The 68,304-nt window shown below is 37.4% G+C and overlaps 1 protein-coding gene across 1 annotated transcript; it reads right to left on the bottom strand.

Annotated features, from left to right (window-relative positions):
- Positions 1–29,462: 29,462 nt before the first annotated feature.
- On the bottom strand, positions 29,463–60,437 carry Ptar1 (protein prenyltransferase alpha subunit repeat containing 1). The gene is made up of 6 exons (XM_013018400.1): positions 60,251–60,437; positions 53,399–53,465; positions 44,950–45,054; positions 42,301–42,514; positions 32,367–32,671; positions 29,463–30,159 (listed from the first exon to the last, which is right to left on the bottom strand). The coding sequence occupies exons 1-6, from the start codon at positions 60,435–60,437 to the stop codon at positions 29,817–29,819; spliced, it is 1,221 nt and encodes a 406-aa protein (XP_012873854.1). The 3' UTR covers positions 29,463–29,816.
- Between the last annotated feature and the right edge of the window lie 7,867 nt (positions 60,438–68,304).

The raw sequence follows: 68,304 nt of genomic DNA, 5'->3' as shown, positions 1-68,304 counted from the left end.
CCGTGCGGGACGGTCCGCGGGAAGCACCGCGGCAGCCCGCGCCTGCGCTCGGGGCGTGGGGAACCACGGTGGCAATCGCCGACAGGTCTGACGGGGACCTCCACCCACCTCGGCGGCAGCCCGAGGGGTCCCCCCGCCCCACGTTTCTCACCCGTGGCCAAGCTCGGCGCGTCCCCCGGAACGACCACAGCTTTCCCGCTTAGGAAATCTCCCTGCGCTTCCCAAAGAAGATCCCCGGCTCGCCGACGCGCTGCAGTGCCGCGATTGCGCCGCCAGGGGGAGCGCGCGCGCGGGCTGAGGCCCCGGGGAACGCGGGCCCCGGGAGCGCCGGCCCGCGCGCAGCCCTCCAGGCCACTGCCCGCCGCGGCTCGCCGGGGACAGCGGGCACCTCTGCCCGGTGGAGCCCTGGAAGCGTCCAGCTGGCTGGGACGCCCTGCTTCTGGGCGCCGGTTGATCGGAGCTGCGGGTGTCTTTGACACCTGTTCTAGCTTGTGAGCTGGGGACCCTCGCGTGGCTTCGGGCCCCAGTCGGCTGTCATTGGCGACGCAGACCCTAAGCGAACAATGACAAGAAGGACAGTGTTTCCCTGGGAGCCTGATGATTTGCAAAGCCTCTCTGTCCCCACGTATTTTTGGTTATCCCAATCGCTCCGCCAGTGGATCCTTTGCCACCCTGTTTCCATATTATTTTAAGCATAAATCTGGGGGTGCAGCAGGTCTTGTTTAGTTAAGAAAAACAAACTCATATGAATTTTTGCATCTTACGCCAGCTGAATTTTCGTTGCTTTAATAAAGAAGTCGATAGCGTCTTCCTACCCAAAGCATCTTTTGGTAAAATAGCAATATTTCATACCAGAAAGACGTGCCATTCCTTTCCCTGTGACATTACTTATTCATTTTTTTCCTCCAGTAAATATTCATCACATAAAAGGAGACAGATAAGGTCCTTGTTCTACTCGACCTCAACAGCACGCGGGAGGAAATATCATTAAGCAATCAGACTAAGAGTCACACGTTCCAAATGTAATGTCCACGAGGAGATCTAATTGCACTCCAAGACGAAGCGTGGCTTCCTAAGGACATGAATTTCTGGTTGCTCAGAAGGCACTAGTGAGTGAGCCCAAGCAGCTGGGGGAGGGGGGGGAAGGGAGAGGAAGCCTCTAAGCAGGGTCCCGCTGGAACCCTTGTGTGTCATTTCAATATGGATTAAAAAAAAATCTCAAGAGGGTAAAGCACTGCAAGGATTGGAGAGTTGGAAGTGGCCTAGCAAGATCACTTTTATGTCCCTGCCAAGTGTGGTCAGAATTCAGGATGAGAAAACTCTGAGCCTTAATCCTCCTTGCATGTCTGTGGCCACTATCTTAGGTTTGGGAATATATATATATATATATTCCCAGTATATATATTCTCAGTATAGATTAAAAGAGGATATAGGTCCTGGGTGAGAAGCTCACGTCTCTACATAGACTTGTCCTGTTTTATTTGATATCTGCTTTCCCCACTTCCTGATTGCTGTGTTGTATTCGCCCAAAGCCAGGAACTCTGGCTTACTAGACTACATGGGTGGGAGATATATTATTGCTTTATTCTCAGATCTACTATCATAGAGATTTTTGGCTTTTTGCTGATTAAAAGAAGTGCAAATTCACTTTGCTAATAGTACTATATTGACAATTAGCTATCAAATATTTGTATTTCTATGAAAAATCTCCTCCCTCCCAACAAAAATGCAGATATCCTCATTCCTTCTGGTTAATATCTTAGGTGCACCTGTTTCTCTTTGTGTGTGACCAGCACAAAGCTTGAAACCCTATTTGCAGATGGTTGTAGGAAAGGAGAGGACCCATATGGTATTGGTACCTATGACTTTCCCTTCTTGTGGTCTTATTCGAACCCAGGGCTTCATGCATGCTCAGCAAGCACTCTACCATTAAGCTACATTCCTAGCACAACTTTTAATAAATGCACAGAACATATCAAAATGTTAATATAGTAGTAATTCACCAAAGTAGTAGGGTTATTTTCCTCTTTGTATATCTTAGTAATTTTAAAATGTCTTAACAGTGTGTGTGTGAGAGAGAGACTTTAAATTGAAAAAATTTATTTGAAAAGTGGCTGTAAAAATTAATGACATTATCACCAGAAGCCATAAAAATAAACTATTGGGACTCTGCAGTTCTAAAGCAGCTCCCCAAATTTGATTGGTCTCTCAAGGCTTATTTCAAAAGCCACATACTTCAAGAAAACATATCAGCATAACACTAGTGCGGAGACATGGCACACTTCATTGCCGAGTGCTAGTTCGTACCTTTAGTAGCCTCTCAGCCTCTGTGCGATATTATGCTACAAATAGAAAAATAAAACAAAAATGAATGAAATCAGTTGCTCACTCTGCTTAACAGTTGCTTAAATAGTCATTTGTTTCCAAACGTTTTTCATTAATAAAGTACCCAAATATTATTAACTTCTAGTTGGAACACAAAACTATTGGGATATTTAATTCGTCTTAGAAACCAGAACAACTTTACCTGGAGAAAATATGACTTTGTGTGTGTGTGTGTGTGTAATAACATTACAATCTGAAATGTACTTTCTTCAAAATACAAAGCTATGAAATTAAGTATATATAGTGTATTCTATATATAGTGTATCTATATATACTATATGTAAAACTATAATATATACTTTATTATATATATGCTATAATATGTAATAAAGTATTATATATTATCATTTTACTATAATATATAAGGTATTATATATTACAGTATATCTATATACTATAGTATAAATATAAAGTATTATCTATTATAGTATATAGATATACTATAGAGATACTATACAGATACACTATATATACTTAATTTCATAGCATAGTATATATATATATATATGTGTGTGTATCTTGTCAATAGTAAACAAAGAAGATGTCTAGGATAAAAAGACAAGTTGAGAAAATTCAGATAATCTTTATAATACATAATTTGTATATACTATATAATATAAAAATATATTTATAATGTATAAACTCAGATAATCTTTTTTCTTTTAATTAAAAATACACCAAAAAGGACACTATTGTTCATTTTTGGCTGAAGACCACTTTAGTTTCTTTGTAGAATAGCACAAGTATATGGAAGCAAGATTTAAAATCATGCTTTGATTCCTATTTTCTGCTAAGTGTTTGTTCCAGACATATTGATATCATTCTCCCAAGCAGTTCAAGAGCCCTGAGAGATAAATGACCCAAGGCCTAGTCTGTAGCCTAAGTGTTCATTCTACCAGATGTCCAGCATGTGAAGAAACATCCAGGAAGTTTCATCAGACATTGATTGATACATTTATAACCTTTCCAATTGTCGATTTAGGTCATTAGACTTACCAAAAGTGTTTGCCTTTAAAAATTATTTCATTTCATTTTATACTATTTTATTAGGAGTTAGTAGTACCTGCAACACATTGCAGATCTATCCCATTCATCCAAACACAAAGAGTTCTGAGGGGCTGGGAAGGTGGCTCAGTGGTAGAGTGCTTGCCTTGCATGCATGAGGCCCTGAGTTCGATTCCTCAGCACCATATAAGAAAAAAAAACAGAAAAAAAAAGAGTTCTGAGTGGTAGGTGTTGTTTAGCAATAGAGCAACTGCTTAGAAAGTTGAGGCCCTAAGTTCAAACCCTAGAACAACCAAAACAAGAAAAATAAGGAGCTCAGGTTAGGCTTTGATAGCTAACAAAAGTTAGTATTTTTCCCTTTACATGTTAAGATATATTATTATCTTTAGGTAGTTGTACAAAGGAGTTACCATTCAGCAAAACAGGTGCACCTTGATCAATGTCACCCCTTTCAAGATTCTCACCCACCCCACCCACCCCACCCCTTCCCTTACTATTCATTTTGTAGAATATATATTGAATTTGACCGCCTTCTCCCCGCTTCTCCTCTTCATTCATCTAACCCACCCACTCCCCTTGAAACTACCCTACCCTTTTTAAGTACCTGGTGTTTATTTTGTTGAACTTTGACTTACCCTTTCTAAGGAATTACACTGTTTTGAGTTTCTCCCCCCCCCCACTTCCTTTCTCTCTCCCTCCTTCCTCCCATTTCTCTCTCATTGAGATCCCATGAAATTTTATTTTGTAAGCTACTTCTTGGCAGTTCCTGTGATCCATTTGCATGGTGTCAATACTCCGGATATTCCATAACAATTGAATTAACAATCTGGACCATGCTGAATATTCCCAGTAGGTTATACTAGAAACAATCCACCAAAGGTTGAGATCTCCATTGCACAAAGGATGCTAGCTGCTGTGGGAGGCAGTTGAGAGCCAAATATCACAGATCCTACCCTCTAAGAAAGCCAGACAGATCTGTAAACAAATAACTGAAGCGATGTGTACTGGCTGCAATATAAGAGATATGCAAAGGAGAGACCAGCCACATGGTGTCTTCATTGTTGTCATTTGTTTGTTTTGCTCAATGCATGTGTTCTGGGAATTAAATTATCTTGTAGAAGTCAAGTGCATAGTTAAATGAGCAGGTGTGGGCCCCCCCCCACTTTAAAGGGAATTTTGTTTCCTAATTGTAAAAAAAAAATATTATGATCAGCTAGATTTGATATTTTCCATTTAACCAGAAGGCATGTGAATTTCTCCCAGGTGAGAAATGTATGTATTTTGAAAACACTAATGGGCAAATAAATGTGTCTGTTTTCAGAAAAGGAATAAAGATGGTTTTCCTAATGGATGAGCCTTCTAAAAGTTGAAAGAAAGGACTTAGGGACTTTTTAACTTTTTACTCTTATTTTATTCCTCAGAGGAATGTACCCTCCTTTCGCCTCCTACCTCAAAGTCGTATCTTTTATTATTATTATTAAATCTGATTGTGGAGATGCCCCTGCGTTAGGTCAGTTTGGGTATGGGTTGAATTTTGGAAGCACATTTTAATTCCAGCATTCATGCAGCTGAGTGCAGCTAAATTGAACAGGCTATGGTTATGGGAGCAGCAGGAACTGAGTTGGAACCAAGAAATCTGTTACTGGAGAAAGCTTTTGAGCACTGACAGAGTTTAAGCCACTCTTAATAAGGTCTGATAAGTCAAGGAATAACACGTTGTGGGATTTGAGAACGCAGTTTTCCACCTTCTTGTGCCATGTGGGAATTATTCTCATCCTCATCCTGCCATAAATGTATCAAGAAAATGGAATTGAAATGGGTCCGGCTGAGCTGTGCAGTCTCAATCTGAGGCTTGTGCAACAATGACATTTTCTTGCCAGGTAGATAGGTGGGGTTGTGTCGTTAGCAGGCTTCTCAAAGAACTTCAAGTATGCATTTTAATTCTATGTGCACAGAACCAAGAATAATCCCTTACACATCAGTATAATGAGCTTTAAGAAAAAGCTCTTAAGAGATTTCAGCTATGAAAGACTCTGAGAAGCTCCTGGTTGAGTCTTTGTGTGTGTGTGTGTGTGTGTGTGTGTGTGTGTGTGTGTGTGTGTGGTATGAGTTTGAACCCAAGGCCTCTCATTTGCTAGGCAGGTGTTCTACCACAAACCCATACCTCCAGCCCCTTTTCACACTTGTTATGTTTGAATTAGGGTCTCACTTTCAGCCCAGGTAAGGTGGCTAGATGCTTCTGCTGCTTCTTCTCATCACTGGGATGATAGTTGGGCATTATCATGCTGAGTGCTTTTTACTGAAGGAGAATCGCACAGGTTTTTTCTGCCCAGGGCTGACTGCAAATACTTCCAATACTCCAATACTCCCAATCTCAGTTCGCAAAGCTAGGGTGACAGGCATGGACCACCCTGCCCAGCTATGGATGGGGAAGGGGTTTTTAATCTGCCTGGGCTAACCTTGAACTGAATTCCTCCTATTCTCAGCTTCCCAGGGGGCTAATAGTATAGACACAAAGCACCAGCATCTGCCTTGATCTACCCAACTCCAGGCTTCTTTCGGCAACAAGCCTTTTGAGGGACAGACAAGGCTGTGTTAAGACTCTTGTGGACTCCTTCCTCTATGAACAAATATTAAAGATTATATTTTGTACTTGTGTTAGTGTCATACTGAATATATTAACGTCACATTATAAGGGACTGGCATAAATACCTTGATAATAAATGAAATCAAAGTTTGTCTTCTTTCTGTTTCTTTCTTTTTTTTTTGACAGTCCTGGTGTTTGAACTCAGGGCCTGGGTGCTGTCCCTGAGTATCTTTGTGCTCATAGCTAGTGCTCTACCAGGTGAGTACTACTTCCAGGTTTTTCTGAGTAGTTTACTGGAGATAAGAGTCTCTTAGACTCTTCTGCCTGGGCTGGCTTGGAATCATGATCCTCAGAGCTCAGCCTTCTGAGGAGCTAGGATTACAGGTGCGAACCATCAGCACTCAGCTTCTGCTTCAGATTTTAAAAGCAATCATTTTTTCCCCTGAATTCCTAAAAGTATTATGGATCCTCAGCTTTGAACTTAATTCTAATAGCTAAGTCAGTCCTGTGCCCAAAATGTGCAAAATCAGCCACTTACAGAAACCCATAAAAAGGAGTTAATAACTGGAGCACAATACAGGCACACCAGAGGTCCTGAGTCCTTCTTTTCCTTCATGTCAAAGCGACTAAAGAAAGTAGACTGTGCACAAGACTGTCTCTGTGGTGATTTTTCTATGAACTTAAGCCATTCAGAATTTTGCTTTAAATCACAAGACTGTTTTCAATGTAAATCTGTACAGGGTTAAGCATACTGGCTGGGACTAGATATTCAGAGTTGCTCCCTTCTAAGCATGAATCTGAGCATCTCTTCATATTCAGAGCATCTCCAAAAAGAAGAGTGTCATAGCTTACAACCATGTCACCAATCTGGGTTATATAAGAGGCTTTCTTTAGATCATTGTTCTCATATTCTGTTCAAGTGAACTCACTGGAGATTGAGACAGGAGCATGATTACCCCTATTGTTCATTTGCTTGGACAAATAAAGGTGGAGGAAAGAACTAGAAGTAATGCCCAGCCTGACTTGGACAAGGCCCTTTAGCTGTAAATGAGTGAAGGAATTTTCAGAGATGAATAATTGATCTCAGTAAACAAAGTCACAAAAAGGAAGTGTGTACATACTCCAGGGACATCGCACTCCAGAAGAGGAGTATTTTGCCTCTCTAATGAGAGTACGATTACTCAAAAAGAAACTCCTGCTCTCTGCTTCAGGAACAGAGGTAAATAAGTCCCAGAGACAGATCAGATAGGCACCAGAATTTAGTGCGTCATAAACATAGCGTTTCAACTTCGTTGGGAACTGATGGGTTGTTTGCCAAGTGGCGTTAAGCCCACTGACTAGCCATGTGTGAAAAGGCTAGCTGACTTTCCATATCACTCCTTCCACAAAAAGGAAGTTCCCTGGACTTTAAAACATAAACCCCTAAGCTGGCCCTGGCGGTGGATGCCGGTAGCCTCAGCACCTGAGAGGAAGAGGCAAGGGCTGAAGGCCAGCCTGTTATACAGGCAGTTTGAACCAGCCTGGACCTTGCCTCCCAAAGTAGAGAGAGAAAATAATGAAATCATAACTATGTTTGAAAAAAACATAATTAGTATTTACAGTCTTGGAGTAGAAAGAAGCCTTTCTTAGCATGACACAAATCCAGAGAAAGAAAATACAGGATAAACAAAATGATATTGAAATGGAAGAATTTTTCATGAAAAATACAAATGGTCAAAAGAAAAACCTTAGAAATTTATTCATACATGATGCAATAAACTCTGGAAAGCAGTATGGAGGTTCCTCAGAAGATCTCCCCTATGACCCAGCCATCCCACTCCTGGAAATTTACCCAAAAGATCACAAACAAGGCCACACTAAAGCTACCAGCTCAACCACGGTCATTGCAGCTAAGATATGGACTCACTCCAGATGTCCCTCAGTAGATGAATGGATCAAGAAAATGTGGTATATACATCTATCTATCTATCTATATTAGAATTCTATCCTTCCATTGGAAAGAATGACATCATCCTGTTCATAAGGAAATGGAAAGACTTGGAAAAAATCATATTACCTGAAGCAAGCCAGACCCAAAGAAACATAGACTCCATGTTTTCCCTCATTTGTATAGAACATACAAATTGTCCCCCATTTGTATAGAATATACAAATGAGTTCCCTCATTTGACTAGAATATGTATAGTATATTCTTAACAGGGGAGCCCAATAGCTCAATAGCTATGACCATATAAAATGATGCTTATCAAAATGAACTCCTAGAAATGAAAACAAGAGTTTTTTTTTCTTTCCTTTTTTTTGTGTACTATTTGCAGCGATTTCTTTTTTCTTGTTCCTTTGGTTTATTCCCTGTTGTTACTGTTTTTGATTTCTGTATTCTTTGTCTTGTATATAAGTTTATGTGATTTGGGGAAGGAAATGAACTTTACAACGTGTAGGGGAAAGAAGGGGGAGGATGGAAATAACACCATTCAAAAAGAAATGTGCTCATGACCTTACCTATGTAACCGCAATCCCTCTGTATATCACTTGACAATAAAATAGAAAACAATGAATAAATGTTTTCTGAAAGCACAAAAAGATACACTAAGAAGGATACTTTTTCTATATAAATTTTTTTGTTTTTGTTTTTAATCAACCAAGGAGTGGGAGGAGCATAAGGGAATACAGGCAGAGAGCAACAAAAACCAATTCTCTGAAAAGACAAAAAAAAGGAACAAATAAGAAACAGTCAACCAATGGAACAAAAGCTGTTCTACCTGTCCACTAAAGAAATACACACACCATGCCCATGTAAGTATAACCCCTCTGTACAGTATTTTCACAATTAAAAAAAAAGAAATACACACACCAAACAAATATTAAAAGGTATTTTGTTTACCTCTTAGATTGGTCCCAAACCAAACCAAATCTGATAACATAGCACACTGCTGAGATAGGCAGGAAATAGGAACTCTCATTTTAAGGTAGTTGTCAGAATCTGCTTAAACAATATGATAATTCCATTTCTAGGAACTGTCATACAAGGATAAGAAAGAGAGATGCAAGTTTGTTGCAAAAATATTGAAACATTTTAGCCCAGTACCAGTTGGCACTGGTGACTCATGCCTGTAATCCTAGCTACTCAGGAGGCTGAGATCTGAGGATCATGGTTCAAAGCCAGCCCAGGCAGGAAAGTTCGTGAGACTCTTCAATAAATCACTAGAAAACCCAGAAGTGGCGCTGTGGCTCAAGCGGTAGAGTGCTCGCCTTGAGCTAAAGAGCTGAGGGACAGCGCCCAGACCCAGAGTTCAGGCCCCATGAGCGACCAAACAAACAACAAAATATATAGAGAGAAACATTTTAGACATTTCTGTTGCACATGTACTCAAAGACATAAGCAAATATTCAATGTAGCCTTAGTTGACAATGAGCTGAACACCAAAATGACTATCAATAGTTAAACTATAGGATGCCAACAATAGAATATTATAACTCATAAAAGCAGATGCAGAGTCTCATGTACTCTGAAGGAAATTTACCAATAAAATACTGTTAATTGAAAACGCAAGTTCCAAAATAGACTATTGAGACTGATCCTATGATTTTTATAATAGTGTTATTTACACACAACTCCTAAACTGGGAGTAATAAATACCAAAGTACCCTTTTAAATACCTGTAACAACGGAAACTTTCATGACAAACATTTCTTCTTCTTGGATTCAAGAAAAGTCATTGAAATAGAAAACCCAAGAGTTACCATTAAACAATTTCAGTGGAATCCTATTTTTCCAAAAAGATGGCTTTTGTTCCTCAGGCCCAACCAAGTGTTGCATTTTTTTCCTGTGCTGAGCACCTGGTAAGAGAATCTGAGCTCCGGTCTCCTTCGTCTATGTAACCTTTCTCCCTGCAGGGAGACCAAGCACCCCTGCCTTAAAACATTCATATGGAGTTCCTTAACTGGAGTCAGAAACTGTGATGAGCAAATTCTATTAGATTTCTACATGCCGAATATCATTCGATTTTTCTGCTGCTCTGCACACAGTTGCAATTGCTAATGAGTCGTCTTCATATAGGAGACAGGCAGGGAGTCAGGAAACCTAATGGCTGAGAACTATGGCTTGGATGTTGATAAGAATTATACCCTGGGCCCGCAGACCTTAATGGAATGACTTGGGACATGGAGCAGGGTGGACAGGAGAGTCCTGGTCTGACCAGTGGACATGTGTAAGAAGGCGACGCTGCTGAACCCAGTCTCCGGAAGTTTTTGAGACATAAATCCAGTTTTCCAGGACCGAACACCTTCATGTTCATAACACCCACCCCCAAAAGCTTGAGGTTTTGGGGGCCCCTGGTGTTGGCCCTCTCTCTTTGCTTTTGCTTTATATCAATAAACCTGCTACTGCTCAGGGCCCCTCTGTCTTCATCTCCAATGAGAAAAGAATTACAATATATGGTGACTTCGTATAAAATTATGAAACATGTAGTCTAGTAGTAACTCTTCTTATAGAAAACTTGGTAAGCACAAAAGAGTGGAAAGGAGAAAATTACACTCGGTTCTGCCACTCAAACAATTAACATCTTGCTTTATTGGTTTAGCATATTTTCCCACATTATTGTATTAACTTCTCTGTAAACAACATTTTAATGTCTACTTTAATAACCTTCAGTAGAGCTCAGTATTTGTTTCAATATTGTCATTAATATAACAATGTTTAGTTAACATTTTGGCGCATAAAGCTTTTTTGTTTTGTGTTTAGTTTCCCCTTTGCGTGGTTCCTAAAAAGAAATTACTATTCAAAGATGACAAAACCCTTGATACAGATAGCCGATTTTCTTATTGTAATTTACACTATTATCAGTAAATAAGAAAGGCTCTCAGCCTTTTTTTTAACCTGGCAAATGTTCACTATGTTGCTAATTTGAGAGCTATAAACTGAAGTCTTGTTTTAATTCATACTCCCTTGCTCCAGCGATTTTCTTTATGCCTGTTAACCACTTTTCTTTCCTTTTCAAAATTTAAAATTTTGAAAAAAAAGTAAAAATTCCAGAAGAATCAGAAGTAGAATATAAAGCAAATGATCATTTTTCATCAGTGGCATTTCTTGGAAAGGTTGCTTGTGGTCATAATCTTTAAGTGTTAGAATTTACTTTTATATTTGCCAGCACAAAAAGAAAGAGAGAAGGAGAGCGAAGGAGAGAGGGAGAAAGGGAGGCAAGAAAGGAAGGAAGAAGGAAAGAAAGAAGGAAGGAAGCAACGAAGAAAGGAAGGGAGAGAGGGAGGGAAGGAGGGAAAGAAACAGAGACCACAACCAACTTTAAGCTCTGCATTGTATTCCTGGGAGGCTGTTCAAGGTAAAGCATTTGTCTAATGTTGTACAGCATTCAGTTAATTTTATGGTATCATTTAAAATGTTTATAAGTATCAAGAAAGTGTTTCATAATTCTTTTAAAAATATATTTTTATTGTAAAGATACCTACAGAGGGGTTACAGTTACATAAGTAAGGTAATGAGTACATTTCCCATCAAGCATTGTTATCTCTGTTTCGTAATTCTTAATTGGGCTGGAATAACTCATGGGTTGTTTCAATAATCAGGGAGCAGGATCAGTTGTTTTTAAAACCTTTAGGTTTTGAGACAACAAAATGATGGCATCTGTACATAAAAGAATGACTTTCAGCCGGGTTCCTTGGCTCATAACTCTAATCCTAGCTACTCTTGAAGCCTAAACTCTGAGGATCAAAGTTCAAAGCCAGCTGTTTGCTGGTCAGCCTCAGTCTGGAGTTTTTCTTTACCCAAAGTTTTTGTCCTTTATCAATCATTTTGTTCTGTTTTCTGATTTCACATTTTTGTTCTCATGGATATCCTTCTTTTCCAAGGGAAAGGGGCTCAGGGGAGAGAGTAAATTTCCCGCAGCAGGAGGAACTGAGGCCAGACAACAGGAGGAACTTCCTGCCAGTGAATACTAACTCTTATACCTTGAATTTTTGGCCAGGACGATCACAAAATGGCAACATGCCTGCTTAGCAAGCCTCAGACCAGGAGATTCAAACCCCAAGAACGCCACTAAAAAAAAAAAAAAGGTCTTAAAAAATTTCTCTTTTACATTCAGCTCATCCTTAGGTGGCAGACTCATTTCCAAGCCTGCTAAAAGCCGCCCTTTCTTAGTTGTTTAAGAAAAGCAGCAGTAGCAGCAGCTATCTGGTCAAGGGGCCATTTCTTCCACGTTTGGCTGTTTGGGTGGAGGCAAGCAGAAGGGAGGTTCCTCAGTGGAGACGGGCCGTGTGCAGGTTGTGGCCCAGAATGATTCCATCTGCACAATCATAACCCAGCGACAGAAATCAGCTTCACCGCCCAGTGACATCTCCTGAGAATTCTCCTTCTAGCAGTGAGCAGCGAAATGGAGATTCCTGGGACAATAGTCATCCCTGAGCTATCTGCCTCTTATGAAGACTATCAATCACTGCCCGAGAAAGCCAGATTTACAGTTTTGAAGGATATCCCCTGAAAGAAAGAAATATACCATTTTGATCTCTGCAACTGTCTGCCAGATTTAAAATATGTGCAAAGCTGGTTAGGTTTGATAAGTAAATTTAAACATCAACTCTAATGAAGTAAATGCATTCTCTCTGATTTTTCTGACCCATTATGTGACACTCTGCCAAGTGTATTAGCAAAGAAAAATTTTTTGAAAGGTCAGAAAACATCCTTATCTCACTTCCACATGAAAAATTCACTTAGTTAATCTGAAAGGAATTTAAAATTTTGAAAAAGAATTAAAAAACTTGATTTTGATTGGTTTTTCAGTATTCCACAGCCTGTCTTTGAAATCCAACATTGCTACTATTTATGAAGATTATAGTAGATGAACAATTCATGTAATGTAATAGTAATTGAGAGTATCCAAGATTTTGTTCTTATTTGTATTTTGTATATTTAGTCAATCTCTTTAAAAAAAAAAAAAAAACCCTAGCTCTTCACCTCTGAGACTGGGTGCTGTCCCTAAGCAACTTTTGCTCAAGGCTAGCTCTCTACTACCCGAGCTACAGCACCTCTTTAGGCTTTTTCTGTGATTTATTGCAGATAAGAGTCTCAGGGACTTTCCTGCCTGGGCTGGCTTCAAACTGTGATCCTCAGATCTCAGCCTTCTGAATAGCAAGGATTACAGGCATGAGCTACAGGCACCCAGCTATTTAGACAATCTTAAAAAGAATGCCAGTATTCAAAAATGACAATAGTTTTAGGATTATAGTAGCTCACCTGATTTTTATTTCTGTTTTTAAAAGTTCTAAATATTTAAAAAAGTTCTAAATATTGTATTATTTCTAGAATCAAACAAAATTAGATATCACACTTGATTTAATGTAAAACAATAAGCACTCCAGATAAAATAAGATGTCTGTATCTTTCTATACTACCTATATGTCCAGTCTAATTCAAATTAAGACAATGTGGTCAAATAAACCAAATAAAAAAGTCACATGAAAATACTTATGACTCATTTGTCAATGTTGCCAATTTCAACTTTATTCAGGAAAGATAAAATTTCACATTTGATATAAAAATTTCAGTCTACTACACAATCACATCTACCTACACCTATCAAATATTTATTAAAAGTAATACACCACATGTCAATATTTGTTCATTGGTCTTTCTATAATCTGTCATCAAGGAATTTATCACACACTTAGCCAGGGGTTAAGTTGCAAATTGGCAGCTGCAGGCTTTCTTTGTGAATTCAGAGAAGCAGTTGGTTGCTTTGTTACCAACCCATGTATTTCTTTAAAATAATTAATTAATTAGTTAACTAATTAAATAACTAATTTATTTTGATACCCATCCTAGAGCTTATGCTTGTGGCCTGTGTGCTGTCCTTGAGCTTCTTTGTACAAGGATAGAGCTCTACCATTTGAGCCACAGCTCCATATTCAGATTTTTTGGTGCTTAATTGGAGATAAGAGTCTCATGAACTTTCTTGCTCAAGCTGGCTTTGAACCACAATCCTCAGATCTCAGCCTTCTTAGTTGTTAGGATTACAGGTGTGAACCACCAACACTTGGCTGAAATTAATTTATTTTTAATTGAAAAAAAGTATATGTACTTACCATGTACAACTAACTGAGGCTTGAATCAGGGCCAGGATGCTGTCCCTACACTTTTTTGCTCTACCACTTGAACCACAGCTCCACCTCTGGCTATTTGATAATGAATTCAAACTAAAAGTTGCACAGACTTTCCTGTCCAGACTGGCTTCAAACCACAATTCTCAGAACTCAGTCTCTTGAGTAACTAGGATTGCAGGAATGGGCCATCCATGCCTGGCAATGATACTGTGAAATATATATCCATGAAAGACTAGTTCCAGGACTTCTTGCAGATGTCCAAATCCAAGGGTGCTCCTTTACCCAAAATGAACAGTATTTGCAAGTAACCTATGTGTACCCTCCTATGTAATTTAATTATGTATATAAGCATTTCCTCCTCCTCCTCCTCTTCTTCTTCTTCTCCTTCTCCTCCTCCTCCTCCTTCTTGTGCATGTATGTGTGTGTGTGTGTGTGTGTGTGTGTGTGTGTGTGTGAGCACGCACGCGTGTATGTGAGCATTTTTCCTTAAGGCTCTATCACTTTGAGCCATAGCTCCACTTTGTGCCAGTTTTCTGATGATTTATTGGAGATAATAGTCTCAGTCTCATGAACTTTTCAGCTCAGACTGGCTTTGAACTGTAATTCTCAGATCTCAGCCCCCAGAGTAGCTAGGATTACAGGTGTGGGCCATCAACACCCAGCTTTATCCTGACTTTTAATTCCCAGTCAATGTAAAGAATACATAGGGCTGCATTGCTAAGGACATAGTGGCAAGAAAATCTGTATCTGTTCTTTACAGGAGCAATTTTTTTCTAAATTTTCAATCCCCAGTGACCGAGTCCAACTCCTAGATATGGAGGGTTGTGCACATTATGAAATGGCTAAAGACAGCTGGTTAGAATATGCCTCACCAAACAGATTGAACTCTTTCTATAGAAAGAACTAAAAGCCACGTTCAGCAATCTTCAGCAACATAATACATTGCTCCAAATTATAGTCTTCATGTTGTAAAATCCATCTTTCTAACTTATTCCTCCTTAAAATATTTCCCAAATTCTGCCCCCATCCCTATTCCAGCTCTGATAACCACAGTTTGTTTCTTCAAGATTTTGGATTCCACATCTAGGGAAGGTCATGTGGCATTTGTCTTTTTGTGCCTGGCTTATTTCTCTTAAAGTCTTCCAGATTTATAGTTATTTCTAGTGAAGTATTTCCTCTGTGTGTGTGTGTGTGTGTGTGTGTGTGTGTGATGTGTGTGTTGAAATTGGGGCTTGAACTCCAGGCTTTGTGCTGCCACTTGGCTTTTGCATTCAACACGAATGCTCTACCACTTAAGCCACACCTCCACATCTGGCTTTTTGCTGATTAATTGGAGATATAATATCCTAAACTTTTCTATCTGGGCTGGCTTTGAACTGAGATCCTCAGATCTCAGACTTCTGAGTAGCTAGGAGCCACCAGCGCCCAACTCCTACTTTCTTCTAAAGGCTGAGTGACACACATGTATGTGTGCGCAGGTATGTGTATATAATCGTACTTTCATCCACTCAAGTAGATTGATTCAGTAGCTCTGCTATTAATAATAAATATTGGCATGCATAATGAGAGTGAAGATGATTCTCAAACATACCTAGTTCATTTCCTTGGACTACCTATCCAGAGTAAGTTTGATAGATCATATAATGTTTATTGGGGGGGGATGTTTTACTGTGTCCCCTTTTGTACATTCTTACCAACATGTTATTATTATTTCCTAGACTGGGACTCAGACTTGGTATCTGATGCTTTTGCGCATTGGCTGGTGCTCTATTACCTGACCAACACCTCCAATCCCCTCACCAACATTTATTTGTTTATAGCTAAAATAGCTATAAACAAAGTTTGAAAGTTTGTGGTTTTAATTTGTATTGACCTGGGTGATTATTGATATTAAACATTTTGGCTCTTTGTATGTCTTTGAGAACTATGTATTCAGGTTCTTTGCTCAATTTTGATTATTCGATTTCTTGCTCTTGACTTTTGGAATTCCTTACATATTTTGGCTACGAATCCCTTCTCAGACGCATGGTTTGCATATAGATTGTCTTAGTCCATTTCAACTGCTCCAAAACTACACAGGCTGGGAAATTCATACACGAGAAATGCACTGCTCACAACTTTTGAGGTACCAGCATATATCAGCATCTGGGGAGGGCTGTCTGCCTCAAAGCCGGCACCTCATTGCTGTGTCTTCACATGGAATGAGTGGCAAATGGGCTGCCCAAACCCCTGGACAAGGGCACTAATCCCATTTCTAATAGGACTTAAAACCCTCATGACCAATTACCTCTCAAAGGCATTATCTCTTCATATCATCACCTTGCTGACATCATTCAGACCATTATGGTCCATCACTCGTGATGGTTTCTGTTGCTTCTTCCCAGAAGCGGTTTCATTTTGTATAATCCCATTTGTCTACTTGCACTTGGATGGCCTTATGCCTTTAAGGTCAGGCCAAAAAAAAAGTCTTTGCTCAGATCAATGTCATGAGCAACGATGTTGCTCTATGTTTCCTTTAGTAGCTTTACAGTTTCAGGTGATTCATTTAAAACTTCATTTTTTTTGTTCAGATTTCTATTTCATGCAAGATACACACCTCATTTCATTCTTGCACAGGTAGATGTCCAATTTTCCAATGTCATTTATTGAACTATCCTTTCCCTAGTGTGTGTCCTTGGCACCTTTGTTGAAAATTAATTGTCCATAAATATATGCTTTTAGGACTATTTTCAGGACTAAATTAACTTCAATTAAATAAATACACAATGCTTTTGCTCTATGTCCCATGGTGTGTGTGTGTGTGTGTGTGTGTGTGTGTGTGTGTGTCTGTCTGTCTGTCTGTGCCAGCACTGCTGCTTTAATTCATCATCTCACACTCTGTCTTCTTCCTTATTCATAGCGAGCATCCTACCACTTGAGCCATACCCCCGGTTTGTCATTTTGCTGGTTAACTGGAGATGGAGTGTCAAGGACTTTTTTGTCCACATTGATTTGGAATCTTGATCCTCAGGTCTCAGCCTGTTGAGAATCTAGGTTTACAGGAATAGAATCACGGACATCTGGCCCATCTCCTATTTTTGCTGATACAATTTCATCTTTTTATATTGTGACTCCCCTAACAAACTACTTCAGCCTTAATACTGAAAGTAGGTAATTTACATATAACCATTCAGTGTTAGAGCATTTTGACTTTTACAATTTACTTCTGCTGTGATTTTTATACGTGTGTGTGCGTGCACACGCGCTATAAATTAGTGTCCTTCCTTTAAGCACAAAGAACTGTCTTCAGCATTTCAGGCCACGTGTTGGGGACCTTCCTTAATTTTGGTGTTTCCTCTTTCATTTCAGGACACCATGGTGGGTACACTGTTTTGGTTGTTTGAGTTTTTTTTTTTATGTTGACTGTTTCAACTCATTCTTTCAAGGTTTGTAAGATTTCTGCTGAGAAATGCAATGCTAGCCTTATTGACATTACCTTCTATGTGATCTGCTTTCTTTTGATGCTTTCAGGATCTTCTCTGTCAATGATGTTTGAAAGTTTGGATCTATCTATCTATCTATCTATCTATCCATCCATCTGTCTATCTATGTATATCTATATCTATCTATAAATATAATTTTTGTTTTTGGTGGTTGTGGGCCTTGAACTCGCCCTGGGTGCTGTCCCTGAGCTTTTATTGCTCAAGGCTAGCACTCTACTACCTGGAGCCACAGCATTACTTCTGGTTTTCTGGTGGTTAATTAGAGATAAGAGTCTCACAGACTTTTATGCCTGGGCTGGCTTTGAACCATAATCCTCAGATCTCAGCTTCAAGTGTGAGCCATCACACCTGATTATATTAATATAATCGATTATATTAATAGTCATGTTTGATTTGAATCCGAATGGAGACTTTCTGACCTTTCAGAACCTAAACATCAATTTTTCCTTGTCTTAGACTTTTTCTCTGTGGTCTTTCACTTGTTTTGACACATTTATTTATACTTCATAAAAGTATACTTGGTACTTTGGTACAAACAACTCAATAAAAGACCACAGTGTAGTTATTCCTAGTTGTCAACTTGTAATATTATTCTTCAGTCTGGTCAAAATGATTTTTCTTCATGATCTAATTCGGATATATGAAGACCATTTACAACCTTATTTGGTGATATAATCCTATGTGCTTAAATGACACACTACAGGATTTTTCAATTCATTAGTGGGAATAAACTGCTTTGGTGTGAGCTTTTCTTTTTATCTTTAAATATGGGAATGTAGTAAAATTTACTTAGCTGAGCACAGTGCCACATACCTGTAATGCCAGCACTCAGGAGGCCGAGGCAGAAAGATTTCAAGGTAATTTTGGGATAGGTAGTGATAACTTTAGTCTTCCTGGGTCTTTTTTTTTTGTACATCTTCATAGCCTTATATATGAATGGCATGATCTTCTAGATTTGAATTTTCTTCTAATCATGTCCTTATTAGTTTTCTGTCCAACCAAGCCTTGACCTATCTTGTTATAGATCTACTTTTCTGTTTTCTACTGGCTTTATGCTCCACACTATGGCTCATTTATTTTTAATGTGAGATAGAAGCAGATGCTCATTTTTTTCCATATGGACATTGATTCATACTATTTATTAGTTGGTTCCCCCACTGAAATGTTTCACTTTGGTCAAGAATCAATTAATGGTATGGGTATAGGTCTACTGCTAGCCTCTTGTATTATGTCTTTATAGTGAGCCATCTTTTCCAAGATAGTTTCAGTTATGTTGAGTCCTTTTCATCTGCACTTAATTTTAAGCAGCTCATCAGTCTTTTCTAAAACCCTATTGGAATTCTTGATGCAGTGTGGAGTCTATAGATCAACTTTGGAAGAACGATGTATGTGTTGTCCGCTACCATGTTGTTTTCATTCTTCTATTGGGGTGACAATTATATAAAATGCTTTATGTAGTTATTGCAAAAACACGCACACATGGCAGTCTAGAAAGAGAACTCCACCAACCCCCATACTTGTTCCCACCCTTTTTCAGGGCTCCACTACCCTGAGTGTTGTTTGCTTTCCTTGTAAGATGTTCTCACCCATTTCCCCAAGTTTTATATGAATGAAACCATCTAGTATTTCTTTTACCTTCCTCAAAGTTTTTCTGTATTTGTAATTGTACATTGGCAGTTACATTATTGCAGTATGCTAAATTCATCAAGCTACTGGAATTACAATACTGCGGTCAAAAACTGAGTCATCGGTTCAATCTTTTATCTTAAGACTTAGGATTTCATAGTTTGGGTATGGTGTGGATTTTGTTTATTCTCTTTTGGGGAGAAAATTTTTTCTAGTATTATTAGTCATGTTTAATAAAAAGGCTAGGTTTGAAAGAACTTCGGGGAAGGGAGGGAGGGAGGGGATGGTAGGGGGAAAACAATGGAGGGGCTAACAATGTTCAAGAGGAAGTGTACTCATTACCTCACTCATGTATCTGTAACCCTCTATATAGTATCTTTACAATAAAAAATTTTTATCTTTTAGTAGTTGTTCGGTTTGTTTTTGGTTTGTCTGAGCTTTTTATGATTTGTTTTCCTCTCATCCGGGTCTTGTTTTCCATGGTATCTTTTTTTTGTTTTTTTTGAACTATTTTGACTGTTTGTTTGATTTTTTTACTGGGGTTTGACCTTCTTTTGTTGTTTTTTCCTTCCCTGGTTCCTTGTTCAGTTTGCTTTCTGTCAAAGGTCCTGGTTGGCCTTGCCTTTTCTTGTTTTTTTGTTGATGTTGTCTGTTTGCCTTTTTTTCGTGGGCAGTGTTTCCTTTTTGTTTCTTGTTGTCCCCGAGTCGTGAGTATGTCTGCTTACTGTACTTGCAGTTGCCTAGTTGGGTTTGGTTTTTTAGTGTTTTTCTTGTTTATGTTCTTTTGGTCCTCTTTCGCTTTGATGATCTTTCCTTTTTGCGTCCTGGAGTTTGACTTTTTTTTTGTTTGTTGTGATTTCATGTGTGATAGCATCTTTCTTTAGCTTTCCTTCTTTTCTCTTGTTTTTGGTCCCGTGATTGAATGTTTCTTTATGAGGTGGTTTCGTACTTTTTTTGTATGTGGAGTTCTTCTTATATTGGTGTTTACTATTCCCTTGTGGCTGTTCTTTATGAGGATTTTAATTGTGATTGCCTTGTTTTTGTTTATCCTCTTTCTGTGACGCCTAGACATAGTATTGTTTTTTCTAGTGGAGTTAGTATGCCAGGAATCTGGTATTGGATCTTGTCTTTTTTGTTTTCCTCTTACGCTCGTATTATCGTTATTGGCTTTCCTCTTCAGCTAGTGGTTGAATCTTGTGTTGTTTTGCGTACGTTGTCCTTGCAACATTATTCTGTTGTGTGTTCTCTTCTTGTTATTTTTCTTGTTTTTTTGGTTTTCGTGGTTGGTTCTGGTTATGTTTTTTTTTCTCTCCCTGATTTCTTTTTGTTTTGGACTTGCAGTCTATGTCTTTTTGTGAGTTTTTTGCTTTGAGTTTTCTGGTGGTTCTTGGTGTTTGTAGTCTCATTGCTTTTTCTTTTCTTTGCTGGTTTTGAGGGCTGGTGTTTCGAGCTGCGTGTTTTGATTAGTTTTTCTTTCCGTCTGTTCTTGGTTAGGTCAATTTTCTTGTTACGTTCTTTGCTTACTTTTCTTTTTTTGTGGTTTATATGGTTTGCTGGTTCAAATTTTTCCTTTTTGTATATTGTTTTTTTCTTTTTTTCATATATTTGTGCTCTCTGTGTCTGCCGTTTTTGGTGTTTGTGTATTTTTATTTTTTCTTTTTTATTTTGATGCTATTTTTCATTTCTATGTCTGGTACTTAGTACTTTTCCTTTTGCGCGTTGTTCCCTTCTTTTTTTTTTTTCCCTCCCCAGTTCTTTGGATCCTGCCTGTGCTTCCCTAGTTTTTGCTTTGTTTTTGCTCTTCGTCTTTGTCTATCTGGTTGTTCTTTTTTGTGAAGGTGTCTTGTTGTTTTGCCTTTTTTTTTTTTTTCTATTTGGTGCTCCTGCGTTTTTATGTTTTTGTTTGTGTTTTTTTTTATTTCTTTTTTTTGTTCTTTGGTTTTTTTTTTTTTGTTTTTTGTGTTTTTGCCTTGTGGTTTCCCGGTTGTTTTTCTTGTATCTGTGTGTTTTTTTTTGTCGTTTTGTTTTTTTTTTTTTTTTTTTATTCATTGGGCGTTAACTCTGGTCTTGTGTTCTTTTTCTCAGCTCTTTAGTTCTTGTTTATGCCTTTTCCGGTTGATTCTGTGATTTTCCTTCCGTTGTTTGATATTTCTTTTGTGCCCTACACATAGTGATATTTTTAACTTTTTCTACAAATATAAGTATAAAATTATTGGTTTCATTTAGACAATATTTCACACCATCACCCTCAGCAATTCAACTGAACAGTTGAGTAGATCAGAGCTAAGTTGAAAGCGCTACCGCAGGTGAAAATAAAATCACACTCAGCACTCTTTTAGGAGATGAAAAGTTTACTTAGAAATTGGAGACATTTCGCAAAGACAAATACTATTTCCTGTTTTCTGTATTCTTCAGAAGTACAGTAATTTATAGCTGGCTTGGAACATAGTCACACATTGAATTGAAAACTAATCTAATGAGAAAAGGAATGCTTCATTCTACTTCTCTGTCATTCTTTATAACTTAGTAAGTGTACCAGTAGGTACTGAAATATGGCTGCATAGAAAGATCAGAATCCTAGGGGTTAATATACATTATTAATTAATAAGAATAATACATAACAAAATGAGTACAGATCTACAATTAACATGCATTTAGGCCATCATTTTGAAGGAGCAGGTCACAATAGTGAAAACACCTGAAAAAGGAACTGTTGATGTGTTATGATCAAATATCATGGTATTTTACGTGGCACATAATTTGTTTAAAAAATAGTTGGCAAGTCAAATTGGAACAGGTTGACTTCTAGAGCAAATTTAACATGAAGATGAAGGAAAGTGGCTAATTCTACTAGACATTTTTCTAAATATCTCAAATAACTTAAAGTACCATAATTTCACATTTAACACCTCCATATTTAAAATAAGTACCCTATGAATCTGCACTGTCCAATATAGCAGCCCTTAGTCCTAGTACTTGTAATGTGGCCAGTCAGAATTGAGACATGTTGGAAATGTAAACTACACAGTATACTTTTAAGACTTTGTTTATGGAAAGAAGGTAGTTATTACATCTCAATAATTTTTATATTTATTACTTATTCAAATGTTATTTTCAACATACTGGATTCAATGAAACATTATTAAAGTTAATTTCACCTCTTTTTAAACATGGCTACAAGAAATTGAGAAAGTACTTTGTGTCTCACATTATATTTCTATTGAATAGTGCAGCTATAGATCATACAAAATCATTGTAATACTAGCCTAAGAATTTAGCTAATAATTTAAGCACTCTAGAGTACTAATTCCCAGAACACCAAAAGTGCACTCTGCACATACCTTATTGAACATTTTATTCTTATCCCTTTCCAAGGTATACCTTCTAAATGTAAAAAAATTCACAAATATTTAATCCTTAATAATTAACCCTTAAATAATTAATCCTTTTATAAGAGGGATAATTACTTTAGGAAAGAGCTAAAGGAGAAAGGTTCAATGCAGCCTGTTATGTTGGAGAAGGCAGATTAGGAAACACAGGACTGCTATTAGTGAAGACATTATCCACAGTGAAACAAGGTAGCCAGACTAACCTTTTAATGCCTAGGATCTGACCCTTCACCAAAAGACTTATATGTAACTTGTCCATTTGAATACAAAGTACAAGAAAATCTTAAAATACCCACTGCAATTTACTAAAATGTTCTTTACCTGGCTGATTAGGGCAAATGGACACATGTGTTAGATTTCCAACTTTGCTGGAGGTGGCCAGTTAAAATCTACAAACAATGTAAAATTGAAATGCATAGTGGATGCTAATGGTATCAAGACCTTTCCCTTCAAGTCTTCAGTGTTAAACTAAGCAACTGAATAATGTCTAAAGATTAGACATTAAAATGTGTTAAAAACTCATTACTTAAAAAAAATCTTTTTCTCCCTCACATTTATTTGTAGGTTTTGTAAATGCACGGCATACTTATAGTACCCAATCTTTCCTTTTTTTTTTTCAAATAAAAGACAGTAAGTTAGTTTAGCACACATTCCGTTATTCTCAGCACAGATACAACAAACACAATACCGAGAGTGCTCACTTTAGTCAGAAGCCAGCATCATAATCATGCATCAAAACGTCACCAAAAGGCAATGCCTAATTACACCTGTACTACACACTTGGTTCCTTACAGCTCAAGTAGGAATGTTTGTTTCAGACTGTTTAACTTTTGTATTGAGTAAACTGACAAAAAATTCTGACAGCTGAAAGTGAACAGATACCAAAACTACTGTATCACTTATGAAAACTTTCTAAAGATATTTAAAAAAAACAAGCAGAAGTTACTTCATGTAATATAACATTACCACTCTTAAGACACTAGAAAATTAACTATAATTTAGGGAGAAATACAGCCTAAATTAGATAGTACTAGACACAGTGGTACGAGAATGGATTGCAGAACACTACAGTAGTTTTCCTCGAGAATTCAATCACCATTTTTAACGACATTTCAATCACATTTATTATTGTGTCCTGCACAGGAAAATACTAAACTTTTCACATCTCCTATATTCAGACAATGTTCTGTATAAACAATATTTTTACTACATGTTACTAACTCCAGCCTACATATGCTTAATAATTCATGTCAAATGATAAAAATGTTCACTTTCACACATATATTACTCTATGAATATATTCCTCAGTGAAACAGTAACAAGTCTCCTTGTGGAAAACTCATTGTCTAGTGTTACAACAACAACTGACTGTTTGCTAACACCTCATGTGACTGCACTCAGTCTACCTGCTCCAAATGTGTGACACTTGATTAGGGGAGGAAAGGAGCAACTATTTCTGACAGAATACGATTGGAGTCAGTATTTGCGTATATGAAATTATACATCCCTATGGCATAAAACTTCATCCCCTTGTAAACGAATAATTTAATCATGTATGCTGCATAGTACTCTGAGGAAAGTGATTGCCAGACAAAGAATTAAGGTTGATGTCCTAGAGGCCTGGGAGAAAGGTGAGGAGGTTATGGTTTATTAAACCCCAACAACCCAAAACGAACAGTTTAGTCAAATAATTTGGTGATGGAGAACAAACTGGCCGTTGTTCTAGATTTCTAATTTCACTGGAGAAAACTGCCTTAAACTGGAGTGTTTTAGGCAAATATGAAAAAAACTTATCTCTTATATATATATTCATATGTGTATATACACATTGTTTAGGATCTGCCCATAAATATTCTGAAGGAAACACAAGTCTTAGAAAGCAAAATAGTTGTCCATTTGAAAAATAATAGGAATCATTTTCCTCAATGGGATTTCTAAAAGTTGAGAATGATATTCACTAAAATAAAATATAACTTTTCCCACCTTCCCCAAACATGGAAAAATAAACTCAGCGGTTATTTCCACAGAAGACGTGTGTAAGATTAATGTTCAGAACACAACCATGAGGGCTCAGCCACAAGAAGAACGAGGCAGGCAGGGTATCTCTACTAGCTACTGCACTGGTAGTGGTTTATAAAAAATACTATATATACTAAAATTTTAAGAGCTAGTAATATATTTAGCATATTTCTGCCTTTTCTTTTTACCACTGAATATAAAATTTTGTCCTAGATTGACTAAATCTACACCCTGAGGAATAACAACGAATAAAGAAATGTCAGGGTTTGCTTTATGGATCACATTACTGTCCAGAAAGCACGAACTATATATAGCTAATATTCTTGGAAGCACAATGTTTCACCAACAGACCAACTACTTCCCTATGTATTTTTTAAGCAAAGAATTTGGTTTTACAGTGCTGACATGGCTGGCCTGGGGAGAGAAGAGAAGTCTAAAGCTGGGAACCTGAGGTTTCCCCTCCAGTCCCGATCCACTATGAACACAGCAGAATGCTGCCCGTTAGGGACATATTACTCAAGAATTCTCTATAAAGCACTTTGGAATCTTAACTATATATGCTTTTATGAAATTACAATGGACAGTTATTTGCTATTCTGAAATATGAAATTCCTATCCCTTTCCATACACAAATACATAAAATGATATACTTTGCATCTCAAATAGTTAATATTGTCGTTATTAAAAAAGAAGTCCTATTTTTCTGCCTTTTAACTATTTTACATCAAGCCTTTAAGTGGGAGGAAAGGAAGGTCTTTAAAAGTAAGGCAAAGGATTCATTTAGAACAACCATTCAAGAAGCTGGTTATAGCTCAGGGCTAAGAGTGCTTTTCTAGCATGGGTAAGGTCCTGGGTTTGATCCCCAGCACCACAAAACCAAACCAAACAACAACAAAAAAGGTCAACCATCTCTTTTTTTTATCTTAGGGTAGGGTGCCTGTTTCCCTTTGAACACAGTTTGTCTTTTGTTCTAGTTTGTCTTTAACTGTAGAGCCACTAAATGTGATGCCTACAATTCAAAATGAAACTTGTCAGAGAGAAAGAATTCTTGTAGGTGCCTAACAGGATAACTGATGACACAATCAGCTATTTCCTTCTGACAACAGTATCTCACTGAAGGACAAACAGCCCAGGGACCATGCCTAGCAGTGAGAATGAGTCATCATAAGCTGTTTAATAAAACTTCTGTCCCTCAGTTTGACTTAAAACACTAGACTTCAATATAAGCTTGTTCTCCTCAAAAATAAGAAAGGCACTCAAATGAACACAAGATACATAGCTATTTTGCTTTTTAAAGGGTCAGTGTGTAGCAGTAAAAAAGAGTTCTTCGAGTATATGTTTTTTTGCTACTGCTTTGTGACACTGTTTGCCTCTACATACTTCTTTAATAAAAAGGTGCTTACAATGTGTATATTTGTGTGTGTGTGTGTGTTGTGTATATAAGCACAGTCAGTTGTATTTGAGATAGTCAAGACAAGATTCAGTTTTTATAATGTTGAAATTATTAGTATACTTTAAACATAACCTAGTAACAGAATAAAGCTTAGCTGAAAATAGCTTTAAAAAATTGTGTTACTTCTTTTTACAGCTAAATCTTTAGCATCTTCTATAATTCAAGGAGCTAAGGTAGAGATTGTTGTACAGCGAGTGGTCGTTCCACTCCCAAATTGCATTCAGCCCGTTTCAGATACCATCTTGTGCTATAAAAAGGAAAACTTCAAGATTGACAATTTGTTTGCAGCAATTTTACAAGTCCTCTCTTTTCTCTCTACACACACATACATGCACACAGTCACTCACCAAGCATAAACTGAGATGACCCGAAACGTATTTAAATGACACAATATCTATCATATGTTTTCTAGACTACTGCATAAAAATTGCAAGGCGTTTTATTTCCGCATCTTATGTCACAGAAGCCCTTATTTGACGATTTAGCTGGCTTTTAGTGACAATCTATATACTACACTGAATTCTATGAATAGTTAATGAAGTGGAGTTTGATCTCTAGCACTGCCACAGAAAGAAAGAAAGACAGAAAGAAAGAAGGAAAGAAAGGAAGAAAGATAAGAAAGAAGGAAGGAAGGAAAGAAAGAAAGACATTAACGAAGTGTTTAAATTAGAACCATACTAAAGGACTAAGAAATAGGACTGAAAGTCTGGGCCCAGAGGTCATAGGGGATATTAACAGGTTATAAAATCCTAAAGCTTAAAAAATGACTTACAAGTTTAGGAAATTCCAGGACCACAGTTCAAGTTTGGGAAAAAAGAGAAGCATAAAATGTCTATGCAAGTACAGAGATATCAACAGGTCACTAAAGTCAAAGAACTGCTTTAGCTGTCCGGTAGTGGCTCTGTTGGCAAGATCTGTTCTTAAACATCATCAAAGAACAGAGAACAGTATTCTTAATGCAAGTGGGTTTCATTAATTGGGAATTCTGAATGTCAAGTACAGCTAACTAATAATTGGAGCGCTGCATTTCTTGTCTGGGACTTAGTAAGTTTAAACAAGGTAATGAAATTAAGAGAACACATCTAATTAAGTTGTTTTAAATGTGATAACTCTCCCTAAGAATTATGAAGCTAGTCTATAGTGTTTACTTACAATCTATTAATTTTTCCAACTATCACTATCACTCATGACCAAGCATTCTCTTTTTCAGTTGGTCATTAACAGTGAATCCCCAGAATGTGCAAGGCACACAGAATCGGGAAATAGTGTATTACCCAAACAGGTTAAAGTTAAAAAAAAAAAAAAAAAGGCTAGGTTCATGGCAAGTCCCTTTCAGATTTTGTAGCTGTTTGCTTGTCAGTAGTTTTTTTGATCCACAGGATGGTATTATGTTAACTGATAGTCTTCCAGTGAGAGCTGGGTAAAATATGTCAATTTAACTTATCGTTTTATTTGAACAACTACATATTTGTAGAAAAGTAAGACTAACAAGTCCCTGAATTAGACATTTTCTTTCTACTTCATGAGTGCATTTCATCAGACATTATTATGCTAGTGAGTTTAAATGTAAACCACTTAAAAAATCACAACCATATATGACAATTCTAAGTTTTCATATAAATGAACACTTGAAAAATATCAGTATTAAAAATAAAGTAGCCCACAAAAGTCACATACTAACAATATCTTTTGGATATTTGTATTTTTACTACTTAGTTATAACTTCATTAGGAAGACAAGAGACTAAGAGATATTAAAAGGCTGCAGGGCTTCAGAAAGGTTGAGCCTTAGGATGCATGAAGGCAGTTACACCAATGATGGGCAAGATATTGAGTGGAAGGTATAAAAGGCATGGAGCACTATAAAAATGTAGCTAATCTTCATAGAGTAAGGTCTATACCCATTTCCTGACACAGGCCCAAATCAAAGAGTAATATAAGCCCTATTGATTGAGATACTAAAACTGATGCTTGATAAAAGTTAATACCAAGTGTGGCCAGAACTGGACAAAATGTATCAGTGGAATGGATGAAAATTCTAGTATCTTCTCTGCTGTTTCTACCTAATCTCCACATGAGTGGAAACCTCATAAGTCTAATGGTTTTAATCCATGGTAGTCTATTAAAACTTGAGGTATTTGATTCAAAAGATGCTTTGTATACAAGGGGCTAAAGGGTTACATTTATAATGGCAATTATTTTCTCACCTAAACTGTATAAAAACTACAAAAAGGTTAAGTTTTGCCCCCAAAGAGAGGAGCACTGTCTATCGACTGGGGCCAAGCTGGGTAGTTTTTACCGGTGTTCTTCAAAGTCTCAGTTCAGCAGCCCATAACTCAACAAAACCATGATGCCCAAGAAAAAGATCTATTTTGTTTCCCTTAAGACAAGTCCAGGCTTTCTAGTATCATAAGACAAAAGAAGCCTGTTTTATCCTATAACCTGCTCCCCACCCTACACATCACTAATCATGAAAAAAGAGAATAGGTAAAGTAATCATACTTTGTATTTTCGAGATATGGTATAAAATTCAGAGAAATAGGATAATTAATTTCAGTAGGCATCTGTAAAGAAAGACAGATGAGAGAAAACACACGAAAGTGAAAGTGATAAAAGATGGAACAGACTAGTAAAAAGGAGAAAGGTGTGTGCAAAGAAGAAACAGACTATTTACAAAGGGGGAAATAAGATAATGAACTGGACATTATGTGACCCATTCCATACCTTCCCTTCATCAACCTAAAAAACGCAGCCCTTGTTATTAAAAAGATAAGATACAGCTATAATGTGGATACTTTGGTACCTCATCCCTGATAAGTTCAGTATCAAAGTGTTTTTGTTTCATTTTTAGAATACAAATTGAAGAACTAATCTTCAAAACTACTCTTTCTCCTTGGCTTCCACAAAATTTTTGTTGATTATCTAGTATAACCTCAATAAGTTAAATGTTTAAAAAGGAAGTTTATATGAATACATTTCTATGTATGTTTCCCATTTTTCCTAAGTGATTTTAGGAGGAAAAAAAGTAGTTAACTAAAAATGGCATTCTGAAGTCTTTTTCAAAAAGAAAAACATTTATTTTATAAGGGCTGACTTGATTGTTTTGGCATATACGAAATATAAGATAAAAACAATCTACCAAAACTAGTAATAAAAATGCTTTTCAGCACTATAATTACACAAACCCTTAGTTTTTTTTTTAAATAACCATTTAGAATGGATTACACTGGAAGCACATTTTCATGTAAATTCTAATACTTCTGACTTTGGTTATCTTTGTCTAGGACTTGAGAATATGCTAGAGAAAGAGGTGTAGTTTATATCTTCAGATATCCATCTATTTAGTCATTTGATTCTCAGAACAATAGTTAGAACAAGTCATATTGCATTTGTATTAATGTTCTTAAGCTGAACTACAATGTAAAATTTTAATTAAAAAAATTTGGCTATGCACCAACTGAACTGAAGTAGGTAAAGGTATACATATAAACTCATTAGAAGGTCCAAATGAGAAGCCCAACATAGAAATAGAGTGTAAGAAATTGAAAAAAAAATAAGACTTACTGTTTAGCAGGATGGAACTAGACAATTATTACTTTATCCCCAAAGGAATGTATTTTTAAAATAAATAGTTACTATGGACTTTTAACTTACAGATGAGGAGCACACAGTTACCTAGGAAGAGCAAAAAGTTGGTGCAACTATGTCAGTAAGAAAGCAGTATTGCACTAAAAGGGGAACTCTATGGATCACCCCAATTCTTTCATTGACTCAATGTGACCAGCCATTTCCTGTATGCATTGGCATACCTGGCTTGCTCGACGTTCCGACAGGTGGATAACACTTGATCAATGAACCTGTGCTCCATTTCTAGGCCTAGGGAGTCTGGAGCTGGGGTTCGCTTCAGGCGCTTGGTTTCCTGGGAATAGCCTTGCTTGCTAGAGTCATTCAGTCCATCTACTTCCATTGCCTGAGATAGCTGGGGACCTGCTGGGATGAGGTGCAAATCATACAAAGCTCTTCCGGGGCTATCTGCAGGTGACAGCTGGGTCATGCTGCCAGGAAGCCTACCATTTAAATGATGTTGAAGGTAGAAAGCATGCCGCCTGTGGTGGGGATGGGTAGAGAAAAAACAACATCATGTCAAACATCGAGCTTTTGAGGGAGAGAACTGCTGTAATTTGAAAGCACACAGCATTCAGTCCACTGCCCATTTCAAAGCCTAGAGCTAAAAAGGGAAAGGAGGGAAAACAGTTGTAATGGAATCTCTATGCTTTGGATAAAGGTTTCAACACTAGCTTACTGGTTTGCAAGAAACAACACTACTTCTAAGAGTTTTTCAGTTAGTATTTGCTGAGATAACAATGGCTTAGAGGTGTTACTCTTTGGTAACTGTGTTGTAACATTAGAAATAGGTCTTAGCTCAGTGTTTGCCATAAAGTACCATATAAAAAAAATAAAAAACTAAGGCTATGGATACCTTAGAAGATGAGTAATTAAGAAATAAGGGGTAAACAGTTCCGGGAGGTTTAATTCATGGCCTCTATAATTACCATTTTTAAAGCAGAATGCATTTACAGCCATTATTCTTATTACCTAGACATACTGAACTTCTTTCTAAATCTACCACTGTACTCGTAAATATCCATATGCAGTGGGTGTGTGCAGGGCTCTGAGCAAAACAGAAGATATAATTCCTATTTTCTTTTCTTTTTTTTTTGCCTGTCCTGGGGCTTGAACTGTGTGCCTGGGTGCTGTCCTTGAGCTTCTTTTGCTCAAGGCTAACACTCTATCACTTGCACCACAGTGCCACTTCTGGCATTTTCTGTGTAGATGGTACTAAGGAATCAAACCCAGGGCTTCATGAATGCGAGGCAAACACTCTACCATTAAGCCACATTTCCAGCCCTCCTATTTCCTTGTAAAAGAAAGTTTCTCTATCTTTATCACTCTGAATTGCTTAAAATTAAAAATGAACGTCCTTATGCCCCATTGGCATAACTGCTGTGTGTAATAAGATAGATTACACAGGTTCTGTTGTTTTATTTCATCACCCATACTAGCAACTCTAAAGCCCTTAAACTCTAACTCTATTCATTTTCCCTGTATATTCCAGAGTTGGTGAGAAACATTTAATGGATAGTAAAATTAAACAACATGCATTGCCTAATAGTAATGAATCTGTAGCAGAAAACTAGCCTATGTAATACATAATCTAACTCCAAAGGTAACTTTCTACAAAGAAAAGTTATCTGCTAATCTAGCTGGCATTCAAATGCACCTATCATTTTTTTAAATATCCAAAGTGTAATGCACCTAAATACAAAAGAGCTATAAAAACCTTGAATATAAAAACAACCTCAAGTTAAGATTTTCTCACTTGAAATTGTGGGATAAGTGTTTTAAGATAATTCTCTGTTCATGAAGGTGACAAAAACGGAGGTAGGGGGAAGGTGGCTTCTATCTTCTGAGTATGTTAACCAGCTCTCAAGTAGAGACTAATCTGGATAAAGGGTATAAACCCAGTAACTTAAGAAATAAACACACATTAAAAAAAATCTACTTCCTGCTTGCACTGACAAGCCTTTTGCTTACAAACTGACAAGCTGAATCCACTGGCTGGAAGTAGAATTTGGATTTAATGAAAACAAAGATGCTTCCAAATAGAGGAAGTTCCAAAATGAATGAAGCAAGGAGTTCACTTACATAGACTTCATCAAGGCATGAAATTTGCCTTGTTAAATGTACTCAAAACTCAGGGTAAGGACCGGTAAACTTTTTGTTTTAAAGAAACAAAGTTGGCTTAAATAAAAAGTATAAAGAGACTGTTCTTAAAGTAAGTTAATCTGAAGACCATTTAGGGCAAGAAAACAATATTAAAAATTACCTTTTTCCTCAGGATCTAATTAATAGTCTCAATCCTGATTGCATCGTAATTATCTATTAAGAGCTTTTTAAAATTAAAAACAGATGACAGCATTCCATCCAAGATATGCTAGATATTAGGATCTGTAAAGATGAGTAGAGAAATTCATGTGTGCTTTGTTTGCATTTTGAAAGTAACACAGGGATTTTGCTGCATATTTATGGATGAATGCCACTATCCTCAACAGGTAGAGGTTTGTGTGAGGAACCTATTAATGATGATGATGATGATGATGGTATGGTAAACACAAACCCTTTCTCACTCAGGCAAAGCTGCAATCAGATGGTCATATTTACCCAACAAACAGAAGTCAATATAATACCATCTGCAGGTCCCAAAACGACATGTCCAGTTTCACACAAGAAGTAAATTTTCTCCTTTTCTTACCTATGACACCAAAGAGTTTCATGCCCTGGGTAGGAGTCAATAAGATCTGTGGTGAATTCAACTTCTTCTTCTAGAAGCTGGGGTAGATTGATCCTTGATTCTTCTGCTGAAGCTGTCGCTTCTTCATCTTTTGGAAGAACTAGAGTAGCTTCACTTCTCAAAGAGTTTTGCTCTAATACAGAAGTATCTGTCACAGTTTGGCTAATCAAAGACTTGAGTAAAAACTGGCGGTAGTGAAATCCACTGTGGTCTGAAACATGTACGGATGCCCAATGTTTAGTAGAAGACAGTTCATCAAGAAGGATCTTGTGGGAAGAAGAAAGGGAGGTGAGAAGAGAAATTTCCAAAGGCTTTCCTTTCTTAGTTAACACCTCTGACTTTTCTTTGAAACGTTCTTTATTTGACTACCATCTCACCAACATTTTGAAAACAGTATCTACCACACTGCTGTCACTTAGCAGAAGCTTAATACATGCTAGTTTCCCCATTCTTTTATAAAGTGGGAGAGGTTTTCTTTTTGTAAGTCACAAAATTCATGAACTTGTGATACTTTTTTCTCTTGGCTTTGATAAATAGCTTACTGACTGGCATGGAGAAAAGTCTAATTCCAAAATGATGAACATTAGGGCATTCATTTAGAAGTAATGGTAGCACAGAAGGTTAAAACATTAAAGATAAATTCTGGTTACTGGGTTGTGTGTGTATATGACAGTCCTAGGGCTTGACTTCAGGGCCTGGGCACTGCCCCTGTGCTTTTTTTTTTTTTTTTTTCCTCAAGGCAAGCTTCTGCCACTTGCTTTTGTGGTGATTAGTTGGAGATGAGAGTCTCACAGACTTTCCTACCTGGGCTTGCTTGCAGTCAGCATCCTTAGATCTCAGCTTCCTGAGTTGCTAGGATTACAGGTGTAAGCTACCAGCACCTGCCTTGCCTTGATTATTGTTGAGGGAGGTTTGTTTCATATCTGGGCTGACCTGGACTGCGGTCTTTTTACTTGTGCTTCTCTGTGTCACCTGGGAGGGAGATGCGTGCAGCCCACGCCCAGCCACTGTGCACTGTACACTACTTCCTCTGACTAACTGCGTGTCAAGGGTCCTTGGTTCTTCCTGTACAAACTTCTCACACAGCTCTTTTCTTCCTCAGAGGAAATCTTCTTTCCCTCTTCTGAACCTCCACAGCACGTGTGTGTCCCATTATACAGAGAGAATATTGTGCGCGTGTCTTTGTCCCACCTATTGCTCAGGTATTATATGTATGTGTGTATTTACGTATGCATTGTGCCAGTCCTGTGGCTCAGCTCAGGGCCTGGGCACAGTCCTTGAGCTGCTGTGCCCAAGGCAAGTGCTCTACCACTTGAGCCACAGCTCCATTTCTGGGTTTTTGGTGGTTAGTTTGTATAAGAGTCTCACTGGCTTCCTGCCTGGGCTGGCTCTGAACTGAGATCCTCAGATCTCAGGCTCCTAAGTAGTTAGGATTACACGTGTGAGTGACTGGTGCCTGGAAGACATTTATTCATCCCTAACAGATAGTTTTATCCCTCTATGTGTACTGCCATCTAATAAATGAATGAACAATTTAACAAAGGAGATAACAAGAACAAAGGACTGAGGTTACTTCCAGAAAAATTTTATCAGTAAAATTTCACATATCTTCTTTAAGTTCTCTCCTTAAAAAAAAAATTTTTTTTTTTTTTGGTCATTCCTGGGCTTGAACCCAGGGCTTGGATGCTGGTCCTGAGCTCTTTTGCTCAAGGCTAGCTCTCTACCATTTTGGGCCATAGCTCCACTTCTAGTTTTTGAGTGGTTTTCTGAAGATAAAGAGTCTCACAGGGACTTTTCTGCCCAGGCTGGTTTTGAACCGCAGTCCTCAGATCTGAGCCTCCTGAGTAGCTTGGATTACAAGCTTCAAATACCTGTGCCCAACTCCTTTAAACTTTTTAAAAATTGGTTTTTAGATAAAATCTTGCAGTATCATCTCAGCAGCACCATCTTCTCCTGTCCCAGACTCTGGAGTGGTCCAAGCTTTACAGAGTTTATTCACAGCTACTAACATTTAAATTCGGAAGCTACGGTCTGGAAAGTGGCTGAGAAATGGAAAACTAGGTAATTTATTTGCTTATAAAAGGTGAGCAGAGATAGTACCAGATAAAAATCTATCTAAAGAGACTAATTTAAGGTTAGCATATATTTAAAGAATTAGGCCACAGGATATTTAGTAGCTTTTTATTTTGATATAGTTTCTTAAGCATAGACTGAATAGCTACATATTTAAAAATAAACTTATTTAACATGAATAAGCTTCAGATTATCTCTCACTGGACAGTTCTCTGAAAAAAAAAACCACCTCAGAAACAAAGGAGGAGGCAACAATGCTTGATAAGATGTTCTCATTACCTTGCTCATGTAATTGTAACCGCTCTGTATGGTATTTTCACAATAATAATAATAAAAAAAACCCTCAGAATAACACAAATAAAATTTAATTTCTTACAACTCAAATCTGTATGTTTTTCTAAGACATAGAAGGATGCAAGAATTTCATGGCATTTTGTTATGGGACCAGGTATTTGTGTATAGATGCTGATGAGATATTAAGAAGCTACAGGAAGTGGTGCTGTGGCTCAAGTGATAGAGCATTATCCTTGAGCACAAAAGAGGCTCAGGGACAGCACCCAGGCCCTGAGTTCAAGCTCCATAACTGACCAAAAACAAAACAAACAAAAACAAAAAAAACCCAAAAACCAAAAACTACAGAAGCAATGCAATAAAGATACCAGGCTTAAATTACACATGCTATCAGTCTCCATAAAGTATTTGTTTTTCCTTGATTATAAAGAGGATGAAAATGATTATAGAAAATTTCAACAGTCTGGACAAATACAAAAAACAACCTAAACTCACTCATTACCCTTCTGGCTACTCTCAAAAGTCTGGCAGAGCTGGGCACTGGTGCCTGACACCTATAATCCTAGCTACTCAGGAGGCTGAGATCTGAGGATCATGGCTCAAAGCCAGCCCAGGCAGGAAAGTCCTTGCGTCTCTTATCTCTAATAAACCAATAGAAAACGGGAAGTGGTGCTATGGCTCAAGCCGTAGAGTGTGCTTGCCTTGAGCTGAAGAGCGCAGGGACAGTGCCCAAGCCCAGAGTTCAAGCCCTACCACCAACCAAAAAAAAAAAAGTCTGGCAGATAATCTTTCAGGTTTTCTTCTTAGTATGGCATGCACACAAATTTTATTTTTAACACAAATTTTGTACTGATTTTATTCCACTGAAATTATATATCATCTTACATCTTTACTATTTTATTACATAATTTTAATGGTTGCAAAATACTTTTTCTTAAGAAAAATCACAATTTATAAATTCTTCTATTTCTACTCTGGCATAAGAAAAATTCTTACAACTAAAACTACATGGTATCTATCAATTTAGGAGAAAGTTCTAGAAGTTTTCCTAAATCTATTAATTTTATTCATTTTATTTATTAAGTAGTTTTCATGATAAGTAGATACAAAAATTAAACAATACATTTTGCATATTTTGTGAAGATTAAAACATTCATGAGATATTTATCAAAGATGTTTATGTTATGAAAGGCATTTTTATGAGCTAATTTTTTGTTTCCTCTTATATTAACTACCTATTTTGCCTAATTCTCTTCATTTATGAATTGACTAATTTACTATTTGTACCAGTCATTATTTTTCTTCTAGGTTTTATAAGAGATATTTATGTATTAATACTATTAGATCTCCATTTATCATATACACTTTAAATATTTTTATCAATATACTATAGCAATCAACTTTCTATTTGCATTTTTCCAGGTTTACTTGCATAGTTGACAAGTTTTAAATACTTTTGATATACAAGAAATGTTCTTATGTGTACACTGTGAAGTAAATAACATAAGCTAATTAACATCCATCACTTCACACAGTGTTTTCCTTTTTATGATAAAAACATTGATGATCAACTCAGCAAATTTTAAGAAACAATATTTGAATTCTTGTCATTGTGCTGTACAATTGATCTTTACAACTTTTTTAGCCAGCAATTTCCCATTCCTCACCCTAGCCCAACTCAGCCACGCACCACTGTACTATTTGCTTCTAGGAGTTCAGTGTTTTTAGATTCCACATCGACGTGAGATCATATAAGTTTGCTTATTTCACTTGGCATGTCCTCAGATCCCTATGTTCTTCTCACAGATTTTTAATTCTCTTATAATTCAGTGTACATAGGAAATTAAAACTCTTATGTTAAGTATTTTCTAAAAAGTCCATTTTACAAATTGAATAAAGTATTTCTTCTTTAATTATGTGAAATGCCACATCTACACCTATTATACACTGGGATTTGTTTCTAACCTTACATATTTTTTTTAAATTACTGAATGAAACAGTACTGTAATATACTCAAATATCTAATAATACAGTGTTCTTTCCCCCCCAACAATTTCTTAGCCACTTTTTGCAGCTTTCTTATTTCTAATAAACTCTAAAATCAATTTCTGAAGTTGAAAGATAATACATCATTAATAGATTTATGGTTATATTGCCATCATTGCTAATATATTTCAAGCATTTTCAGCTACCTCAAAAATAATCCATTCCTATGAAGAGTCAATTCTCATTCCCTCTTCCAAGCCTCTGGCTTTCAATAATATGCTGTGTCTATTCTGCATATACCAAATAAATAAATGATCTTTCGAATCTGCTCACTTTCAATAGTTCAATGTTTTAATGTTCGTCCATGCTCCAAGATGTATCCTTATTTTTATTGCCTTCTTATGGCCAACATTACATTCCATAATATACTGTGTTTTGTTCTCCTTTTCTCAGATAATACAAAATTGGATTGTTATATTTTTTGGCTATTTTTAACCATACTGACCACAAACATTCGCATACAAGATTTGTTATGATCATGTTTTCAGTCCTTTTGGGTGATTCTAAGCATTATAGGATCCTATAGTTACCTTGTTTTATATGTATGTAAATTCTACCATTTTGTCTTTTGAGAAAATGCTTAACATATTTTCCATGCTGACTGCACTATTTTACATTTTCACTATGTTTGTCATTATTTTAGCCATTCTAATTAGTGTGAGGTAAGTGTTTTACTCACTGTGGTTTTGATTTCCACTTCTTAAATGGCTGATGATATCCAATGTCTTTGCTATCTTTACTGGTTGCTTGCGAATCTTTTCTGGAAAATGTTCCCATGTTTGTTTTTGTGCCAGTTTGAACTCAAGGTCTGAACTCAAGGACTCACACATGCCAAGCAAGTGTTGTGCCACCTGAGCTGTTTGACTGGTTGTGCAGGGGCTTGGCTGCACTCAGACTATTTACAGTAATAACAAAGCTAGAATGATAGGCACAGCCATTAACTTTGAACTTTTCATCTCAGCCTCCCAAGTACTTAGGATTATAGGCATTTGCCACTGGCACATGCTCCCATATGTTTTTGTTTTTTTAAAGCAACATGTTATATCAAATTTTAGTTGGCTAATACCAATAAATTTTGCTTGGTAACCTGCCCTTTCCACTCTACCCTCATAAATAAGATCTTAGAGGAAGCTAGGTATAATGGCTGAAGTCTATAATCTACTTGGGATACAGAGATTAGGGGAATGTTGTGGTCCAGGCATAAAGTGTAGACTCCATCTCAACCTATGGCTTAGCATGATGACATGTGCCTATTATCCCAGCTACAGGGGAAGCACAATTTCTATTATCTATTATCCCCAGTAACATAGGAAAGCATAGGAAGAAGGATCACAGCCCCAGCCCGCCTGGGCATAAAGTAAGAGCCTACCTCGAAAACAACCAAGGCAAAAAGGGGCTGAAGAGATATACCACCTGATCCATTCATGTACTGAGGGGCATCTGGATTGATTCCATGTCTTGGCTATGGTAACTAATGCTGCAATGTACATGGTTGTGCTGGTAGCTTTAGTATGGCCTTGTTTGTGGTTATTTAGGTAAATGCCCAGAAGTGAGATTGCAGAGTCACAGGGAGCTCTATGTTTAGTCTTTTGAGGAACCTCAGACTGCTTTCCAGAGTGGTCAAACAAGTTTACACTCCTGCAAACAGTGTAGCAGCAGCAGTTCCCTTTTGGCCACATCCCCACCAGCACCTGTTATTATTAGATTTCTTGATAATGGCCTTTCTAACTGGGGTAAGGTAGAATCTCAATGTTGTTTTGATTTGTATTCTTTTATGGCCAGAGATGTTGAACATTTCTTCATGTGTCTATTGGCCATTCTTATTTCTTCTTCAGAGAAGCCTCTCTTTAAGTCTTTAGCCCACTTGCTAATGGGGCAGTTGTTTCTTTGAGGATTTGTTTTTGGGTGTTTAATTTTTTGGCTGTAAGTATATTTTAGATATGATGCCTTGTCTGTTGTTTGGCTAGTAAAAATCTTCTCCCATTCGGTGGGCTTTCAATTTGTCTTTCTATCTGTGTCTTTTGCCATGAAGAAACTCTGTAGTTTAATGCACTCCCATTTATCCAACCTTTCTTTGATTTGTTGTGATTTGTTCTGGGTCTTTATTGAGAAAATTTTGACCTGTGCCAAGGAATCCTAGAGTTTCCCCTATTCCTTCCTATAGTATATACACACAATGGAATTCTATGCTTCCATCAGAAAGAACAACATTGCCCATTCATAAGGAAATGGAAAGACCTGGAAAAAAATATTAAGCAAAGCAATCCAGGCCCAAAGAACCATAGGTTGCATGGTTTCCCTCATTTGTAATAACTAGAATATGTTTATGATATTCTCAGCAGAGAATCACAATGGCTCAGTCACTAGGTATATATGACCATATATAATGAAGCATATCAAAATGAACTCCAAGAATTGGAAATAACAGGTTTTTATTATGTACTGTTTGCAGTTATTATTATTTCTTTTTTACTTTTCTGTACCTTTTGTTTTGTATATAAGCTTATCTGATCCGTGGAAGGGAAAGGGTATCAAAGAAACAGCAGGACAAAGGAAGAACTAATGAAACAATGAGACTCACTAAATACTATGTCAGAAATGAACTTTACAACTTGGCAGGGGAAGGGAATGGGGAGGGGAAAGTGGAAGAAAATGAGGGAGGGGGTTACAGTGTGCAAAAAGAAATGTATTTATTACCTTACTTAGGTAACCATAAACAACCCCTCCTGCTCGTCACCTTTACAATAAATAAGTTTTAAAAAGTTATTCCACCTGTTTTGCAAGCACAAAGCTCTGAGTTCATTCCTCACACTGTCAAAGTAAAATTAATTTATGTTCCTTTAAACATACAAATAACACCAGGGAACATAAAGTGGAAAAATAATCTCAGGATGCTATTCCACAGCAGTAATAACCGTCCTTTACTCTGTAACATTTTCCCCAACTTAAAAAGTTTGTTAACAACAACGAAAAAAAAATCTGTAACACCACTGTATATGTTTTCGTATCTACTATATATTTGCTTTCATAAGTATCTACTGTATATTTGCTTTGTTCCAGGTGCTATTTCCAACTTTACAGTGCTTTCTCATATTCTATGAGCTCTACCCTTTACTTGGTTCTACAGCTTAGTGTAAATATTTTTATTTAAAAATCTTCTAAACTACAACTTAGAGTAAACCAAAACACTCTTATTTGTGATAGTTTGTAATCTAGTAATTCCTCAGCATTAAAAGGTTAAAAGTCTTTCTAGTACATTATAAACACTTTTGTAATCAACCTTTATATTTAATAAAGTATTCAATGATTATGAAGCACTTCATGTGGACACATTCAATGTACATCACTTGATGAGACAGGAATTATCATTCTAGCTTTACAGTGAGGAAGCCAAAGGTCAGAAAGGCTACACAACAAATTGGCTAAACATCCATGATACTAACTGCATCTCTATGTCCACAGAGTGAGCCTTGGTCATTATACAGTATTTCTTTAGGATGAATCCCTAGAAGCAGAACTGTTAGAGGTATTGCTCACCCTCTTCCTTCTTTTAAAAAGCTAATAAATGTTATGTTGCTCACTAGTCAGATTCTAACCATTTTTATGATGTTCATTTTTATACTCTTACCAATACATTAGCACTTAAATACATTGTGCTGCAGTGGTGGTGACCACAGCCCTACAGGCAGGTTCCTTGTTCCTGACTTCATGGGAATGCTCCTTAAAAGGGCCAAATCATAGCAAGAGCTCTCAGCTCACTTGGGCTTTTCTTCATAGTTCCAAGTTACCTGAAGGTGCTCACCTCCACTAGGAAGTAGGGGAGCTGAGATGACCAGCTCCACAGCCCCACCCTGAACCCACTAGATAACTTGTGCTCCATGCCTTCAGACTCAGGCAGCTATTTCTAGTGAGTGCTGGCTGGAGAAAGAGGTAGTTCCTAGAATCTCAACTCTGTACTCTAAGTTTCCCTCAGTCCCTTCCAGCATCATTCTGCTTTGCGATTGACTTGTTCAGCCAGAGTTCTAGTTTGGAAAGGGCAGCTCTTTGTCTTTATGGTCACACCCAAGTACACATGGCAGTAGCTGGGAATAAATAATGAAAAGTACTTATGGCCAGTTTCATTTTACCTATGGGAGAACACAGAGAGGGACTGAAAGTCAACGAGTCTTTATGAAGTGCCTGGTACTTTCTTACCATAATTCATTGAAACAGACAGTGGAGTCCTTACTTTAAAAAGGAAAAGATTAAAAACCACCCTTCCACATAGCGGCATAATTCTGAGTTCAGGCTGATATGATTCTAAGATTTGCTTTTTCTATCCCATTAGGTGGCCTCTTTACCTGAAACTGACAGCTATATAAATTGGAAAAAAAAGGGATATTCTTTCAGAGTTGTTGCCGTAAAAGGTCTTGGAAGTAAAACCTTTATTTGTCCTCAAGAGGAAAACAAAGGGACAAGAAGATAGACACATGAAGTAGATTGTAACCTAAAATTACAAACTGCTTTCCCATGAGTCTTAAAACATCACTTAGGGCACTCCAACCTTCAACTTGACCTCCTTCTGAATTGTTCCAATCTGAGAAACTTTTTGGAAGAGTACCCTACATTCTTAGGACATTATAATACTATAAGGAGAGAAGAAGAAAATGAAGAAACATAATAAAAATAGAAAGCAGCACAAGGGATACTGGTTCTGACTCTGATGAATGAATAGTAAATGGTCAATTATGACTAACTCTAGGCCATGAAAATCCCTGAAAATTTCCATCTCTTTATTTCTAAACTGAAAATACTAGGTTCTGAGAGTTGCTAACCTAACTAGGCATTCAAATAAGCCCCTGAACCTATGGGTAAAACAAATAAACAAACTAAACAAACACCAGTACATTCTACTCTCATTGTCTTGGACTGAACTGGGACTTAGGAATCACCAGATAATTGATACACTACAAATGTGGGAATACCTAGGTTTGATCTTCTGACTCTGCTTCCCTTTACCTCCATTGTAGGGAAAGGAACCTGGAACGGTGGTCACCTAAGTCAGCTCCTGTTTACATATCCAGATACTACTAAGAAATCATTCTAAATCTAAAAGGTACTTTTCCTGCTTCGGGGCAAAGTAAGTTGTGGTCAGTTTTTCTAACAGATCTACTCTGCGTTGGACTACCAATGCATTACACCGAGTAGTGCCCTAACAGATCTACTCTGCGTTGGACTACCAATGCATTACACCGAGTAGTGCCCTAACAGATCTACTCTGCGTTGGACTACCAATGCATTACACCCAGTAGTGCTCTAAAGCAACTGCACTTTTTGCAACTGCTAGAGTTTCTTTGGAGGTGTCAGTTGTCATAATCCTCTTGGGTTGGTGGATCACTATTTCCTTTCCTTTATTACATTAAAGCTCTTCTGAGAGTGAGTTAATACCAGAAGATTTGAAGGGCAGACAGGCAGCTTAGCCCCAGACACCCATTCACAGTCCTACCTTGACGTCTAGCTTGGCCAGGTGTTGTAAAACCCAGATGCGATGGGACCAGGCATTATAGTTGCTCGGGTATCTCCCTGCTGCTTCGCCACACACTTCCATCTCTTCTTGTATGAGTCGCTGAGTCCTCTCTGCAGGTATTGTTCCCAAGTTTCCTTTGGCCACAAAGGAAGGTAAGGAACTTTCTTGAATCAGTTGTTGTAGCACCCATCGCCTGCCAAGGCAGCATGTGGGAAAGAGGAGGAGAAAAGGAACATCATTCAGAGAGGAAAAAAAACAAAACCAAACTCTTCTTTTCTTTGTTCTTGACTTAGTTTCCATTCACATACAGTGAAGAACAATATCTATAAATTTAGCTTGGGGGAAGGTGAGGAGGGTCTACTGTTTTATTGTTTTTGAAGATAAATTAGGTATTGTGAATAGGGGCTAGTTAGGAAATAGAAACTTTTCTATAATTTTAGAATTTGTCAAAAAGAAAATGTCATCAGTTCTAAAACAACAATTCCCAAGCTCCATTTTGCTAAAAAATATAAAGGAACTGGATGGTCTGTGTGCTATATGAGGTGGTGGTGGTGATGCGCTTGAGTTATACACTTAGCCCTATGTGCGTTTACAAATAATTAAGAAACTTTTTCTATTAATTTGGTGCCAGTACTGAGGCTTGAACTCAGGGCCTGGTGCGATCCCTTAGCACTTTTGCTCAAGGCTGGCATTCAACCACTGGAGCAACACCTGCACATCTGAAAGTCTCATGGACCTTGCTGCTGGGGCAGGCTTTGAACCCTGAATCCTCAGATCTCAGCTTCCTGAGTAGCTAGGACTATAGCTGTGAGCTGCTGGTGCTTGTCAATAAGCTGTATTTTGACAGCATTCATTAACAGAATTTTATGCTACATCATAAAATCTACAAATACAATATAATTAAGCCAAAATTGTCTTTATTCAAAATTTTTCCTTCTGTATATTTAAGATTTGTGTTAGCACACATATAAATGAAAAGCATTAAAAACTCTTAACTAATGTTGTTGGTTAGTACAATTTTTTTTCCTCTGAATGTTTTCTTTTAACTAAAAACTGTGATTCCAAAGGGGTAGAAAATTGAGCATCATTTTTAATTATGAGTTTTTATTTAATAATGAAATGCTTTTTTAAAATAAATTGCAGAAGCCAATAATTAATGGATGCATATATATATATATATATATATGTAATAGTTTTCTTTTGACCTACACCCACCCACACACCTAAAACACACACACACACACACACACACACACACACACACACACACACACACACACAGTTCTCTAACATCTGCTATTCCAATTTTTAGTAAGGAAGAAAATAGTACTCTTTTATGTGGTTTGTAGGAGCTGACTTGGTGCAAACCAGAGGCAAGAGTATAGTCAAGACACTCTTGAGCTGACCTAAAATTCTAAAAAGACTCAAGATTAAGCAAAAGTGAATGATTTAATGAGAATAGACTTCTTCAGAGAGTTCTCCACTGATACCAATCAGCAAGATCACAGCATCCCTTTTCAGTTAAACAACAGCAGTTACATGGGTCCAAGTGGAAAATACTTCTAGAGATCAGAATTTTGAGAACCCTTTCTTGCTGTCTTAGGTCATTACCCTAAAAACCCTCTTTATATTTATGATCTTAATAGCTTTTTTTTTCTTTTTTGGGTCGGTCAGTCTGGGCCTGGGCACTGTCCCTCAACTCTTCAGCTCAAGGCTAGTGCTCTACCACTTGAGCCAAAGTGCCACTTCTGGTTTTCTGGTGGTTCATTAGAGATAAGAGTCTCATGGACTTTCCTGCCTGGGCTGGTTTTGAACCATGATCCTCAGATCTCAGCCTCCTGAGTAGCTAGGATTAAGACATGAGCCACTGATGCCTGGCAGGATCTTAATAGCTTTAACTCAACTGATTTAACCATTCACTTCAGTAGCCCTTAGCCTCCTTTAAAAGTTAAGTTTAATGATCACAACCATCAGACCACCATCTTTACCAGGAACAGAACCTTACATTTATGCATTTAAAAACTCAATTTGCTTATTACAGATGAGTATCTAAATGCAATGTCTAAAATTACAAAAAACAGTATCAGCCAACAATGATTAATTAATACATGCCAGGCATTGTGTTTACCTGCATAATCTCATACACATCCAACTCTTAACATGATGAGATAGGTATAATTATCACTCTTGTTTTAATAAGTGAGGAAACAGATTCAGGCACTTAAGGAACAAACGATAGTCTTTTGACAAAAACATAGGCCACATGGCTTTAGAATACATGCTATGAACCAACATGCAGCCCTCTGTCAAAAGCTGTGTTTTCTTTCTCCAGAAATCATGAATACTAAAAAAAAGATCTTAGCCAGTCACCTGGATGGGTGATTACGGGCTCACATCTAAAATCCTAGCTACTCAGGAGACTGAGATCTGAGAATCATAGTTTAGAGCCAGTCAAGGCAGACAAATCTACAAACAACTAGCAAAAAGCCAGAAATATGTATGGCTCAAGTGGTAGAGTACCAGCCACGAGTCAAAAAAGCTGAATTAAGTGTGACGTTCAGAGTTCAAGCCCCAGTAGCAGCATAAAACAAAAATAAATGAATATATGATCTTATACATTAACCACACCTATGAATCCATGTTTCTGGACTCTTTGGAAACTTAGTTAAGGCCAGTTTTCCCAGATATAAGTCCTTAATTGGATTTAAAGTGCCAGAGAGGATCAGCTCTTTCCTGCAAGAGAAAAAAATAAAATAAAAACATTACTTATCCTTCTATTCAATCATTCTGCATGGCTTTTAATATAACCTCACTGCGAAGTGAATTTCCAAGAATTAAAATAATAAAATTAATAAAAGCAATTTTAAAAATGGAAGGGTTGACACTGGTCAAGATGCACTCTACTCATAAACTGACATGTTGAATGAATTGAATCCCCTCTGTACAACTACATAAAGGTAATAAAAAATTTAAAAATTAAATCCCCAATCTACTGTAGTATATAAAACCATCATAAATTGCACATATAGTAATCAAGAACAAATTATCATTATATAAAAACAAAACAATAAAAAGCAAATGAACAAACTAATGACTGAGCTTCTAGAAAGCAGCTCTTTCAACAACAGAACTTTAGTAACTATTTGGGAAAAGGCAAAGAAGTTTTCTGGCTTCACATCCAAAGGTTATATGACCTGACTGAAATATCTATAGGACAGATTCAATAGTAGTAAAGAATTGCTTTTACTTCCTAACTAGGGCTTTTTATAGTCTAGTTCCTTAGCAGATAAAAATATGTATACGACAAAACACAGTATGACTGAAATGTAAGAAGAAACTATCATTTGTTAAACTACTACCCTAACAAAATTATTTTTCAGTTGTCCCTTCTGCCTGTTCCCATATGCATATTTTAGTGTGTAACTGTACATCTTACATGTGTCACATTAAGAGCAACTGTGTTATAATTGAATGTTTTTCCCTCTGATTTTTACTTCTTTAGGTTTCTCTCAACTCTTGTGCTATGACCTAGGACAATTTTTCCAAGAGGCATTACCAGGTGAAATGCTACTGCTCTATGTTACAACAGCATATGCAGATGTAATATCATATGCAGATGTATTTCCAAAAGCTTTTTGCTGTTTTAATGTCAATCAAGCTCAACCAAAGCTTTAATGCAATTATGAGGAATGTTGCTGAATTTTTAGTAAATATAGTCTCTCATTTAAGTTTTTGGCCATAATCATTAAGTTCCCAATTCTCAATATTATTTTCTAATCAAATCAAATCAATTGCTTATATCTGGTTAAACTTAAAAATGGTAGTTATATTTATCTTCCTTGATTACTTTAGAGAAATTTAAGTCCAACAAAATCATTATAGCTTTCTTACATTTTTTTGATACAACAAAATCTCTTATACTTCTAAAATACATTTTCTTTCTAACAGCAATATACTATTTCTAAATTTTTAATATGAAAATTAACTTCCTTTTAGATAAAAATGATAAACACTGATTAATACTTTCATTTCAAAGTTGTTTTAAGGTAATTTTACAAAATTACCTAAGCTTATAATCATTTTAATGAAGGAATTTATTGACTCTTTTCCTTCTAATGCATACTAAACTTATTTTTCATTAAAAAATATTTAGCCCAGCAGGGTGGTTCATGCCTGTAATCCTAGCTACTTAGTAGGCTGAGATCTGAGGATCTCAGAAAAATCCATAGACTCTTATTTCCAAACTACCATCCTCCTTCCCCTCAAAACACAAGAAGTGGTGCTACGGCTCAAGTGCTAGTCTTGAGCACAAAAGCTCAGAGACAGTGCCCAGGCCATGAATTCATGTCCCCAGACACAGACACACACTCTCTCTCTCTCTCTCTCTCTCTCTCTCTCTCTCTCTCTTTTAATGCTCCAGATTGCTTTGTCAGACCTTTTCCATTTGAAATTAGTTAACATATACGTACAAAAATCTATCAAGTAAGGTGAGGCAAATGTGGAGACAAGATCTCAAGCATGTAGCTACCCCTGGCTGGCCTCAAGCTCTGGATCTTTCTGCTTCTGCCTCTTGAGTGCTGGAGGTAGAGGCACTGTGGTGAGTTTAGAAAACACTACTGAAATTAATTTATTATCTCCAGACATACGGGAAAATTAGAACAATGGTCTTCAGAAAAGAAGCCATCTTATAACTGAGTTTACATAAAGGTTCTTAAATTATGGCGTCCTCTTAGTTACTCTGAATAAAGTAATATTTTGAGAAGATACCTTAACCTTAAACAACCTCAATGGTACTGTGCATGTGGGCATGCAGAAAGAAAGGAACGTGAATTGTAATGTAACTTTAGCAAACCTTCTTAGTGGCAGAACCACTCACTTATGTAGTTAAGTTATAGCAATCATATAACCTAGAAATACCACAAAAACAAAACAAAACAAAAAAAATAATGAATTCACAGATTTAATAGGAACCTGGCTGGATTCAAAAGTGCCATCCCTCATAAAAAAAATAAGGAAGTGCCATAGTTCAAACAACTTAGATATAGCATGATGAAAACAGGAAAACTACTAGATAACTTTTTTATTTTTTTGGGGGGGTCCAGTCGTGGGGCCTGAACTCTGGGCCTGGGCACTGTCCCTCAGCTCTTCAGCTCAAGGCTAGCGCTCTACCACTTGAGCCACAGCGCCACTTCCGGCTTTTTTCTTTTTGCTTATGTGGTGCTGAGGAATCGAACCCAGGGCCTCAGGCATGCAAGGCAAGCGCTCTACCACTGAGCCACCTTCCCAGCCCCTAGATAACTTTTTTAAAAAAGGTTCTAAGACAACAGTCAGTGATATGAGTCATGTGAAGTGTTTCAATAACATTAATGAGCATGAAAATAAACGATTTATAAATTATTTCACCTAACATATGATTTTAAAAGGCAGGTAACTAAATTGAATTTTCTTCCCTCTTTCTGTCCCTCCCTTCCTTCCTGATTCGTTTTTTCTTCCCCTCCCTCCCTCCCTTCTTCCCTTGTACTAGGGACTGAACTTGGCTTTAAACTTGCTAGACACTCTACCTTTTGAGACACGCCAGCCCTTTTTTAAAATATAGGATCTAGGGTTGCCTGGGCTGGCCTTGAACCACAATTCTCCAGGTTGCTGGGATTTCAGGTGTGAATCACCACATTACTGTTTTTGAGATACGGTCTCTAGCTAACTTTTCCTAGGCTGACAATTGAATTGTGATCTCCATCTATGCCTTTGTGTAGCTGAGATTACAGACATGTATCATCACACCCAGACCCAAAATAAACATTTTAAGAACTCAAGGTGGTTTTATTTGAGGGAACGTTAATTTCAGCCTTAACTGAATACGCTTTCTTATTTACTTTATGCTAAGTCTTCAGTGGTATACTGCCAACAGCAGAAAGAAATAAAGTCCAAATTACCAAATACATATGACCCTGGTATTATTCCAGTATTATTAAGCAGGGCTGGCAGGAAAAGTGTGGTGCTACATGTAGGAGGAAATTACTTAAATGAGGACAGCCTTTTATAAAAATGTAAGAGAAGGAAATAAGGTTGTTTTTTTTTAAAGCAAGAAAAAGTTGGATTATATAAAAGCAGTAAGGTCTTCCTTAGAGCAAATATTTCAAACAGCATGATACTCCTTTAAAATCTTTGCTACATTTTTCACTCACCATCTAAATAAAATAAATGAAAAACCCATCACTTTCTCTGGAAGGCTGTGGCTATTTCTGAAACCAGCTACTTTTGTACTACAACACCCATGGGAATTTTCAGTTTCCTAAGGTGACTGGAGTGCTTTCTTCCTGCATCTCAAAACTAGTAGCTATTAGTTTTATTTTTTTCCTGCTGTCACTCTAAGATTTCTTTAGGAGGCAAGTAGACATATGTACCTTTATCAAGACTAAGTCTACCAAGGTTATCCGAGTACTCAGCACATACTGAATTAAATCAGTAAGTACCATCTTTATTCAATCTTCAGTTATTCTGTCTGAGATGACACAGACATTCATAAAAACTAATACCTACTAAACACCTACTAAACACTTTTGTAAAGTGATTTATTACATTTGCTATCTAATTTACTGTAAGGAGTATTATGTTGAGCGATATGAAGCTGCCAATATTCAATCTCCCAAAAAAATCTTATTTTACTTTGCAAGTTTTAGATTTGTAGAAAAGTGATAAGAACAATACAGAGAACACCCACCTACTCTGCACCCAGTTTCTCTGCTGTGAATGTCTAAGATTATTAGGTGTACTTGTAAAACTGATGTGTTAATAATCTTGACACATTTATGGCAGTCCATGCTTAGAATTTCCTACCTTTTACCAAGTGTCCTATTTCTATTCCAAGATCTCACCCAAGAGTCCACATTATAGTTACGTCGTCTTAGATGTTCCTCATTCATAATTACATTGTTTTTGATGGCCATGATAGTTTTGAGTACTGATCAGGTGTTTTGTTTTGTTTTTGTGCCGGTTCTGGGGTGTGAACTCAGAGTTGTCTATCCTGGAGCTTTATTAGTCAAGGCTAGTGCTCTACCACTTGAACCACCGCCCAACTTCTGGCTTTTTGTGGCAGTGAACTGGAGTTAAGAGTCTCATGGACGTTTATGCCCAAGATGATTTTGAACCGTGATCCTCAGTCATCAGCCTTCTGAGTAGCTAGAATTACATGTGTGAACTGGCTCCTGGCTCTCTTGTCTCTTTAACATACCCCTTCCATATTATTTTGTGAGCACTTTCTTTACATTCTGGCTCTACAAGATGTCCCAGGCCCATCTTGTATATTTCCTACCCTGATGTTACAATGGGCTATTTAAGGTTATGAGTACTGGGTTTCAACTGTTTTTAATCTACACATTCTAAACTCATAGACAAGAAAACTGTGAACTGGAGAGTTTCAGAAACTCAAAGTTGCTCAAGGTGTCCTACATCAAAATTTCTGAGTCAAACATGAGTTCTGCATAATAATGAGTTATAAATTTAAATTATAGGCTATGCATAAAGGACTTCAATTAATGGGGTAGAATGTCAAACTAGTCTACTTCTTCACTGGTGTTTGCTTACTCTAAGTTCACAGACTGATGAAACAGTAGAACATCATTATGAAGCAGCCTCTGTTATCAAGTAATTCACCAACTTTCAGAACAAATTCAATGTAAAGCAAAGTAGTCATTTTTATGAGTGATTTTTAACCTACATGTATCACTCACTCACTCACTCGAATCCCAGGAGATGAGCTCAAAAACTTGCCTCCATGTTTTCCCCCAAAACTCTAAGAGTGACAAATTGAGTTAGAGTTATATTACACCTGTTTTCAGAAGCTTGTAAAATACAGTAAAAAAAAAAAATCACTCAATACCTTCCGGGGTAACTGCAGAAGAAATACACCAATAATTAAACATCAGTGCTGAGTATTTGATATGCAACAGAGACTTACACAATTAGACCCTGGTTGAGTTTTGCTGAAAAATGTATCCCTGGTTACATATCTTTGTATGTCAATTAATCTTACCAATACAAATAAAAATTTGCTAGAATATAGATCCTCAGTGGAACTTTCTAAAATCAAGGTTCCCTTTCTACTCATTTAGCATGTCTTTACTAACCATCTTATTAGACTAATTTTCAAGATCAAATGATCTACGGTTATAAACATCAATGAAGTTTTATGAAGATTTATGGAGCAATTTCCCTTCACATGAGAACCAAACCATATATAAAACAAAAACCAGTCAGTTTCACAACAATCATAGAAGAATTCACCTAAATCAACAGGGCTATTTCATATGTAAAGGAGCTAACATGTTTGAGAAATTAAAAGCTTTGCCTAACGTGCACTGCTAGTTAATTGATGAGACAGGACTAAGTTCTATAGTTTTAAGACTAGGTTCTTTTGCTACACTCAACTTTGTATCTGTGTATCTCCTTGTAAATCTATAATGAATAATGGATTATATGTGTGGGTGGATGGGTAGATAAGACAGATGTGCCTGTGTGTGTGTGTGTGTGCATGTGTGTGTGCGTGTTTGTGCGTGTGTGTGTGTGTGTGTGCATGTGTGCATGCGCATATGCGCGTATGTATTGCTGTTCTACCACTTGAGCACACCCCCTCTGGCATTGTGATTAATTAAGAGGGGTTCCCTGAGGCTTTTCTGGTTGAGCTAGCTTTAAATTTAATCCTTCACATTTCAGTCTTTTGAGTGACAGATTACAGGCATGAACCACAAGTGCAGGCTAAGGATTTGCCTTTTTTTTTTCTCATCAGGAATTTGAACATGACTAGAAATAGTACTTATTACCTTTACTACCTTTTTCACTGAATTTATGTCAGTTCCCAGTTTTGGCAAACTACTTATTTTTCTACATATTTTCTAGCCAGGCACTAGAGTTAGACACTAGAGAAATGGGGGAAAAGAGATGGTCCTTCCTTTGGTAAGTTCTCAATCCTAAGTTCTCATACAATACCTTCCTTAAAAGTCTCCTCTGCTTATTCTTTCTCCTCCTACTAACAACAGAACAGCATTTCTAGTAGATATATGTGACTCATAAATGTGAAGTATACTAAAAATATAAACACATTTTAATTCAATATACCCCCAAGTTGTTATAATTACAACAAATATTCAATCTAAAAATTACAAATTGACTATTTTATGGGATACTTAGTCTCCAAAATCTACTGTGTAGTTTACACTTGTAACTTGTCTCAACTGAGACCGTTCACATTTCAAGGGCTCAATTGTCACAAGCTGCTACAGCCTGGACTACACAAGTCTTAAAATACTGGAGTGTCGCAGTTCTCAAGTCTTTAGATTGGCTCTTTTCTCTATTTAAATGCACACATTAGTGAGATGAAATAGTTTCACAGCTTCAAAAGCATTTATATGCTATGGTAAATCCCAAATTGATATGTGGTCCACATCTCCTCTTGGAATTTCAAATTAATTCACCCTTTGTGCTAAACAAACTCCTATAGTAAATGTCAACTCTATTCTTCTAGCTAGTCAGGGCAAAAACCAGAATCAAGCTCAACTCCCTTCTGTCTTTTATATACAGCTCACCATCTATAGCTTTAAAGTCTATCTAGACCTTGACACTTCTCACCAGTTTTTCATTGCTGTTGTACATCAAGTAACCAGTATTTATTACCCAAATTATTGAAACTACTTCCTAATTTTCCAACGACTCCCTACAATCCAATAATCTATTCCTATAGGAACAAGAATTTTACAACCTAACATTCTGTTCCTCCTCAGCTTGAAAACCTTTAATGATTTCCTACCGTACCTAGAATAAAAGACAACAGCTTATAGAGATCTTCAAAAACTCTATTAGATGTGGCCCATTAATCTGACCAGATTGCCAATTACACTGTCCATCATTTATGCTGCTCTGGCTTCCTTGCTGACCCAGAATATCCAGAAACACTTTTTAAGCATGACAGCTTTTCTTCTTGCCATTCCTTCTACTTGGAAGAATTCACAGGGATTAATTCCTAACTTCATGTTGGTCTTTGCTCAAGTAATCCTTATTTAAAACTGTAATACCCCTAGTTTCATCTTTTTTTTTTTTACTCTTCCTACACTCTTCTCCTCTGTTTTCTCCACAGCAGAAACTCTGGGCTGGAGGCCTGGCTCAAGTAATAGAGTACCCAAGCAAGTGAGTAGAGCACGTGTGAAGCCGAGAGTTCAAATCCCAGTGCTGGCAAAGGAAAACAAATTACAAATAGAAAATCCAGTGTGTATTACAAAACAGTAACTCAAAATATGACCTTACTTAAAATATACAAAAAAAGTTAATGTGCAATTTAAGTGATTTTTTTTAAAAAACAAAGTTATAATCTGTGGCTCTTGGCTATAGAAAATTTAAATTAACTAAGAATGTTCAATAGGATTTCATTATTTAAAATTTATATTGACACATATACACAATATTAAACTTCAAACTCACATACATAAATACACATATGTACTACACATATATCTGAAAAACTTCAATTAAAGAAAGGATCTTCATTCGATCTTTATCAAATATTTGGTTTAAAAGCTGTAATAAACAGAATTAGAGAATGCAATATATTTATAAAATATGATCCCTGCCCCAAATACTGAGCATCATAGATTTCAGATGATTTGCCAACAGGGGTTACAATGTGACTGGCTAAAATGCAAAGCTCACAGCCTTGAGTCCTCACGCCTCACGCTACGCGCTTCCCACTGAACTGTAGTGCTTCTCAACTATGCCAACCATCGCCTCATAACCAGGTCAATTATGCCAAATGCCCATAGCTCTAAAAAAAGGAAGGAAAATGTATGCAGCTTGCTGTAAAATCTATAGTTCAGGCAAGAGAAAATAGACATAGACATCCAACAAGCAGCATAGCATATGTATCAGAACTGTCACAGAGGTATTATAAAGAATGAGTGAAAGAATTCAGTGCAGGATGCCGAGCATGATGGTTTATATTTCATTCTTCAAATACCTAACAACTCACAGGGTTTATATGTCTTCAGAACTGTGGACAAATTTCATCTTTTCACTGGTGAAAATGACGTACCTCACGTTCCATGCAGTGGTAAAGTCTGGGTTTAGAAGGAGCAGGGTGCACGTGACATCTATCAATTCTAAAATAAAGAGAACTCATATTAAAAACAGTCCTGTCCTTCCATCCCTGATACCCCTTTGTTCTAAGGTTCTCTCCATCTTTTCTTCCCTCTCTCTCTCATTGCAATCATATGTATCTCATATATTATTAAGTTTAATCACAGATAACCTGTTAGAAGTTATTAGGGACACAAAGATGTTCCTCAAGACTTTCTTCTATTCTGGTAAGTATAACTCCTTTAAATGGTAAGTATAATTCTTTTAAAAGATAATGAAACAATGTTATGTCAATAAAGGATAATCTTGTCATTCTTTTACAACATTTTGGCACTACTTTTATAGTACCTTCAATGTCTAGCTTTCTGATTTAAGATGGGGTCTGGCTAATGTTTTGCCTGGGATGGCTTTGAACCTAGATCCTCCTGATGTTTATCTCTTGATTACCTGGGATTACAGATGTGAGCCACCATGCTTAGATATAATTCTATTTAAAAAAGAATCAATGTGACAGATAAAAACACCTGTACTTTGTTTTAACTTACATATTTAATTTATGTAATTTTTTTCTATTTATAGTTCATCTACAAATACCCTACTCATAGTCACTATTTATCTGTCATAATCTTGATAAAATTCCTATATAGTCACATAAACTCCCTAAGAGTATCTATAAAAGAACTAAATCTATAAAACGTGCACATATTTTTAATTTTACTGAAACTGAAAATAATTCTACAATTAGGATTATTACTCTAGGAGCCTAATACTAAATTTGATAATCCTAAATTATATTATCAATTAAATAAAGTAATAAAGACAATAGTATAACTCATGTAGCACTTTTGTGTACCAGATGTGCACTTTGTGCACATCACTTCTTGAGTTTTCATGATCATGTTCCAAGATATTCTTATCCCACTTTATAGACAAGGAAAATCTGTATTACAAGTTTAGGGAATGTGCTCAGAGTCATCCAATTGCCACGTGACTACGTTAACATCTGACTGCCTTCAACAAATGGTTATAATGTAACTGAAATGTGTGTGTACAGAAGTAAAGGAGGTATTTTCAGGATACAGGAAAAAGATAAAAACCATAAACTAAGAACAAATGTAAGTACATCACAGTGATTTTAAAAAATTCTAGTTAATATCAAAATCAATTATTTCATTCTCACAGCTTCTTAATGAGAAACATTTTTATTTTGAGCTCATGATTTCAAGACTATCAAGCATATTGTAATTTTACAAACTTGAGTACAAACAGCAGGATGAGTATACATTTTTACCTGCATTCAAGTTACAACATTACAAATTATTACATGATAAACACGGTATGTCTACAAATAACAACCTAATTAACCTCTTTATGCTCTTAATTTCAATAGTTTTCAGCAGTAATTTAACATCTGACAAGAAAAACAATATTATCTTCTTTACCACTATTCAGTGAATCCCACAAATATTTCAACTTGATAGTTGATGTTGATACAACCGGCAAAGATTAAACTTTAAAATATTAAAATTCCCCCAGAACTAAAAGAACATAATTATATACAAGTCCTGATCTTGGTCTTTATATGGTTACCCTCTATTGGAGCAACATACAAATAATTATATAAAGCAAAATGAAGTAATTATGAAGTAGAAGCATATACCACATCTTTGGAGCCTATGAAATAGGAAGCTGCAACTAATTACTACTGGAATACCCTTAGGAGATTGTAAGTAAGTCAGTAGAGAAACCACAAACCATGGAAAAGTATGACATACAGTGCATTCTCAAAGAGATCATGGCAGCAACAATGTGACTACAACACGCAGTGCTGGGAAAATACACTAGGAGATGAAGCCAACAATGTGACGACAGCACGCAGTGCTGGGAAAATACACTAGGAGATGAAGCCTTCTCAAACCAAGTCCAGATCTCTTATCAGCCTGCCTCCCACTACTTCCTTCACGTGTTGGCTACTATCAAACTGCACTGTGCTCTAAACATACCCTCTGCTGCTTGCTTCTCTTCTCTACACATATTTCAGTTTTACCTGCTTCCTTGTCTTTCTGCCAGAAATGTCTTCCTATGTTCAAATATTTAAAAAATAATTTTTAAAAAATAATGTTTTTTACTTGGTTTACATCTTCATAAAGGCTAGCTCTCTGATCTAACACAGAAGAAATCCTTTGTCTTTTTTTGTATGTACCTTCCTCCCTCCCTCCTTCCCTCTCTCTCCTTCCTTCCCTCTCTCCTTCTCTCTCTTTCCTTCCTTCCTTCCTGCCAGTCCTGGGGCTTGAACTCAGAGCCTGGGCACTGTCCCTAAGCTTCTTTTGCTCAAAGGTAGCACTCTACCACTTGAGCCACAGTGCCACTTCCAGCTTTTTCTGTTTATGTGATGCTAAGGAACTGAATCCAGGGTTTCTTGCATTCTACCACTAAGCCATATTTCTAGCCTGAAAACTTTGCTTCTTAAATAAATATTATCTTCTTACTCAAGTAGACTATATATTAGGGAGGCAGGTCCTCCCTAATGCATTTTCAGATTGTTCATTTACTCAGCAGATTTGGTGAGCTTCTGCAACAAACAAGGTACTGAGCTGGGTGAAGATGAGTAAGTGAGGATCTCTGCACAAAAGAAATGCCAGGTGAGACTACAGTACAAACAGTGATAAAAATACAGGCTTCAGAGCCACACCCTTTGGGTTTGAATCCCAGCTTTTCCACTTACTATTAAAAACATAACTTCTTTGAATGTGTCTCCTAAGCTGTGAAATGAAGACAATGACAACTTCACAATGTTTTGAGATTATTCCATTTCTCCATAGCTATCTGACACACTGGAATTGTTTTTTTTCTTCATTCTCCCAAGTTTATTTTATATTCTTTTTCCCAAGTATTTCTTTATTGCAATTATGAGATATATACATTTCACAATACTGTGGCATAGTTATATTTAGCTAAAGTCACAAAAAACCTTTTGATCTTTACAATGCTAGTCATTATTATTTATTTTTTTGCCAGTCCTGGGGTTTGAACTCAGGGCCTGGGTACTATCACTGAGCTTCTTTTGCTCAAGGCTAACACTCTACCACATAAGCCACAGCACCACTTCCAGCCTTTTCTGTTTATGTGGTACTGAGGAATCGAACCCAGGGCTTCACGCATGCTAGGCAAACACTTGACCACTAAGCCACATTCCCAACCCAGTCATTATTATCTTAATCTACATTGCTTATGAACTCTGTAACTGTTATTGTTAAATAAGTTGTTAAAAAATTGTTCAACTAAAACTACAGCTAATTAACAAATAAGAAGTATTTTCATCTTTAATCAAAGAGGTTCTTCTTATAGTGAAACTGTCTAAATGTATAAACCTCAAAAATGAGGGCAGCTTTGTACATGATGAGAGAGCTATGGAATTTTTTTATGTATTTTTCAAAAAGCTGCTATACTACTTGTGTAAACTGGTACTTATGTCACTTGGATTCTCCTTTTCTATATTAACTGATAATTTCTTTACTTTTTTTTCTTGCTAATTCTGGAGCTGAATTTAGTGCTTCATATTCTTACTTGGTTTGCCTACGCATGGTTGGTGCTCTACCACTTGAGCTAGTCCAGTATTTTGCTGGCTAACCAGAGACAGTGTTGCAGACTTCTGTCTGGGCTGGCTTTGAATTGAGATCCTCTTGATTCAGCCTCCTGAGTAGCTAGGATTACAAGCAAGAGCTCTTGGTGTCCGGCTTGTTTATGCTTTTAACAAAACTCTCCTCTCTACTCCTGTTAAGTGGAAGCAAACTCATTTCCATGAGAAACTTCAGCATAGCAGCAGTAGGCCATTACTACAGCAGACTTACTAAATAAACATCATGTGTTAGAAACACTTAAGAAGCTATAGCTTTGTTAAGAAATTAAAAAAAAAAAAAGATAAGTGTTGGTGGCTCACACCAATAATCCTAAAAATTAAGGTTTGAGGCCAATATGGGCAGAAAAATCTACAAGACCTTTTTTTTAAAAAAAATAAATAACCGGGCTGGGAAGGTGGCTCAGTGGTAGAGTGCTTGCCTTGCATGCATGAGGCCCTGGGTTCGATTCCTCAGCACCACATAAGCAAAAAGAAAAAAGCCGGAAGTGGTGCTGTGGTAGAGTGCTAGCCTTGAGCTGAAGAGCTGAGGGACAGTGCCGAGGCCCAGAGTTCAGGCCCCACAACCGAACCCCAAAAAAACAAAAACAACCAACAAAAATGAGGGCTTTAATTGGTACAAGTAACAGAGTGCCAGCTGGGAAAAACAAGCTGAACATGTAAAAGACCCTAAGTTTAAGTTCTATTCTAAAAGAAAAAGGTCACCTTGAGTTATAGAATACATTATTAGGATTTTGGCATGATCAAACATGTAGACACTGACATTCTGAACTATTTTTTAAATTGTCAGCTACCTATTCTTGGCTGTAGGAAACTAGGATTACAGGTATGAGCTACAAGTACCTGGTTACACTTATAATACTACACTTGTAGTACTATCTACATTTTAAAGGAAGAACATTTTCATTCAATAAGTTCTTTTAGATGGAGTCTCATAGACTTTTCTGCTCAGGCTGGCTTCGTAGCATGATCCTCAGACTCATGAGTAGCTAGGATTACAGGTGTCAACCATTAACATCTAGAATAAAACAACTTCTTTTTCTCAGAAATCTTGACTTTTTTTTCCCTTTCTTTATCGTGATTGACCTCTGTGTTCTAACTGCTTTCATTCATAAGTTTGACACAATAGCATTATATTAAGCCAGCATTTTCAGATATCTTTTTCCATCAAATCAAAAGGTTGGACAGAAATACTGATAGTATACAATGTGAGTAGAGTACAACACCAAATATTATAGATTACTATGCTTTTTCCAACCTTATGGATTGAGAGGTTCTGTGAGTCTTCCTAGAGTTTTCAAGACTAAACTGTATGAATAAGGAGAGGGAGCAAAGCTTCAAATACAGTGCCTAGAAGCACGAGAAACAGAAATGGAGAGGAGGACTTGGAGGGTCTCTGGAAGAAGGTGGGTGGGGCTGGCACACATGAATGGGCAAAGCCAGTGTTGGGAAACAATTACAGGTTTTGACTTTAAAAATTCCTATTGTTTCTTCTCTACAAAATAATCATTCTACCCTCCCTTCACCTTTGTATGTACTACTCCATTTCAAATCTATGTGTATCTGAATACAAATATAGCTTTATTTGGCAAAAACTAATTTGATGAATTCATATGTCTAAATTTCTACCTCAATGTTCTAAAACATATGACATGGTGATAAAACAATTAAAGATAGTCTAGCAGAAGATAAATACCTTTATACTTTAGATTATACTTAAACCTAATACCTTAAAGGTCAAGCCGCAAAAGGTCGTGCCATTATGACACGTTTAGGTATAGTCTTCTATACTTAAATGCATGTATCAGATGACTAAACAAGTGAAACAATCACACCGAAAATATTCTCACTGCCTCTTCAAATCAGGTGTTTTAGTGATCTAAATAAGAAAAGGTGCTATCAATCTAGGAAGATAGGCTATTGAGGACAGTATTAAGGTATTCAGGAAGTCAGTATGTATGTAGTACCTTCAGCAATACTCTTCTTCATGTTTCCTACCCCCAAAGACATTGTCACTCAACTGTAAACTTCACTCATCTTTTAACCCCCACAGTACTCAGAACAGCTTCTGGTCTGATGAGGCCCTTGGTAATGGATCTCAAACTAGTAGTTAAAATTCTCTAGGAAACAAAGTTCTTGTTCAAAAATCAGTCCACCAGCATACTAAGCACTTCTGAAGGTATGTTGAAAAAGAAAGCAGCTTTATGAAAACAAGGGAGGACACGATTTTAGGTAAGCACTCCCCCCGAAAGACAGTAAAGAACAAACATAATTTGTCTACATAAAGGCTTAATTTGGGGAAGTACTAAGAAAAAAAAAAGATGAGGGAAAAAAAAAAAGCCGGAGAGAAACTTGCCAGCTATTTGCATTTAGAGGGAATAAAAAGTTGTAAGAATATAAAGCTTTGAGAGTGGAGGGAGAATAAAACAAGTAGGGTATAGAAACACAAGACCCAGTCACAAGTCCAGAATCGTAATTCCGTCTCCATCCTACCACTGACAGCCCATGTGAAAATGAAACACAGGACTAATAAGAGATTATTAGCTGCCGTAAAGAGTTGACTCAGAGAAAAAGGAATTGTTGGGCTGTTTTTTTTAGTTTTCTTTTTTTCATTTCAGCATAGAAAAGAGATTCCGAAGACGGGAGTTTGATTGGGATTCAGAGAGAATTGGCATGTTCATAAATCATCAGATGAGCTCACAGTGTAACTACTTCAATCACACCTCCAGCATCTCCTCTGGACTGCTACATAAACAAGTGCTATTGCCCACAGAACGTTAAATGTGATCAGAGATCAGTGACTTAGGCTGAGAGGGAATTTATTCTTCAGTGGTACTCAAATATGTTGAAAGCCATAGGACATGATCTTTAAATAAAGTCTTGCAAATTGCCTCACTACATTACTAACAGGTGGAATCAGAATCGCTCTGGTTGCAGACGCTGGCCTGGAATCCTGCCTGCGGCATTTTTTATATAATACTGTAGTTGCAAATTTTGAAAACTAACGATCTGGTAGAAACTCCTCGCTTTCACAGAGGTTAAGCAGCTGCCCAGGAAGGGAGGAGAACAGCCTAAACCAGAAGCCAGTAATGCCAGCACCCCAAGGGCTCTTCCCACTCTTTTCCATGGTCCTAGGAGGAAGCTGAGGAGGAGGAGGAGGTGGTTACTCACCGTCTTTGTTCAGCCACTGCTTTCTTGTTCTGTATAAAAGGAGCTTGTTGTGGACGTAGGGTAAAAGGAACTTGACACACCAACTCTCCACACCGAGTTTATTTTCAACCAGGACTATGGGACTCCGGTTATATCTTGCTTCAGGACATGGGATCAGGCCAATTTCATCTCTTAATATATAAAACATAAAGAAGATTTGAAGATAATTCTGGCCTTGTCACAATTTCTCTAATTCCAGAGTATTTTTAAAGATCCACGCTACTTCTCTTTCTAAAAAACATGGCTGAGAATTTCAGCTTACCTCCTGCAGTGTTAGAAATGAAAAACGAACATAAGCCAAACAAACAGGTTTGTTGGTAATGGCAAGGGAACTGGGAAACCACTATGCTTTACTACACTTTATTCATAAATGACAGACCTTATCTTCGGATGGCAATTTCAAAACGCCATTCAACATTGTAAATTCACATACCCTTTGACTTAGCAATAAATGGGACACAGTATAAATAGTTGACAATGTAAGACTGGTTGGTAAAAAAGAAGTTTAGCCTGCCTGTGTGACATAGATTTTTTTTTTGGGGGGGGGGTCCGGTCGTGGGGCCTGGGCGCTGTCCCTCAGCTCTTCAGCTCAAGGCTAGCGCTCTACCACTTGAGCCACAGCACCACTTCCGGCTTTTTTCTTATGTGGTGCTGAGGAATTGAACGCAGGGCCTCATGCATGCAAGGCAAGTGCTCTACCACTGAGCCACCTTCCCAGCCTCACATAGATGTTTAAAAAAGAAAAAAATTACTGAGAGCCTGGCTCCAGTGGTGTACTCCTGTAATCCTAGCTACTCAGGAGGCTGAGATCTGAGGATCTCAAAGCCAGCCCAGGCAGTAAAGTCTGTGAGACTTTTATCTCCAATAAACCACCAGAAAATGGGAAGTAGTGCTGTGGCTCAAATGGTAGAGCTCTTGCCTTGAGCTAAAGAGCTGAGGGACAGCGCCCACCCAGACCCAGAGTTCAAGCCCCATGAGCGACAAAAAGAAAAAATTACTCAGAGCAAATAACTCAGAGCCAGGTACTGGTGGCTCACACCTATAATCCTAGCTGAGAAGGCAGAGTAAGGTCTAAGGATCATAGCTCGAGGCCAGTCCAGTCAAGAAAGTCCATGAGACTCTTGTTCCCAATTAATCACCAAAAAAGCCAGAAATAGAACTGTGGCTCAAGTGGTAGAATACTAGCCTTGAACCATAAAGCTCAGGGACAAAGCCTAGACCCTGAGTTCAAGTCTCTAGATCCAGCACATGCACACAGAAGTGTGTGTAAATACACACTTTGCCATTCTAGTTTATAAAGATCTGTAAGAGGAATGTGGAGCATGCTGGGCAAACATCTGGACAATGACTAGTATTTCAAAGTATGTTTTTGTAATTATATTTGGTGAAGCTAACCTGAAATCTAACTCATTAGGACAACTACACATATGATAACTACATACTGGCACTTTCTAGTGTTCAGTGTTAGTATCTAAAGTAGAGCACTACAAAAGTAGCTAAAAATAGTTTTATAACTCAGTCTATGATTCTGTTCTCTGAGATCTAATAACTACTTAGAACACTTCAAAAAACTGTAAGAGCTAAAAATGTAAATGTTATAGTAACAAGAATAAAAGGATTCTGGCTTCTGAGTATAATCTGTTTTGGGAAAGTTTTTGCTGTTGTTCTGTTTTTTATACTTAAATCCCCAGTGTAAAAGCTGTCATGTTCACTAGTTGTACTGGGAATAAAATGTCCAAGTACTAATTTGGTATCTAAATTACGGGACAAAGCCATCTGTACAATTAAAGCAAAAAACAAAAAACAAAACCTATTACTTTGGTTGGCTATCCCTATTCCAAGGATAAGCATACATTACTAAATAAACACTTCCTAAAAGGCTGATTATCCTTATACTTCAGTGAGATTTAAATAGCTTTCAAAGGCTACAACTTCTAAACCTTACAAAAGAGCATTACCTCTGATTTTCTTCTACTACAGTGTTCTGAAAACAGCCTGGACCATCCATCTATCACTCTGGGCTCTACAGACCTCAGTTTTCTCAGCTGTAAAATGGTGGGACTACATTATCTCTAGTAGAGGAAACGGGCAAAAGCTCATCCAGATTTCAAATGCTATGACAGAGAGAAACTTGCCAGCTATTTACATGTAGGGGGAATAAAAAGTTATAAAAAATATAAAGCTTTGGAGGGGGGACATGAAAACTGGTAGGGTAAACACAAGACTGTCACAAGTCCAGAACTGTAATTAAGTCTCCATTCTACTACTGACAGTGTATGTGAAAATGAAACACAGGACTAGTAATAATTTTCCTGTTCATTATAAAAACCCAACAATTCCATGTGGAGAATGTGGTAAATTATGAAATGCTAGACAAAGATGAACAACTGTACTGTCATTTTTTTAAGAGCCTGAGATCAGTTAGTAAAGCTCCTTGATTAACAGGCAAAGGGAAGCAGAGGTAAAGAATGTTAAGCCTTTGTTATTTGAGCCTGAAGACACATAATGTGTTGCTGCTTCCTAAAGACATAGCCTTTATTTTGTAAAGACACGTGTGTCACTAAGCTTCCAAGTAAATACTTTTGACTTCAGATCTCTGTGAGCATCCCTTAGGTCAGAGTCTACTGTGTGTGTGTGTGCGCATGTGTGTGTGTGTTTGTGTGTGTCCTGTGGCTTCAACTCAAGGCCTGGCCAAGTGCTCTAACCACTTGAGACACAGCTCTGTGAGTGTGTGTGTGTGTGTGTGTGTCCTGTGGCTTCAACTCAACCTGGCCAAGTGCTCTAACCACTTGAGACACAGCTCCACTTGTGGCTTTTTGGTGGTTCATTGGAGATAAGAATCTCATGGCTTCTATCCTCAGATCTCAGACTCCTCAGTAGCTAGGATTATAGGCATGAGCTGATGGTGCCTGGCTATGGTCCACTTTTTTCCCAGACCATTTAAAATAGTATTGCAGAATCATTTAAAAAACTGCATGGAACTCAATTCTCTTCTGTCATTTTATAGGATGAGGAAACTAAGGTCATATAACTAGTAGCTAAGAACCTAGAGCCTCCAAATACTTAATCTAAAACCTTAGACATAGAATGAAAAAAACAAAACAGTATTTAGACCAATTCTTCCTAGATTTCTGGCAGCTTAAATTCTAATTTCATACTCAAGATGAGGTGGAAAACTCAGGGGAAAAAAAATACAAACTAAAAGCTATTTGTCATTTTTCTGTCACTATTAAGGCTTGGGTATACATCTCTCCCCACCCCTGCAAGTATCTTATAAAGTATGTGATTATATTGGATATAATCCTTTTTTAGTTCTTTGCAAAATCTGACAATTCTTATTGTTTTCCTACATAATTAAATGGTATTTTAATGAGCACAATGATTATGTGATGCATACCAAATATATTTCTAAGTATTTCTTCACAAAAGTCTTGTAAAAAAAAAATTAATGACATGGGCTGGGAATGTGGCTTAGTGGCAGGGTGCTTGCCTAATATGCATGAAGCCCTGGGTTCGATTCCTCAGCACCACATAAACAGAAAAAGCTGGAAGTGGCGCTGTGGCTCATGTGGTAGAGTCCCAGCCTTGAGCAAAAAGAACCTCAGGGACAGTGCCCAGGCCCTGAGTTCAAGCCTCTGGACTGGCAATAAATAAATAATGACCCTTTCACCACCATTAAATTTTGTTGTTTAACATGTAGGTTTCTAGCCCTTTAGATTCCTGGTATTACCAAAATGCTCAAGTAAATACTTTCTACAATATCAAGGACACAGGATTTTTTTTTTTTTTTTTGTCAGTTGTGGGGCTCAAACGCTGGGCCTGGGCACTGTCCCTCAGCTCTTCAGCTCAAGGCTAATGCTCTACCACTTGCTCTACCACAGCATCACTTTGAGTTTTCTGATGGTTAATTGGAGATAAAGAGTCTCACAGACTTTCCTGCCCGGGCTGGATTTGAACCACCATCCTCAGATCTCAGCCTCCTAAGTAGCTAGGATTATAGGTGTGAGCCACTGGTGCCAGGCTAGGATTATTTATTTTTGCCAATCCTGGGGACTGAACTCAGGGCCTGGATACTGTCCCTGAGCCTGTCTACTAAAGGCTAGCACTTTACCACTTGAGCCACAGCAAGCCACTTCCAGCCTTTTCTGTTTATGTGGTACTGAGGGATCGAACACAGTGCTTCATGCATGCTAGGCAAGCACTCTACCACTAAGCCACATTCCTAGCCTGGGCACAGGATTTTTAAAGATGGAGGAAGTTTGGGATATTGAGCAAGTTCCATTCCTCGGAAAGACATAATGTAAAATGCTCACTATTTAGATTACCTTCAAAAGGCACTCCAAAGACATACAACAAGGAATGAATGAGTTTACTTAATAAGAATACACAATAAAACTCAGTTCTTGAAATCCCTCAGTTTTTAATGGCGGTCTATTGAAGTTCAGGGTTCATATAAAATAATGACATGTCTAGCGAGCTTCTCTTGGTTGTGTCTTGTGGAAACATCAATCTGCAAGAAAATCTTTCTATTCATAAAAGTATCATCAATCACCCTTTTAGGAGAGGTAGATGTCCCAAATACTGAAGCCTGTCATGTGGAAACTGAATTAAAAAACAAAGTCCAAGGATTCATAAACTAGTACAGATATTTTTAACCTAATAGTTGTTTTTGCTAGCTTACCCCCCACTTCAAAACTGGAAATTCTCTCTAGAATGATTTTTAAAAAAGGAATTTTAGTAAAATATCTAAAGGAATTAGCTCTTGTTAACAAGAGTTCAATGACCTACCATGCTTTCTCATTAATTTTAAAGATAACTTTGTATATTACTGACTTTAGAGAACAGCTACACAAATTACAATTTGTTTTTTATATGCTATCCTGTTAGTTTAATATACATTATTTCATTTATTATGAACAATAGGTTCTACAGAAAAAAAAATTTAGCCCCTTTTAGAGATGAGGAAACAGTTTTGTCTAGGTCTATCCAGCTATTAAGTTAAAAGACAAGGTTCAAATTCAGGACTCAAATTCTAAATCCAAACTCTTATAACTATACATTATTTAAATAAAAATCAGGCAAAAGATGATTATTAGACTCTCTGATTTTCTATTCCTCAATTCAATTTGAAGACAAATTTAAAACTGCCTTTCATTACTACTCTCCTACTCAAAAACATTCCCTCAGCCCTCATACAGCTTAAAAAGCCTATTTTCTTTGAACTATTTTTACATTTCAATCTAAATGCTAGTTCCTCAGAAAGAACTATATTGACCATCTAATCTAATAAGGTTTTCCTGTTAATATTCTTTCAAGATACCCTTTTCGCTCTCTCTAGCTCTGTACAACCCGTACGATTTGTTTAAAGTTCCATTAGGATAGAGACCAGGTACCACTCAACTAGCGGTGTTCTTTGGCCGAAGGTTTAAATGGGTTAAGGAGATGAAGCCCGTCAATGTCTTCTATAATCTGTCCCAAAGGCATCTCTTCACACACATTCCGCTTTGGGTGGATTCATTGCTCCTAGCGGAGGGTCTCTATCTCCCTGACACTGTAAATCCTAGGCTTCAGTGTTCAGCTTAAAACCCACATCCCCAAGATTTCTGACTCAGAAGTATCCAGCTTCCCCTGTACTTCTAATAGACTCACTTACTTATCATACTACTAATATAACCTTTACTATAAACTGAATTGCAGGGTTAATTTACTGTTCGTGCACATAGATAGATCTTGGTCTCCGTTTTAGTCTCACACCATGAAAAACAGTAATCACTGGGCACATGGTACCATTATATATAAATCAGAATTAAATTTAAGATTCATTCCTCACATTAGGCAAATTTCAAGTGCTCAGTGTGGCTTTTCCAACAGATACAGAACAATTCCATCATTGAGAAAATTTCTGTATCTTCCATATGAAAATCGTATTGTGTACTTCTTCCTGTCCCATATATTGAAATTGGTACTTCACAATGAGAGACAGCCAATTAAGTAAAAGCAGTGATAACTTGCCCTAATTAACATGACCCTAATTACACGATAGATGGTTGTTTTCCACATGAACACAGGGTCTATACTTTATGCTAATACCTTACCCTGGGCGAAGCCTTCACCTGTAGAGAATCCATTGCAATTCGGAGTCACTCATACAAACAACGTCTGTATGGAACTTATATGAAAGTGCTTCACATTGATCTTTCACTGGATCAATGTATTTTTGGCAAGTGCCAGAGGGATTACTTAGCAATAACAAGTGCCATTGTGATTCTCCTGTTCTCATTTGCCTTACAAGATCAAGAGGAATCTAAGGCTGAGAGGGGATAACCTATCCACATCAACAGTAACAAAATCTACATCTTGCTTAGTGCATCATTGACTGGCTTTGGCTAGATATTCTACAAAGACATATATATTTGAGGGAGTAGATGTTAGCAAAAAAAAAATCAGTCTATCTCATGATGGGGAAGATGGAAAACAATAATAATGAAACCTTTTATAATACTGTAATTAGGTTCTAAGTATAAAGGTAAGCATGCCTCATTAAAAAAAAAACACATATTCTCACATTTTCTGAGAATATGTGACATGCTCAACTCCTCTTAAACTTTTAAATCTTGCCTGACCCAAATGCCTACTAACAGTTATAAATTAAGTATTCACAAGGAGCATATTAATGAGATTTCACAGTAAAAGTCTGAGGAAGGGAAGGACTTAAAGCCTTAGGAGTTTTGATAAATGTGATCCAGAACTAGGGCATGTTCCACCCGGTACTGTGTCAACCTGCCAAACCAATTAACACCCAATCTCAATTTCTTCAAATAGAAAATGACATTCTTTTGGTGTCATTCTTTTAAGTGTCCTTTCAGTGTCATTATTTTAGTGTCACTGTCTTTCAGAGAAACTAAGGTGATTCGTATGTTAAGAGTTCTAACCTCTGCTATAATTTCTGCTAGAAAAAAATTACACCAGTGATGAAAAAAAAAACCAGTTCTTCATTTGCTCAATGTTTTTTTTTCTTTTCTAAAGGATGACTCTTATTTGTACTGATGCTCTCATCCTCAAAAGTCTTGAAAGACTGATACACAACAAGGCATCAAAGCATTCTTTAAAAGGCTCAGCAACCACTATGGCTACGGCCAGGAAATCATTCCAAACAGGCTCATTCTGTAAAAGGCGGCAGTCAGGAGGGAGACAGGAAGTGGCCCTGTCAGAGCGAGGTGGCAGGTGTGCTGGGAGGCCCAGCAGTGTTTTGTGTTTAAAGAGGCTCAGAGCAAGTCTCCAATCCTGTGCCACAAGGGAGCAAGGCTGTTGAGGGCTTCTGAATTCTTTTATAACAGCATCACCTTGGAGGGGGGAAGAAACACCCCACACTTTGTTAAGATGTAGGGTTCTGGCGGAAAAGTGAACGGGACTGGAATGCTTAAAAAGAGTGATTCCAGTGTTCCAGTTTCCAGGACAAAAAAGCTTCCAAATAAACCCCATAAATGACGTGAAAACCAGGCAGCACTGGAACCCGGGTCCCCAGCCTTAGAAGAGGAGGCTCAGGGGGGAGGAGCTACACTGTTGCTGCCGCTGCTTCTTTTTAAATCTTTTTGGACGAAGTTGCCGGGAGCGCTCGCCATAGCTTCCGCTTTTTTTTCTTTTCTGGTTTAACTCCATTCATTAAGGTGTCCGGGAACGCACCGTCGGCGGGCTTGCTTTCTATCATCATCCAAAGCAGGGGAGAAGGCAGGGCGAGGTGCAGCCCGAGCCGGGTCGGGCGGCGGGTGTCAGAGGGCCGGGCCCGCCGGGGATGACAGGTGTCAACACGTCCCCGGGCCGCGGCGACTCAGCGCGGGACCCAGACCCGCCCCGCCCCGCCGGCAGGCGGAGACTGCGCTCCCGGGCAGGTCTTGGGTTCACCTCCCAGACGCGTCTCACCCTGGGGACGCGGGGAAAAGGCAACCCCTCAAACTTACTTTGGGACCCCCGGAGGGGAGGGATCGGGGCCCGGGGGAGGGGATCGGGACCCGGGG

The sequence above is a fragment of the Dipodomys ordii genome, unplaced genomic scaffold (genome assembly GCF_000151885.1).
Source record: "Dipodomys ordii isolate 6190 unplaced genomic scaffold, Dord_2.0 Scaffold40, whole genome shotgun sequence".
In the NCBI taxonomy this organism is placed as follows: Eukaryota; Metazoa; Chordata; class Mammalia; order Rodentia; family Heteromyidae; genus Dipodomys; species Dipodomys ordii.
Note: the sequence above shows the minus strand (reverse complement) of the source record. Positions and strands in the feature narration are given on the sequence as shown.

Coding starts and splice junctions, on each gene's coding strand:
- Ptar1 (XM_013018400.1), bottom strand. CDS start 60,437: ATGTTTTATATATTAAGAGATGAAATTGGCCTGATCCCATGTCCTGAA. Junction 53,466..60,250: donor GCAGTGGCTGAACAAAGACG/GTGAGTAACCAC, acceptor TCTTTATTTTAG/AATTGATAGATGTCACGTGC. Junction 42,515..44,949: donor CCAGAAACATGGATTCATAG/GTGTGGTTAATG, acceptor CTGCCTTGGCAG/GCGATGGGTGCTACAACAAC.